This window comes from Oryza sativa, chromosome 10, assembly GCF_034140825.1.
Source record: "Oryza sativa Japonica Group chromosome 10, ASM3414082v1".
In the NCBI taxonomy this organism is placed as follows: Eukaryota; Viridiplantae; Streptophyta; class Magnoliopsida; order Poales; family Poaceae; genus Oryza; species Oryza sativa.
This window is the reverse complement of record NC_089044.1, coordinates 2,196,366-2,265,671: the sequence shown is the minus strand read 5'-3', so window position 1 is coordinate 2,265,671 and position 69,306 is coordinate 2,196,366. Positions and strand designations below refer to the sequence as shown.

The following is a 69,306-nucleotide window of genomic DNA, read 5'->3' as shown; positions in this document are numbered from 1 at the left end:
AGGCCCAGTATGAGCAGGACGCCGACGACGATGTCCATGGCGTCTAAGCTAGCTAACTGCCTCGCAGCCGGCCGGCCAGTCAGCTGCTTCCCCTTTTTATTCCCGATCAGTACCCTCTTTGTTACGGAGTTGCTAGAAATATGGCGCTATATGCTAGTTGATTTTTTTCAGCCACTTACACAGTAGTTACATATCATTTACACCTCACTTACATATGTAATTAGTATGTAATTTTCGAATTTACATATGTAATTTTAGTACTTACATATGTAATTTTGAGACTTACATTGTAAATACACTAAAATTACATATGTAATTTAGGGACTTACAATGTAAATACATGCCGACTATTTTTTGATGAAAAATATGGCGCCATAAATATAGCTACACCCCTTTGTTATACTACCCCTCCGTTACCGTTTCATATGGGGCCACCTATAAATCGGACGTCCAATTTTTTTAAAAAAAAATCAGACATTGTTTCACCAAGTATATCGAAATTGTTTCACCAAGCAGATCGAAATTGTTTCAATATTTTAAAAAGCTGAAACACAACCAAATTAAATCACCTCGTGAAACATTTTGCTACAACGTACGAAACAACATTTTCCAAAAAAATCGAGTGTTGTTTCACCCTACATAAAAACAATGTTTCAGCAAATAGCGAAAGGATGTTTCAATTCACTGCAACATTTGATTCATATATAGTAAAACATTACAAGTACAATTGGTGAAACATTGTTGGTGGAACAAAAAATGAAACGGATTCCCTTAACAGAGCGTTTCCGTAATATGTGGGTGATTTGTTGCAACGGCGCGTATGGTAGGACGCGTGGTGGGGACGGCACGGAGGCGCGGGAGCGCGCGTGCATAGGCGCGGGAAGCGGTGGGCGCATGATTTTTCTGCAGCTGATCGAGCGCCCGATCGCTGGCATTTCCGGTTTCATATTATAAGTAGATTTGATTTTTTATAAAAAATATAGCAATATTTCTAACACATAATAAATATATTATCAAAATATATTAAATGGTAGTCTTAATGGAACTAAGTTAATATTGCAGATGTTGCTAATTTATCTATAAATTTGTTCAGAACTTAAAACATAATAATTAAAAAAAGTTAAAATAAATTTATAATATGAACGAAGAGAGTATCAATCTATGGTTGCGGATCGAGTGATTTTTTTTCATATATGTGGCTACAAATATCTCAAGAGAGAAGGTAAAAAAAAATCTTTATGCACACAAAATATAAATATAAGTTTAATTAAATTTGATTGATGTGCCGGGCTGGCCGGTCATCTTCTGCTTATTTTTGTTTCTACTCAGGTTGGCAGACCCAGGAAATTGATCTCATACTTGACTACACACATCTCAAACCAAGGTCTAAAAATCTTGAGCGATTTTACGTCCTTCGATAGGTACGACGAGAGCTATCACAACTTTTGATACCTCAAGTATATATGAAAATTATTTTTTAGTCCCTTGTGCTAGAACTTTTTATACACTTCACTCTTTTATACTCCCTCCGTCTCTAAACATTTTGACATCGTTGATTTTTTTAAATATGTTTGACCGTTCATATTATTCAAAAAAATTTAAGTAATTCTTAATTTTTTTTCTATCATTTGATTCATTGTTAAATATATTTTTATGTTTACATATAGTTTTACATATTTCACAAAAAAATTTGAATAAGATGAACGGTCAAACATGTTTAAAAAAAAGTCAACAGCGTTAAATATTTAAGGACGGAGGGAGTATTTGTGGACAATAAGACACTTCCTTTCTTCCTGTTATCCTGTCTCTATATATATATCTAAATTAAAGAGGGACCGTTTATTGATTGATAGCAACAAGCTAAATGAAGAATTTGTCAAACTTCAGGACCTATCGAGCTATCCCATATAGTACACATTGTCTTTAAATTCAAGAAGGCGCGTCCATTGAATAATTCAAAGACCATCGAGAGTGATGGTTTACAAGTATTTCATTTTATTAACGGTGAGTTTTTTGCTGGTCTCGTGCCCTTCACGTCAGTCCATAGGATTTCAGGGAAAAGAAAGGAAGTGCATTATTGTCTAATACTCATTTCATCACAAATATAAGAAATTATAGCATTTGAATTTTTTCCATATATAAATACACGCGATTACTTGGTACTACTTCCCTCACTTAACCATATCTCATTTAATTTTCAACTAATCCTAAACTCTATTTTATAGCCTTTTTTGTTTTATCCTTAATGTCTTTAAGAAAATATTTATATTTGTGGACACAGAGAGAGTATTTAGTCAAGTTAATTGTTAACATTTCATACTAGAAAGCGTGTGTGAAGGCCTAAAATTAATTTAGGAAGTAATGTTGAAAGCAACTAACGTACGATAAATATAAATGAATCGAGAAATTTTTTTATCTCTCAAAATGACAGGTGAAATGAACAAATGGTGATTGATAAGGAGAGGCAGACATGGACAGGGTGCCGGCTGGAGACCGGCACACCCAAAAGTCTTAATTAGTCTTTCTGTTTTTATATTATTAGTGCTTTAACTTTTTTCAAAAATTGACTAAGTTTATAAAAAAATATTAAAATATTCTCAACACAAAATAAATATATTTTTTAAATTTATTAAAATTTAGTTTTAATGAAAGTAAATATTACTAAATTATTTTATAAACTTAGTTAAATTAAGAAAAAATAAAACAATTTATAATATAGAATGGAGGGAGTAGCATCTAGCTAATTATGTATTAATGGGCCATTATATTAACTAGTCGTTAACTCGAATGTTGCATAGACTATTATTACTATATTATAAATATTAAAATTTTAATACTTTGTTAGACGTGTTGGTTATATAGGTCAGACTAACATAGATCCATACCTTCGTCCTGTACGAGTGTACTCCCTCCGTACTCGTAAAGGAAGTCATTTTGGACAACGATACGGTCTTCAAAACACAACTTTGACTTCTTGTTTTTATAAAAATATTTATTGAAAAGTGATATATGTATACTTTTATGACTTTTCAAGACAAATCTATTTATATAATTTTTATATTTTCAAACTCAATAACTTGAGAGTTATTCATGATTCATATTCGCAAGGTTTGACTTAAATATTATCCTAAACGACTTCCTTTACGAGTACGGAGGGAGTACGTCCACAACAATAAGGAAAAACTGCAGGATCAAGATATTTCTCCCCCTTGGCTGATCAGGTAGTAGAAGTACTTGAACAATAGAAAAGAACGGTGGCACTGCTATATAATTCTCGCACAAATGGGTAAAAATGTCTCAACGTCACGGGCGGCTAAAACAAATAGCACTTGCAAAAATAGTTAAGGTTGTCTCAGGTCATAGACTAACTAAGAAAACCTTTTTTTTTTGGATCTCTAACAAATCCACTGCGAAAATAATTATTCCCTACGACATTAGCATGTAAAAACTGAATTTCACATGTGGTTATACGTAAGAAAATCACCGTTAAAAATAAGAGCACCACTAAATAGGAGTGGGTAGAGTAAGACTGAACAGAAAAGATATTCGATCAGTAGTTCAGTCTCAAACAGCGAAAGACCTAAATTAATTCGGTCGGTCATGGGTCTCAGTTAACCGAATTGTAGTTGAATGTTTGTTCATTTGATATCATTTAGGGGTTCAAATATTTTTTCCAATCTCAGATCTATTTTTGAATTTGTTTTTCTTATATTTGCAAAAGACTTCACATGGAGATATGTTCTATAAAAAATTGTAATCTTCGATAGAGCTAGTGGAGAGTCTTTGTTGACCGGTTGAGATGGTGGGCGAACAGCCACACGCGTGCGTGCGCCAGGCCAGGCCGTGGGCGTGGCGAGGCAGACGGCGGCTGCTTCTCTCTCTCTCTCTCTCTCTTTTTGTAACGGACGGTATTAAACACGGTGATTGATTAACATTACTCCCGCGCTCGCATATACACCGCCATAGGAACGAACAGAAGTACGGAAGGTTCTTCAGTTCTACCCGACTCTTGCACTTCGGTTCTTCCTCCTGTACCTCCCTCTGTTCTTGCGCTGCAAGATCCTTTCCCGGTTCCGTTCACCTACACGCACAGGTGTACGGGACGAGCGGAGCCTCCGGAATCCTATCCGCTTGAGTGCCTGCACAGGTAGGCGGGCAATAAGGTTTTTGGGGAGCGTCTCAACACGACTGCTCTGGCTTACTCTGCATCGTCTTGATGGAAAAAAAGTTTATTTATCATCTTTGATGGAAAAATAAGACACATACTCCTAATAGCATTACACATATTTGTAAAGTCTCATATTCAAATTCAATATATTTTAGCCGTAACAAAAAAAAATGAAAAATCTAACAGTTTTTGGGTAAAAATCTGTTAGAATTTTGTCTTTTTTGTTGTGGCTAAAATATAATGAATTTGAAGAAAATATTTCACACGTTGGTGTAATACTATTGGAAGTATGTATCTAATTTTTTTTCTAGAATTTTCTGTGGCATTTGCTAGTTGGTGTGCACGGGAAGCTTATGTGCATAAAATATGTTGCCCTCAACGAGATATACAACTTTGTAGTTGAATGTTTATTCATTATTTGATATCTTTTAGGGGTTCAAATATTTTTTTCCAATCTAAGATCTATTTTTGAATTTGTTCTTTTTATATGTATTTGCAAAAGTCTTCAGACGAAGGTATGTTCTAAAAAAAATTTGTAACCTTCGAATAAGATCTACAACTTAATAGTTGAAAGGTCGTTCATTTGAGATCATTAGGGGGGGGTTTAAATATGCGTTAAATTTGTTGGTCTATATTTTTACCTCTAGAAAGTCCAAACTTAAGAAAAATAGAAAAAAAACATATTAAACATGATTGAGGTAAACCAAAGTTCTATGAGATTTCTTATAGTATTTCCTATAATATGGCAATTTCAGTAATTTTTAGTATGGTCACTTACTAATATCAACTTACATGGAGACTACGTAAGATATATATAAGTAAACAATCATACTGAAAATGGTTGTTTTAAGTAAATATGAACCAGTCATATTAAAGAGAATATTGTAAGGATCGTGGAGAAACTTTGGTTCACCTTAATCGGACTTGAAATGAATTTTCTATAAATTTTTAAAGTATTGTTTGGTTCACCTTAATCATTTTTACCAGTGGATCTTAGACTTTTGAATTGAGGGACTTAATCATTTTCACCCGCGGATCTTAGACTGGGAGTATTGTTTCATTACCATTTTATTTATTTCTTTTTTGAAAAAAAAAATCTCTACAGGTTGATTCCGGATAAAACACCAAGCATGCAACTACAGGTAAACCGTCGTTCGCCATGGTCGGCGTCCTGCTCCTCCTTAGCATCATGCCGCTCGCCGCCGGCGAACTACTGGCGCAGCTCTGCGGCAACGGCGGCAACTACACGGCCAACGGCACCTACCAGTCCAACCTCGCGCGCCTCGCCGCCGCCCTCCCGAGCAACGCCTCCTCCTCCCCGGACCACTTCGCCACGGCCACCGCCGGCCAGGCCCCCGACGCGGCGTACGCGCTCGCGCTCTGCCGCGGCGACGTCGCCAACGCCACCGCCTGCGGCGACTGCGTCGCGGCCTCGTTCCAGGACGCGCGGCGGACGTGCCCGAGCGACAAGTCGGCGACCATCTACTACGACGACTGCCTCCTCCGCTTCGCCGGCGACGACTTCCTCGCCGCGCCCAACATCACGGAGAACGCCACGCTCTTCCAGGCATGGAACCAGCAGAACATCACCGGCGACGCCGCCGTCGCCGCCGCCAACGTCCGCGAGCTGCTGACGGTGACGGCCCGGACGGCGGCGGCGGCGGCGAGGCGGTTCGCCACAGGCTTCATGGACGGAAGCAGCGAGTCGAAGCAGACGCTCTACTCGCTGGCGCAGTGCACGCCGGACTTGGCCGCCGGCGACTGCCTGGCTTGCCTCCAGCGCCTCATCGCCATGGTGAACTCCACCACCTCCGTGCGCTTGGGAGGACGCGTCCTCTTGCTCCGGTGCAATCTCAGGTTCGAGGCCTTTGTCTTCTACGCCGGCGAGCCCACGCGGCGTGTCAGCCCGCCGGGCTCAACTCCGGCGCCGGATTCCATCGCTCCGACCAAAAACAGTGCGTAAAAACTCCCCCTCTTTTTCAGTATCTGAAAATTCTGCTTTTTTTTCCTCTGTAAATATATGATTTTCACTCTGAATACTTATGCTATGCTTACCAGCCAAAATTTAAATTTTCAACCGTAAATTTAGAATTGATTTTAGAGTTTTTTTTATCGAAGTTTATTTTTCAGCCTTTGTTTTTAGATTGCTAAGAACACGTATATACATTTTTTATTCACAAATTATTTTTTATTTGCAAATATGCCGTTAATTGACATGTTAAATTTGATCGTGGGTTCTTTAATTTAGGAAAGAAGAGCAAATCATGGGTAATTGCTGCTATTGCAGCTCCTGTAGCGGCAGTAGTTCTCTGCTTGATCGTCTGTTACTACTGTCGTTGGTCAAGAAGGTTCAGAAAAGGTGTGTTTATTGCCGCTGAAATGTTCATCTCAAATTGTTATGTTCGTTATATTGTTAACTAAGAGTAATGAATCTGCACTAATTCTCAATTATCCAGATAGAGTGAGATTGCGAGAAAAGCGTAGTCGCAGGTTCCGAGGAGATGAACTAATTTGCGAAATGGAGGGAGAGATTTCAGAGTTTTCGGTTTTCGAGTTTCGTGAGGTTATCAAGGCTACAGATAACTTTTCTGAAGAAAACAAACTTGGAGAAGGTGGATTTGGCCCTGTATATAAGGTAAATAAGACACATGTGGAGTATAATCTTTCATTGTCTGATTAATAATACAAAAGAATGATATGCAAATTCTCATTATATAGATTCGTATAAAAAAAACTGCATACTACCATAGATCCCATGATAATCACAATGAAAAATTTCTGAATATTTGTTTCAGGGCCTGTTTTCTGAGGGATTGGAGATAGCAGTTAAGAGACTTGCTTCACATTCAGGACAAGGTTTCCTAGAGTTCAAAAATGAAGTCCAACTAATTGCCAAACTCCAGCACAGGAATTTAGTTAGGCTCTTGGGATGCTGCTCTCAAGGAGAGGAGAAAATATTGGTCTATGAATACTTGCCAAACAAAAGTTTGGACTTCTATATTTTCGGTATATATCTAGATTCCTGAACTTAGGTTTATTTATTGAGGAAAATTTGGAAAATTTTCCCATCAGTATTTTGTTGAGGTGTCTATCTCCTTTTCCTGTTGTACTAATATATAATTTTTGTGCAGATGAAAGGAAAAAAGATTTACTAGATTGGAACAAACGTCTAGTGATAATCGAAGGAATAGCACAAGGACTGCTTTATCTACATAAGCACTCCCGATTGCGTGTGATTCATCGAGACCTTAAGCCAAGTAACATTCTCTTGGACAGCGAAATGAACCCCAAAATTTCAGATTTCGGGCTAGCAAAAATATTTGGCTCAAATAGCAATGAAGGAACTACAAGAAGAGTGGTTGGGACCTAGTAAGTATCATAGAAATTTGAACATATTTTTCATTATAATTCAAGCACGAACAAAATTTGACAAATATTGTATATCATTTTTAGTGGTTACATGGCTCCAGAGTATTCTTCCGAGGGCCTCTTCTCTCCAAAATCTGATGTATTCAGCTTTGGCGTTATAATTCTCGAGATCATTAGCGGAAAAAGAAATGCCAGTTTAGATCAATGTGAAGACTTCATCAATCTCCTTGGATATGTGAGTTCTTGGACACATGTAAAGTGTGTAGATTGTTTTGTTTATTTGGTATCTTACCTATACTGTCTGTTGAAATATTGAAATAGGCATGGAAGTTGTGGTCAGAGGAAAGATGGCTTGAACTTCTTGATGCATCATTGGTTACAAATTGGCAGTCATCGTGTATGTTGAGGTGCATTAACATTGCGTTGTTGTGTGTACAAGAGAATGCAGTTGATCGACCGACCATGTCAAATGTTGTTGCAATGCTAAGTAGTGAGAGTATGGTCCTTGATGAGCCTAAGCATCCAGCATATTTCCATGTAAGGGTGACAAAAAATGATGAATCATCCACTGTAGGAACATGTAGTACTATCAATGATGTGACCATTAATTACTGATCCAAGTGCAAGATAACTTTTGATTTCATTTTGTTAAGATGAGCTGCATGTTCTACTGTGTAATGAACCATTCCTCTCAATCAAATGGAGTTAAATTTCATAAAAAAATACATATAATTAATGTTTTATTATACTAGCTGAATACATGTGCATTGATGCAGATAAACGAAAATATATTATAATAATATCTATATATTTCATGCAATGTGTTACCTATTATTTTTGTATAGGGAATATTCCCCTTAATTTGATTTTATATGTGACTATGCGTGATCATTTTTTAAAGCTAGATCACTCCGGTCACCAATATATTAAAGGAGTATAATATGGTCCGATCAAGCATGTGGTCTGTATAAAAGAAGGAAAATATTTAGCAAGGACGTTTTCTCTACTGCACTACTCCCTTTAATTTTTAACATCTCACGTTGTTGATTTTTTTCTTATACGCGCTTCACTGTTTATTTTATTAAAAAATCATATAATCATTATTTGTTTTTTATTTGATTTATCACTAAAGTTTCGTTAAGCGTGACTTATATTTTTCTATGTTTGCATAAAAATTTTGAATCAAATGAATGGTCAAAATACATATTCAAAAGTTAACGGCACCATATATTAAAAAACCAGAGACAGAAATCCACACACTCGCAACATTTACATTTACAACGACATATGTTACGAGTGAGGAGCACAGGCTATATAGAGATGGAAATAGAATAAAAGGTGAACCTATATCCACATAATAAACCTGACTAAAGAATGGCTATTTTTAGATAACCAACTATGATCCCCTATGCTAATACACATCATAGATAATTTGGTTCTATGGTGTCAGATAACCCAGCTACCTATTTTGGCCAAGAAGGATGAAAAACAAGGAAATTAATAAATTTTAGTGTTAATTTTATCCATACCATTACAAAATTGCTCTGGCCAAAATATTTCAGTCACATTTCCTTCGGGGACAGTGACTGGAGAAGATTCAGCGGCAGCATGAGGAAATGTGGTTGGAGAGGATACAATGGTGGCCGAAGGAGGCAAAGCGTGACGGGATCCACTAGCAGGCCCCTTTTCTGCCCATCTCCAACGCCCTAGCAACCACCATCGCTTTTCCTCGCCACTGCCAAGCTGCGTCATCTCCCTAAGCCGCACCACCATCACCCTTGGCTGCTTGAGCTCAGGAATCGTTGCCTTGCAAGGTGCCCCCTCAATTACTGGTGATTGACACACCGCTACTCTTCTCCTCCACATCCATTGTCTTCCCCACCCCTGGCGTCGTATTCCATCAACGTCGAAGCTAGATTGAATGAGTGATGGCATCCACGTTGAAGCTAGAGAAGAAATAACAGAGGAGAGATGGAAGTTGACATAAATATTAATGGTATTGGTATGGCTAAAATTTAGAGAAGTATTAATAGCACATATTCTATGTCAACTTTAGTAATACCATTTCTCGAATACGGTAATTTTTTAGATAAAAGGTCACGAGCCACGAGGACCAATTTATAGAAAGCCATGTTTGCTAGGGTTACAACTTTACAAATGAAGCTCACACATTACAGTGAAAATGACCACACCCTAATAATTTAGGTGACAAGCAGGGGAAAGCAAAACTCCAAGAGACGGCATGTTTGGTCGGCAACTAAATTTGTCACATCTAACCTTAGGTAAACCATACTTTAACATGTAGTGATTGGTTCATGACACAAGTCTACTTTGCCTAACTCTTAGCCACCTAGGCCACATGTCATACACTCTATTTTCTTGTCTAACTTTGCCTAAACTTAGTTTGTTATTTTGTTTGCCACAAAAGTATGGTAAAACTAAGCTTAGCTACCTTAATAAAAAATATGTGGTAATATTAGTTCACAACCAACTGAAACCAACAGTTCTATGAAGGTTACAAATTCCAAGAGACTGCAGCAAATCCTAAATTTCACCAATTTTTAAGGCAAAATCTAATTCGCGCGCGCTCTCTGTTTTGCCCTATCATGCGACATGTTCATCGGCCGTCCGATCCCACAAGCGCTGGTGCCTCCGTACATGGCCTGGTGATTTACGGACATGGCATCATCAAGAGGAATCCAAATTGGAAGCCATGTGATGCTCTATGCTACGCCGGCGTCAAAAATAATTTTGTCTTAAACTAATCATCCGATCTACGATCCGATTACACTATTGTGTTCGTAAGAATTGAATCTTTATAACAAAATCTCACATGATTATATTTTGATGAAAAATTATAAATTACTTTTATAATATATCTAAATTACTTTTAGATTTCACTAAATTACTTTTTAGACTCATAAAAGTAAATTCAATAAAGCCTAAAAGTAATTTCATATATTATAGAAGTAACTTAGAAAAAAAAAGAAAGTAACTTTATCACGACATTAAAAGTAAATTCGTTATAGAGGTAAAAACATGAGTCTATATAGAAATTAAATTTAATCAGCACAAATTACGTCATTGACTAAAAATGATTATAAAATAAACAACTCACAACATGAATGTATAGATTTCTTTTAATGCCGTAACAAGTTACCTTTTGTTTTAAGTTCCTTCTATAATATAGGTAAATTACTTTCAAGCTTTATTAAATTACTTTTATGACTAAGAAGTAATTTAATAAAATCTAAAAGTAATTTAGATATAGAGTAAATTTAAGAAAACTGCAATTTTATTGATAAAAGTATTAGTTTCCTGCAACATTAGCGACATGTTTCAGTTTGCTACAACGATAGCGTAGAAAATTATCACAAAACTGTAACTTATATGTTATGTTGCTACAGTAGTTGCAGTTTTGTGATAATTTTTCACGCTATTGTTGTAGCAAACTGAAACATATCGCTAATGTTGCATCAAACTGATAGTTTTGTCACTAAAGTTGCAGTTTTCTGAAATTTACTCTTAGATATATTATAAAAGTAATTTATATTTTTTTCATAAAAATATAGTCATATGAGATCTTGTTATAAATATTTAATTGTTATGAACATAATGGTGTAATCGGATCGTAAATCGGATAAGTAATCTAAGATAAAATTCCATAAGAAGAAAAAAAAATACATGCACTTTTGAGTACTCCCTCCGTCAAAAAAAAGACAAACCCTAGGTTTCTATGTCCAACGTTTGACTGTCCGTCTTATATGAAATTTTTTTATAATTAGTATTTTCGTTGTTGTTAGATGATAAAACATGATTAATACTTTATGCGTGACTTGTCTTTTTAATTTTTCATAATTTTTTCAAATAAGACGGACGGTCAAATGTTGGACACGGAAACCCAGTGTTTATCTTTTTTTGGGACGAAGGAAGTATACTAGTAGCAACTAGATATGAGATTGAGGTAGTTGGTTATGACCATACAGAGAACGGTCTCTGTTGACACGTCCATTTTTTAAGTTGAGAGACATATTTCATCCGAGTTTTTAAATTTTACCCGAATTTGTGGGAGAAAAACTAAACCAGAGTGAACAAACGAGACAGAGATTCCCATGAGTGACCATGGCGACGAAATGACCTGCCGCCGGCAGCGGCGGCGGCGGCGGACATCCCCGGCGGCGCCGGCGCCGCCGCCGGTGCTTCCGCCGGACAACGACGACCTCATCCAGGAGATCCTCCTCCGCCTCCCCTCGCATCCCTCCTCCCTCCCCCGCGCCTCCCTCGTCTGCAAGCAGTGGCGCCGCCTCGTCTCCGACCCCGCCTTCCTCCGCCGCTTCCGCGCCCGCCACCGGGATCCCCCCCTCCTCGGCGTCTTCAAGGACGAGCTCCACCACCCCGTCTTCAGATCCGTCCTCGACCCGCCGGATCTCATCCCGCCCGACCGCTTCGCGCTGCGGCTCGACGACTACCGCGCCGCGAGCCTCCTCGGCTGCCGCCACGGCCTCGTCCTCATCTTCAACTACAACACCTGCGAGTTCCTCGTGTGGGATCCCGTTTCCGGCGATCGCCGCCGCGTGGCCGTTCCGCAGGAGCTCGACGGTGGGGAGAGATCCGTCATGAACGGCGCGGTGCTTTGTGCCGCCGGCGACGACGGCCACGTGCACGGCGGCGGCTTCCGGTCCTGCCACTTCAAGGTGGTCTTGATCGGCGCCAGCAAGATGGATGGGCGAATCTTCGCCTCAATTTACTCATCGGTGACCGGCGAATGGGGTGATGCCATCTTCACAGGGCCTGTATCCACCATCTACTATTTTGGTTCACCTGCCATACTTGTTGGCAACTCACTCTATTGGTTGCTATCTGTGTGGGGGCCTCACATTCTTGAGTTCAATCTCGAGACGTCGACCCTAGCTGTGATCGATGGCAATTGGCCACAGATGAATTTTTCTAGCGATTGCCACTATTGTATCATGCGTGGGGAGGATGGTAATGTCGGCCTTGCCATTCTGTCGTACCGCGGATTCCAAATGTGGGAGAGGAAGGTCACTCTTGGAGGTGCCGCGAAATGGGTGCTGTGGAAGACTGTCAAGCTGCATGACATTCTTGGGCTGAGTTCTGCTGTGCAGAGAGAGAAAACAGATATCGTGGGATATTCCGAGGATCCTAATGCGTTTATTTTAGTGGTGGATACGGATTTCTACATGTTCCGAGTTGACTCAATGCAGTCCAAGAAACTTTTTGATTGCAATGTCGTCACCCGCTGTCATCCCTTCACAAGTTTCTACACTGCAGGTAGTTCCTTGTTTTTATGTAACATTAGCATAAAAAGATCTAATTATTTCCATGTACTTAGTTGTTGGAATGTCCTTACTGTGATTTTAATCTGTTGGCTGACCAATTTAACTTGCTTTCTGTTCACTTTTTTGTTAGACTGATGCATTCATAATTATAGCGTGTTATTCTTTTATGTTATAACTAAATGTAGTTTTATGGATGTCCACATTTAAAGAAGATACATGAAAGTTTGTTGCTTTATGTCAATTTCTGTTTTCTTACAGTATAATTTGTTAAAGTTTCTACAAGCATGTAGCTATGTTAGAAGTCTTTTCAGCATTTCGTTGCGTAGAAAGTGGAGATTGTCTACAGAAAAACTAAAAATATGCTTTTAGTACAGTAGCATGTTACCAAGTCTAACTTTTGGAGGGATGGTAGAAGTTTAAATGAAAGATCTATGGGTCACAAAAAAAATGCAGATGAAAATTTCAGATATTCATTTTGATATTATTCTGTAACTAGAGTCATTCGGAAAACCAAATTGGCTATAAGAGAAAATGGGTTGGAAGCATGCTTTGAAGACAGATCAAGTCACCTAACCTATTATGTTTTGTCAAACTTTGGGTGTTTTCGAATGCGCTTTCCTGTAGTTGAATCATTTCGCTCGTAGAACTGGATAGGAATCCTATCGTTTTTACTGCAAATATTGTAACTCAGGAAAATTGTGTGTTCAGTACAATGTTACCTCCTCTGCATTGCGATTTTATACAACAAGATCCAATCTTTTATGCAGCAATGGAAGCCATTGGACCAGACGAGTGAGCTCAATAAGCTGGATTGCATTGTTGAAGAGCTGTGAAAAAAGGTGTTTTCTTCTTGTTTTTGCTTCTAGACATATCTGGTGCCCATGGGTCATGGATGTGAAAAATATGCATCAATAGATCTTGTGTAAAAACAGTAGTCTACTAGTCTCCTTTAAGAGTGTTTTTCGAGTTTCTATCTCTTTGTATCAATAGAGCTGTTAGCTGAGTTGGGTCTGAATACAAATTCTGGTTATTGCCTTTAGTCGTATATGGGCATATGGCTAAACTGGTAACAGTTTTATGTACATTCTGTTGTTACCAATGTAAGCAGGATACTTATGGTCTATACTTTCAAAGAATTATACTTGAACTTCTATTGAGACACTGAAGGACATGGATTTACATTATTAGCAGCTAAAGTTGTCTTTGCTCCCTCTTATAACATTCCGTCCAAACAACCGTTAGATTTCCTCCGATTTTTTTGTCCAAAAATCAATATGCACATTACTAACATTGCCCTCTCTGTCCATTTTAGCTCAATCTTGATGGATTGCTAGGGCTGGCAGGCAGCCTGTCAAAGGCAATGGAGAAAGAGTTCAAACATGTGTGTGGCTCCTTGCCTTATCCATCACCCTCACTATCATTGCTGACGCCTCCAATGCGAGCAAAATAAGGGCATTATGGCTAATAGAATCTGGCTTCAATGTGACAAAGATGAGAAGAAAAATACTGAAACCAATAACTTTCAATGCTATATGACTAAAATTATAGTCGCCAAGATAAGATGCTACCCTACCATTCTTGATTTTGCTTTTGTACCCGGAGGAACAGTGGTAGATGAAAGAAGTGAATACTAGAGTAAGAGCCTGTTTGGTTCTATGCCAGTATTAGCCTTACCAATTATTCTGGCTATGAAAATATTTGGCCATGGTCAACATTTGGCAAGTTGTCTGAATTGTTGCTACTCCCTTCGTTTTAGGTTATAAGACGTTTTGACTTTGGTCAAAGTCAAACCGTTTTAAATTTAACTAAGCTTGTAGATAAATATAGTAATATTTATAATACTAAATTAGTTTCATCAAATCAATAATTGAATATATTTTTATAATAAATTTGTCTTGGGATGAAAATATTACTACTTTTTCCAACAAACTTGGTCAAACTTAAAATAGTTTGACTTTGACCAAAGTCAAAACGTCTTATAACTTGAAACGGAGGGAGTATTTTTTTTGGCAAGAATGACTAGGCCTAAAATTTGTATAGCTTTCAAAGTGATGCCAGATAATTTTGTAGCACCAATTTCTTAGGTCTCTCACCAAATAGGTGTAATTTATTTTGGCAATGTTAATTATTTCGCATGGTTGAGCTGAGGTTTCAAACAGGCCAAGACCTAAATGCCTATTTTTGTTCATTCTTCGGGAAATTCACTCCCCACAGAAACAGTTGATAGATGAAGTTCTATAAAATATCAACTATGTGTGGCATTGTGACAAAAAAATAGAAAATAGTAATGTACTACTAAATATTTAAGTTAAACAGTATGCCAATCATGAGATATCCTATGTCTGCCTAGGAAAATCACTTGCTCTGCCAGGCTAGTTTGTCAGGACATCCAGATGTTTTTTTTTAAGATTCTTCTAAATAGTTGCTCCGAGGGCCAAAATATCACAAATAGAAGCCAACAATTTTGACGGACCTGACAAAGATGACTACCAATTTAAGCAAACAATCTTCCCTGAAATTTCAGTCACACACAACAGCTAAATTTGATCTCTCATCTCTCTGTTAAATTTCGAGGTTTGGATATGGAGCATGTCGTATCAGCAGTAACCGGTGAACTGGTCACCCGGTTCATCTCCTACCTCATGAGCAAGTACTCAAGAAGACATGAAATCTCAGAGGAGAAGCAGCTGAAAAGACTGCAGCAGCTTCTCCTACGAGTTTCCATGGTTGTCGAGGAGGCAGATGGGCGATACATCACCAACTCCGGGATGCTGATGCAGCTGAAGGCACTTGCTGATGCCATGTACAGAGGCCACCATGTCCTGGACATGTTCAGGTGCAGGACCCTAATTCAGGAGGATCCCATCAAGGAGGTTAGCAACCCATTTCCTCCCCTCAAACGTTTTTGCAAAATTGTTGATGCTTCTGGAAAGGACAAGGCCAGGCACCTTGAGTTGCACAGAACTTTGGAAATATTAGAAACTGCTGTTGATCACATGGCAGAATTTGTTGTTCTTTTGGGTGGATGCGATCGGATGTCAAGGAGACCATATGATACCTATCTTTACATAGATAACTTCATGTTTGGCCGTCATTCTGAAAAGCAGAGGCTCCTGAATTTCCTATTGGAATACAACCCTCCTGGTGTGCAGCCTGCTGTTCTTCCAATCATTGGTGCTCTTGGAGTTGGGAAGAAAACTCTGGTTGCGCATGTATGCGCCGACGAGAGGGTTCAATCACAGTTTTCTTCCATTTTGCATTTGAATGAAGGTGATCTTTTGGGAATAGCACACAATCATACTCTCTTGGCAGGGAACATTTTGATGGTTGTGGAGTTTGTTTCAGATGTGAATGAGATGAATTGGGAGGAATTCTATAAATCCGTGGCACAAATGAATGAGGGAAGCAAGGTGGTAACCATAAGCAGACTTAGAAAATCAGAGAAACTTGGAACTGTAAAGCCAATGTTTCTTAACAACCATTCAGATGAAGAATTGAGCTACCTCTTCAAAATGCTCGCATTTGGAAGTGCGAACCCTAAGGACCATCCACGATTAGTACAAATATCTGAAGAAAATTGCCATGCAGATGCAGTTCATAGGGACACTTGCCGCAGCAAATGCTACTGCAGATGCATTGAGAGGGAATTTGGATGTCAATTTCTGGCTTGGCAGATTAAAAATGTGCATTACACTGACTGAAAAAAAAAATCTCCTTGTATGGTCAGAATCCAAAGCTACTACTTGAACAAGGTCGTCGCATAGACATAGCAAGCTTTGCTTTCTCTCCAACTGCTCCATTGCACATCATTCCTTGTACTAATTTCAGTAGTGCATCTAAAGTTGGTCTTCAACTTGGTCCTGATCTGCGCCAGCAAGATGGATAGGCGAATCTTTGCCTCCGTTTACTCATTGGTGACCGGCGAATGGGGTGATGCCATTTTCACAGGGCCTGTATCCACCATCTACCATTTTGGTTCACCTGCCATACTTGTTGGCAATGCCCTCTATTGGTTGCTATCTGTGTCCGGGCATCACATTCTTGAGTTCAATCTCGAAACGTTGACCCTAGCTGTGACCGATGGCAATTGGCCAGAGACGAATTTTTCTAGCGATTGCCGCTATTGTATCATGCGTAGGGAGGATGATAATGTCAGCCTTGCCATTCTGTCGTACAGCGGATTCCAAATGTGGGAGAGGAAGGTCACTCTTGGAGGTGCCGCGAAATGGGTGCTACGGAAGACTGTCAAGCTGCATGGCATTCTTGGGCTGAGTTCTGCTGTGCAGAGAGAGAAAATAGATATTGTGGGATATGCTGAGGATCTTAATGCGTTTATTTTAGTGGTGGATATGGCTTTCTACATGGTCCAAGTTGACTCAATGCAGTTCAAGAAACTCTTTGATTGCAATGTCATCACCTGCTGTCATCCCTTCACAAGTTTCTACACTGCAGGTAGTCCTCGTTTTAATGTTACATTAGCATAAAAAGATCTAGTTGTTTTCATGTACTTAGTTGCTGGAATGCCTTTATTACAGTATGATATTAAACTGTTGTCTAACTAATTTAACTTGGTCTCCGTTCACTTTGTTGTTAGATTAATGCATATATAGCCCTGTAATGTTTTACGTTATAACTAAATATAGTTTTATGTACGGCTGTAGGTATAAAATCATTATGTAAAACTGGCTATGTTTAAATAAAATACATGAAAGTTCGTTGCTTTCTGTTTGTTAGTTTCCATCACTTTTAGTTAGCGAGACTAACTTTTGTATGGATGGCAGATGTTTGAATGAAACATCTGTGAGTCGCAGAAAACACAGATGAAAATTCAGATATTCATGTTAATGTTATTCTGTAACCAGATTCAGTTGGCAGATCAATCGGTTAGGATAAAATGGGTTGGAAACATGCATATTGTATGCTTTGCGGGCAGATTAAGTAACCCAACCTATTATGTTTTATCAAACTTACTCTGGCTTGTTTTGAAAGACATTTTCCAGTGGGATTCCTACAAGTTGGACCTTGAGTATTGTTATAGTCGATTTGTTCATAGAACTGGACAATAATCTAATCGTTTTACTGCAAATTAGCGGGGCTGTTTGTTTGGCATTATAGTAACTCAGAATGACTTTGGGTTTTGTATACTATGTCATCGCTTCTCATTGCAATTTTTTTGCACATGTTTTATGTATCAATGGAAGTCATTGGAGCAAACGAGTGAGCACTGAGCACTCAAGCTGGATTGGATTGTTGAAGAGCCGTGGGCGAAGATTTTTGTTATTGTTATCATTGCTTCCAGACAGTGCTGGTGCCCATGGACATGATCCCACAAGGAGTCCAGAATTCGATGAAAAATATATACATCGGTAGATCTTGTGCAGATACTAGTCTTCTTTCGCTGTTCCGTGAGTTGCTCTCTTTTTATGCACAAGATCTAATTCTTCTGTGCAGATGCTGCATTTGAAGGCATTGGAGCAGAAGACAAGCTAAGGTTGGATTGTTGAAGAACCGTGGACTAAGACCCCTTTTTTTTTCTTTTTTTGCTTGCGGATTGTGCTGGTACCAGGGTTTACCTTACCGAGCGGTTACCGGGCTTACCGCGAGGTACGGTAATATAAATACCGCGGTAACCTCCTTAAATTCAAATAAATTTAAAAAATAATTTGAATTTTTGATAAATTTTGCACGGTTTTTCACGGTTACCGCGGTTACCGCGCGGTAACCGTGCTTACCGCCGGGGTGCGGTAACCCCAGCCCCGGCGGTTTGGGAAACCCTGGTTGGTACCCATGGGCATGATCCCACTAGGATTTGATGAAAAATATACATACATCAATAGATCTTTTGTTTTTTTCGAACGGCCAATCAGATTGACTGGCGTTATATCAATAGAGGGAAAAGTTACACAGCCAGAGGCTGAAAGAGAGGAAAAAAACTGTACATGCCTGAATGCAAACATGCTTGCACGTCAGTTTTCCATGATCCTCATAGCAATAATCTTCCAATGTGTTTCGCACCGGCCAAGCCCCAGCATCCGTTTTCCATGATCCTCATAGCAATAATCTTCCAATGTGTTTCGCACCGGCCAAGCCCCAGCATCCCAGCTCGTTTTGGATGCGGACTAGTATTCTTGCATTTCACTCTTTCCAGATTTCCCAGGCTGTGAGTAAAAAGGCTGATCTAAGCCCTTTTTGTTTTGTTTCCTCCGGGTGGCTTTTGTAGCCCTCTTCTATAGTTTTCTGCAAGTTTGTCATTTTTTTGTGTGCGTGTCATTTATTAGCAACACGCGATTCGTCTTTGTTCCAGCTTTTAACATTACGTCCAAACAACAATTAGATTTTCACCCTTTTTTTTACCAACAAACAATATGTCCATTACCAACATTTCCCTCTCCCCAACCAATAAATCATGCTCAACTTTGACGGCGAGGCAGCCCGTTGAATGCAATGAAGAAGCAGGAATTTGCAGAAGGTTTAGACTTCAGAGAATTTGATACACAATGAGTCAAATTATGTGCATGTATATGCATAAATATTATTATGTCACATCACTTCACCTGAAATTTATACAGTTATTATTTGTTCAAAATCTTTACGATCATTTCTGCCCATTCTTATCAACCGTGTTGTAGCCTATTATCATTTTTTTTGTTCTAGCTATGAATCTGAAGACGCACGTATTCAGGTTCATAGCTAGAGATTTTTTTTTTTACGGAGGGTGTAAAGGGCAACACATCATGTGAGAAACCAATAGTCAAAGTGTTCGAATTTTACGTTCTGATGCAATGCCCAGATGTATTTAATTGTTTAATGATATGTCCATTATCTAGAAAAAAGTTATCATTTTGAAGAACTGTAACTCTCAAAATATTTAGGTTGAAAATAAAAAAAACCATTTGATTAGATTTTTCTTTATAAGTACTTTTATTATATTATAATTTTGTTACTCCATTCGTTGCAAGATACAATCATTGCTGACTATTTTAGCTAGTATTTTGGGACTGATGGAGCACATATTCTCGTCCAAAGTTGCACACTTGCACTTTAACAATCAAATAAAATCAATAATTTCATATATATTTAAGCAGAGAGGTAGTCACGCGTAATATAACTATGTGCTCATCAAGACTAGCAATAGTGCGTCAACACGGAGCGCTAGTATATATAGTTTCGAGCTGCAATTGCCGTAGGATAGGATTACAAGAGGGAATGATTTGAGAGATGCGAAAGGAGGATCATCTGATTAATCTCATGGAGTATATATCAGCCCTGGGATTGAGGTAATGTTTTTCACGTTTCAACTCCAAATTAAAGTTTCTATTTATTTCATGTGTGTACAATATAATAATTACATAAGATCTTGATGCTGAAAAGTGAACTAGTACTAGTGATCATCGGCAGTTTTATGCTGATCTGCCCCAGCGCGCCAGAGTTTCCGTGAAATTTCTTGACGGTATATCGGAGGTACATCTCGCGCTTAGTTTGCCTTAATCACTCATGTTCTAAAGATTAACTTCCACTGATAATTGCATAAGGAATAACCATCAACAGAATCTTGGCTAAACATTTACATGTTCCGCTGTTTTCCTCTGTAAAAGTTTCAATACAATCTATTTTTTCGTATTTTTTTATCCTTGTCTCTCGAGAATTCCAGTTAGATAAAGGTAGCCATATGTTCTGGCTTTGTGAAGCATCTTAAAGGGGCAAGGGCTATTTCGATTTGAGGATAATTGCAATTTCAGCTGATTACGGCAAAAATATACTTTTTCCTAAATATAAGGTCTTTTCCTTAGCTAAAATATACTTTCTCCTGTTGAGATTTGTAGTCCTAAGTGTGTCCACGTTCATAGTACTAGCATGCGTTCCATCTAACTTAAATCCACTATATTTTACGATGAAGGGAGTAACGAGGTTGCTGCAAAATCAAAGCGATATCGAGATACTCCCTCTGTCCCTAATATGGTAACCTAACATCGGATATGACATTTCATATTACTACCTCCGTCCTAAATTAGTGGTCGCTTTGACTTTTTCTTGCAACATTTGACCATTCATCTTATTTGAAAAATTAGTGTAAATACAAAAAGATAAGTCATACTCCCTCCGTTTCATAATGTAAGATTTTTTTAGCATTGTCCACATACATATAGATGTTAATAAATCTAAGCACATGCATAAATGAATATAGGCAATGCTAGAAAGTCTTACACTGTGGAACGGAGGAAGTACTTAAAATACTCTTGATAATAAAGTAAGTCACAAACAAAATAAATAATAATTCTATAATTTTTTATAAGACGAATGATCAAACGTTAAAAAAAAACTCAAAACGTAAGTATTTTGAAACGGATGTAGTACAACTAATCTGGATAAAAGGATGTTATACTATCAAATATCTCATATGGTTTAGATTATTATATTATGAGATGGTTGAGTGACAAACTAACCTCGCTAAAGTCAGGAAGCACGTAAAGTGTTCTGACTTTCCAGCTCAGTCATCCTGATCCAAAACAGCTGCTCCCCTTGAGTTGTTTCAAATATACAATTATTCCATCCGAATGATTTTTAAAAGCAAAAAGGCTAGAATTATATGGAGGAAGATGCAGATTTTGACAACCCTATTTTTACATAGATATATATTTCATTTTTCTCCCACGCGGTGTCACGTGGGCCCACTTGGCTAGGAAAAAGGAGACTACTAGAAAAGAGGCAAAGCAACCAAAAAAATGCTATGTATGGATGAACAATTTATACTATATAGTTAATACCCAATAATTTATAAAGTTCAACATGCAAGTGTGTCATATTATCACTCACAAAAAATATTCTAGTATTTGAAATCATAGGTAAGTGTGCCACATCATCACCCACTTATAATTATTTTATAGAATATTTTAAATTCAGGCAAGCATGACATGTCATTTCCAATTTTGTTATATTTTTAGAACTTAATATGTAAGCAATATCAAATTATTATCTTCATATCATTTTTATTTTATTTAAATATATACCTCTATCATTTTTATAATATATAATATATATTCATACATATATTACGCAACAAAACGCGGGGTATCAACTAGTAGTTAAATAGAAGGGTGAAGCCTCAGCTCTCCTCCTTCCAAATGCTTCTTCCCCTACTCTTGATTCTATTTCTCTAGTTCTCCAATCCCATATGCCTCTTTCTAGTCTATCTTCTTCCCAATCCTGTATTGTATCTCATATACCTGAATATTTGTGTTGAATTGTTGGTATTTCTCTTATTCTTGATTTAATTTGTGGTTACTTAGTTTGGATCGTAACACTCAAGTTTGTTTGGTTGGTGCCTGGGTTCTTAAGTCCAAGTTCACAACCTCACTCTCTCGTTTACTGCACACACACACTTTTCAAAATGCTAAATGGTACATGTTTTGCAAAAAATTTCTATAGAAAAATTACTTTAAAAATTATATTAATCATCTTTGAAGTTTCTTAAGCTAATAATTAATTAATTAATTAATCATGTATTAATCCATTGCTCTGTTTTCCGTGTAAGAGGTGAGGGTTCCTAACCCTCACCAAATAACACAGCTTAGTAGCCTGCCTGAGATTTTGTGTGCCTTAGGGGTAGGGATGAAAAAAAAGCGGATACGAACGGATAATGCTCATGCCATATTCGTTTTCATTTTTTTTTACTGGATACAAAAACGAATACGGATAGCTCAAATACGGAAATAAATACGGATTATCTCGAATACGAATAAGAATCGAATATGATCGGACACGAATACGGAAACAAATTTTTTCTTGGAACACGAAAACCAACTCAACTTCTAATTGAAACAAATACCAACATATATAATTAGCTCATTTTATATAAAATGAAGTATAATTTATAAATATTTTTAAAAATTTAAATAATATTAATAGTATGGACTAGTGTTAAGAGATAAACTACTATTAAAAATCTATAAAGGTATATTGAAGGTTATAGAGTTAGAAAGAAATTGGGTATGTCTCATAGCTTCTGCGGATATCCGAATAGCACTATTCACCAGATATCCGAATTATTATCCATATCCGACGGAAACCCCGATACCATATCCGTATTCGTATCCGGGAGAAAATATCCGTATTCGTATCCGTATCTAAACTATTCGAGAATTATCCGATCTGAAAGGTATCCGTATCCGTTTTTGTCCGGAGCGGACGAAAACTATCCGCTCCATTTTCACCCCTACTTAGGGTACTTGAGAAACCAGTGAATTTAGCCTGGTCAGGCAGCCTGCCTGAAGCATAGTCTGTTTGGTTGCTGAAATATGCCTGACCAATACTCATCGGTTAAACTTATTGTAATTACTGTAGCATGTATTGTTAATTAGATACTAATTAAATGGATAGATAATTACCATCAAATTAATTGCATCTCTTGTCCGAAAAAAAATGTTAACAGAAATTATTGAATTATTCCCAGGTCTAAAGATGGACAAATACAAGCGTATTTACCATGTTGATTTTTTTTTAACGATGTTCCATTGATAGAGCAGGAAAAATTTACAAGATTGCAACCCTGAAAGGTCGTAACCAGAAAAAAGGAAAACACCACCCACACACTGACAGCGCCAACACATAGATCCGGGAGAAGACTAGCACCGGACCAGCCGCCGCTAAGCACATTGATTTGATTAGTCATTAAACACGTTCCCACGTTGGCCAGATACTCGTCTGGAGCTTTGGCCACCAAAATCGAGGGTTCATTTCTATGTATCTATATAGCTCATTCATACTTAGTTAATGTTTTCCTACATAATTAATGCTTTCAATTTTCTCTTATATAAACTATATTATCTCAATTGTTTATAGTTATGAATGATTAATCCGTAGTCTAAATTATTTTTCTCATTTTCTTCATTTAAGAAGACACATCACATTACTTTTACTTTTCTACTCCCTCCGTTTCACAATGTAAGCCATTCTAACATTTTTCACATTCATATTGATGCTAATGAATCTAGACATATATTTATATTAATGCTAATGAATCTAGACATATTACATTTAAATTAAATGTTAAAATGACTTACATTGTGAAACGGAGGAAGTATTATCAATCTATATTACATTTAAATTATCATAAACCACATCAACTTAACTATTTGTAGCCTTTTCAATGATCAATATAACTATTTGTAGCCTTTTCAATGATCAATAAAAAAAAATACAAATTTACGTCTAGCTATGTTACATGTTATTTCTACTATTACTACATTAAATTCATGCAAGAACGCACGTGGTTTCCTCTAGTATAAAAGAAAATTATATGCGCCAATTATAACTTGTTAATTATTAATTTTAGAATTAAACCAATATAAAATTCTAAATTGAGAGTCTACCATGTATTTACAGTGGCGTACTATATTTTGAACAAAATTGATATATTCTTTTGGATGAATAAACTAGTTATATCTCTTGTATAGTTACTAATTGGTATATCTCGTGGTTGATTTTGGAAGCTCAAGTTTTTGGAAAAATTATAAAAACCACCCCAGATGTCGATTCCCTCTGTAAGACGATTCATTGCAAATACCTCCATCTTAAATCACATTTGTTTGATATTTCTCTCCAATTGCCGATGTTCATATGTTCCTTGTGCCTCTTCCTTATGTGTTACATGACTTAGCGTATCTGTCTAGAACATGGCCCCCAAACAACATAATCGTATCGGACTCATCTATCTCATTTTGAATTTGCCAAAGAAACCAGCTGCCACCTAATCCCATAAGACAAGCACAACAATTTATCGTGAGTGGCACCAATGTTCAGGAGCGAACCACCCAACAATGTACTCGCCAACAAGACGTTATGAGTGAGGTTGTGTCATCGGGTCTGGCCGATATGAGTGACGACCAGGGCTACTCACGTATTAGTACTTGTATGAGCACGTGTGTGGTTTATGACTATGAGAATGAACGAGTAATGGTAATTAGAGAATCTCAAATCAAGGTGAATAGGTATTTACGATGAATCATGTAAAACTATAATGACATTTGGGGTGGTTTTCCCCATGTTTTGTTTTGTGTTGCGATAAATACACGCGCCTGTTTCATATATTCCATCCAAAATGTCCATCAGACCTACAGATCGCCAAATGGACTGTCCACCCCGGTACGGCTTAGGCACGGCCCGCTCAACGGCCGGGCCGGGCCATGCCCGCCTACAGGCTCCACCTAGGCCCAGGCATGACCCAATAAGGTCTACACAGGAATTCAATCCGGGCCGGTAATGACAAGTATAGTAAGAAATTTATGATAGATACAACTAGAGACTTGGATTTATTCTTGACCGGGAACCAATTTACTCATGATAGGGACAATAAGAGATCGGGAATCAATCCACTAGTCAAGAGGTGTGGAACTAATCCAGATGTTTTGTTGTACCTAATATGAGTAAATTGGTTCTCGACCCAGAATAAATTCCAGTCTCTTGTTGTACCTATTATAAATTTTTTGTTATACCTATCATTCCTGGCTTGGAACGAATCCTTGTGTAATTGAACAAGGCCTAAGTGTTGGGCTTGCTCAAAGGCATGGCAGTTCATCGTGCCTTTTTAAAAATAAGTCTATTTTTCATCCCCTTGCTTTGGGCCATGTAATAAGTCTATTTTGCATCCCTCCGCTTTGGGCTATGCCTTATGTATGGATGAAATAAGTCTATTTTTCCTTCCTGTGCTTTGGGTAGTGCCTTATATACTCCCTCCATTCCAAATTGATCTACATATTTCATAGGTACACCAAGACCAAGAAAAGTTAATAACTCTCCCATACTATATTTACTTTAGCGACAAACTCGATGCATGCATCATCCCCACTATTTCCTAGCCAATAGCAAATCAATATATTGCATGTGGGTTATAAATACTTGTCTTCATGGATGTATGCATCAATGTCCATTTACTCCAATGCACAAATAACGAATAGACTTAATGAATAAACACAAATATATAGATCATTTAGGAATAAACTAAAAAAAAACTATATGTAAATCAATTTGGAATGGAGGGAGTATGTCTGAAAGTAAGTCTATCTAGCATCCCTCACGTTCGTGCCGGGTCAACCCACCGTGCCAAGACAGCAGCCCAGGCACAGCCCAACTCTCGGGCCCGTCATCAATCGGGCCATGCCATGCCTGGGCTGGGCCAAAGCACCTTGCCATGAGCCTGGCTGTCGGCCCTCGGGCCATATGGCCATCTATAATGAGACCTGGTTCGAGTTCCTCCATCTATTCTCGGTCTATGGCGACTGGGGAGGCAGCATGCAAAAGCGGGGAGCGGGGGTTAGAAGGATTAAGGATATGTGTGGGTGGGTTCCTGGATCCGGCGCAGAGGTGTGCTGGGGCGGCCATCGGCTGGCAGCCGGCTGGATCCAGTGCGGGTGGGGGCTCTGCTCCTACCGACATGCAGCGGCGGCGGCGACCGACGACGGTGGTGTCTCCCCTCTCCCGGCGTTGCCATCGACAGCGAAAGCAGCGGTATCTCTCCTGGGCGGATGCTTTTTTTTTTTCTGAAAATTCATTCCTTCTTATTAACAAAACTTTAGGGTTAAATCCTGGCGCATGCCCGAAATAGGAAAGGGAAATAGGTCCAGGTGATTCAAGTTTAGTAATTAATTACAACAGAACGTAGGCTCTTTATGTTTAGATTACGTTTAATAACGAGATCAGTTAGTGGTCCATATAATAATTCCAACAGTAGAGATTTAGATATCAGGGAAGGCCACATTCTGGTGCCGCACATGCCCACAAAAAAAAAGTTACGATAATATTGATGGAGGGTAATCTAAGTAAGATAGGACCCAATTGAAATCCTGTATTCCTAGCTAATATCGTGGAAGTTCGTATGAAACATAAAAAGAAATGATTAGAAACCAAACGACGTTGCTGTATCCAATGTAGTGAATCAAATCCATTTTACATTTACCAGGACTGGTCTTGGGCTAGAGCGCAGCCAGCCAGTTTCTGAGAATTGGGGGCAAATAATGACAAGCCAAAATTGAACAGCTCCTTGAGGTCCTTCCATTTCCTCCTTATCTCAATTCATATCCATTCTAGCTGGTGTCTTCCCATTTTCGAGTTCATTGAAGGGCATATCAGTGGCTTGGCGGACATAGAAACATAAGAGCCCACATTCCTATTCAGATTTGATTGATTGAGGTTGATCAAAGCCTGCCAATCACGATAACATGCAATATATTTTCCAGCATGTCATATATAAAAATGGTATGGAATGTTTTTGACCACCAAAAAAGCTAGTTGTCATTAACACATAGTAACGGATGTTCTCTGAAATATCAACTATGCAGGGGATGATTATTTTAACATAACGAATGCAACTTTATATGTTGGTGATATAATTGAAAGGATGTTGGCTGACCATGATGTTTGTATCAGCCCTTGTAATTTATGATGCAATGATTATGGTCACTGTTTGTTAAGTAGTCATCCAATTTGATAGATCTACACAATGCATTAATATGATGACTCTCTTGCAGATCTCTTAAAATTTGAGAGAGTATTTATCCAAGCTAATAATTCAGTGAATTTACAAATCGAGAGTAATGGCAGAAGCAGTGATACTTTTAGTTGTGAAGAAAATTGGTGCTGCTCTAGGAAATGAAGTAATCAACCAAGCAAGTTCACTGTACAGAAACTTGTTTGCACAGCTTGCAGAACTCCAAGGCAGCATGAGCCGCATATGTCGTGAGCTTAGGTTGATGCATGAATTTCTTTGCAGAATGGACGTACGCAATCGAAATGATCAGGCATATGAAATTTGGGTGGATGAGGTGCGGAAGCTAGCACATGGAATTGAGGACATAGTAGATGAGTATCTACACTTAGTAAGGCAGAGACATGACAAAGGATGGAGCTTTTATCTGAAGAAGGGAATCAATCAACCTGAAGCTTTGCGTTCATTAAACCGGATGGTCTGCCTCATAAAGGAAGCAGAGTCCAGTCTCGTCCACCTATTTCAAGTAAAAGATCGATGGATTCCTAATGCAAGCCCTGGGTATGCCAACAATTCTGGCTATATTGTCGAGAAGTCCCAACATCTAGCAAGTACTTCCCGTTCTATTTGCGAAGATCTCGTGGGAATCGAAGAAAACAGAGATACATTGTTCAATTGGATGAGAGAAGATGGGATGGCATGCTCTACAATAGTTCTTCATGGCATGGGAGGCCTTGGTAAAACAGCTCTAACTGCAAATGTGTACAAGCATGAACAAGAATATTATGACTGTCATGCATGGGTATCTGTTTCACAAACATATTCGCTGATGGAGCTCTTAAAAAAGCTAAGCGTCCAGCTTTTTCATGAGGAAAATATTCAGAGTAATATTGGCAGTATCGACATAATCAATCTTCAGGAGATACTTAGGAGATTCCTTGAAGAGAAGAAATACTTGATAGTGTTGGACGATGTTTGGACACCAGAAGTAATCATCGATATGTCAAGAGCTCTTGCTCAGAATTTTAAGGGAAGTAGATTGCTGATTACTACACGTATTGGTAATGTTGCAGAATTCGCATCGGAAGGACGTGTGCTAACACTAGAGGGTTTGTCAGAAGGAAAGTCTTGGGAACTTTTTTGTAAGAAAGCTTTCCGGAGAGAAGCAAATCACGAATGTCCCACTGAGCTGAAGAATTTGGCGACACAAATGTTGAACAAGTGTAAAGGCTTGCCTCTTGCTATTGTGTCTGTTGGAAGCCTATTGTCCGTGCGTGAGAAGAATCCAACAGAATGGAGACGAATTTATGACCAACTCAGTTGGGAGCTGAATAACAACCCAGGCTTAGACCACGTTAGGAATATTCTGTACTTAAGCTTCATATACCTCCCAACTTATCTGAAGAGTTGTTTCCTGTATTGTACCTTGTTTCCAGAGGACTATATTCTTCATCGGAAGATGCTTTTAAGGTTATGGATTGCAGAGGGGTTCATTGAGGAAAAGGGTGAGAATACATTCGAAGATGTGGCGGAAGGCTATTTAATTGAGCTGGTTCACAGAAATATGCTGCAGCTTATGGAATGCAACTCATTTGGCAGAATAAAATCCTGTAAGATGCATGACATTGTTCGTGAGTTGGCGATTGACCTGTCTCAGAAACAAAGTTTTGGTCTTGCATACTACGAGTATGGAAATCGTTGTAGTACCATGGACACAAGCATACGCCGTCTCGCGGTAGCTAAATGCAGCAATAATATTTTATCAAGTATATGCTTACCTCGTCTTCGATCTTGCATTGTATTTGATAAGGCCATGCCATCCTTGAGAATAATTAAGTCAATATCAGACAAGTCAAAGTACATTGTTGTACTAGAACTACGTGGGCTGGCGATTGAAAAAGTGCCAGATGCTGTTGGATGCCTTTTCAACCTACGCTATTTGGGTTTGCGCCATTCGAAGGTGAAGTTTCTCCCCAAGTCCGTGGAGAGGCTCTCCAACTTATTGACGTTGGATATTTTCAACTCCTACATACAAGAACTGCCTCAAGGAATAGTCAAGCTGAAGAGTCTGAGGCACTTACTTGTTGAGAGAATCAATGATCCGTCATGGAGGGATTTTAGAAGTCGCCACGGTGTTTGCATCCCAAAGGGTCTTTCGAATTTCACAAATCTGCAGACATTACATGCAATTGAAGCACAGGACCGGACTGTTAAAGACTTGGGGGAGTTGACACAGCTAAAAAGCTTAAGGGTGTGGAATGTGAAGGAAATCCACTGTGAACGCCTCTGCGTGTCTATACTTAAGATGAGATTTTTGTACCACATTCATATAGCTGCATGTGACGAGAGTGAGGTTCAACTGAATAAGCTAGATCCCCCACCGCTAAGCCTTCAGAAACTCTGTTTGAGAGGGAGATTGGCAGAGGGGACACTTGAGTCTCCTCTTTTCCAAACTGGTGGACAGAAATTGCGTGGACTTTTTCTTGTTTGGTCTCAGTTGAAACAAGATCCCCTCCCGCCTATCTCTCGATTATGTAATCTGACACAGCTGAATCTTACAAGAGCATATGTTGGGGAACTGTTAATATTCAGGAGCGGTTGGTTTCCCAGTTTGAAGTTTCTGTTACTGCGGGACTTGCCTAATCTACATCGGTTAGAGATTGAGGAAGGTGCCGGGATAGGTATTCGTGTTTTGCAGCTTAGACACCTTGACAAGCTGATGGATATTCCACCTGGCATCGAGTTTCTTCCATCCCTCCAACGTCTATGCTTTGTCCATATCAGTGAAGATTTCCTTGCATTGCTAAATCGGTGTTCTAGGCTCAAGCACATTCAGTGGTGGTATTCAACGCATGATCAGCCTCTGACGAAGAAATGTACGTCGCTCAACTAGTAATTCATATATGTTTTGCATTTTCAATATATACATGGTAGAGCATACGAATGATGAATTAAAATTTAATGTTCCTCTGACCTTTTCTTTGCTATATTTGAGCAATCTGATCCAGCATTACAGTGTGCAACAGCAATCTTGTGTAAAAATGTAGTCTCCTTTTGTGTTCTCTCTTTTTGTGTGAAGAACGCTGTTAACTAAGTTGGGTCTAAGTCTGAACACCTATCCGCTCTATTCCCTTTAGTCGTGTACAGGCATATGGCTAAATTGATAACACAGTTTTATGTATACACTGTTGTTGGCAATGTAAGCAGGACACTAAACTTAATGGTCTATGGTTTGAAAGAATTATACTTGAACTTCTAATGGGACACTGAAAGATGTAGGTTTACTTTATTAGCAACTTAAGTTGTCGTTGTTCCCTCTCATAACATTGCGTCCAAACAACCGTTAGATTTCCTCCGAATTTTTGTACAAAAATCAATATGTACATGACTAACATTGCCCTCTCTCCCCATCGTAGCTCAATCTTGATGGCTTGCTAGGGCTGGCAGCCTGTCGAAGGCAATGGAGAAGCAGAGTTCAAACATGTGTGTGATTCCTTGCCTCATTCATCATCCTTGACAATTGTGTATGCACCCAGTATTCCATCAGATAGGGCTAGGGAGCGAAATTGTTTCACGTTTCACTCTCACTTATAAAGTCATATTTGTTGTATGTGTACCTTGATGTGTTTTTCTTTGGTATAATCGGTTACACGACCTTACTGGTGGCCTGTACATTTGTAGTTTACACCAATGTGGCATTTGTAAAATCTTCCAAAAGTTACTGGCATGTTTGACAAGACATATTTCCTTAGGAACTCTGTTAATGTTTTAGTGTAGTCTGTAGAGCCATTTACAGTTTGCGGAGTATTAAAGAGATAAATATGTTTGTTCTAAGTTTCCATGTTGGAGCGAAATAGCGAATGGATTGAGTGATGTTCTATACCTTATATATGTCTGTCAATAGGGATGTTACACGACTTATTATTTCAGAATTCAATTGTGTTGGTACAATGGTACTTTAGATTGTTTGCATATCATCATCACAATTGTATATGCACCCAGTGTTTTGTTGAATCGGTCTACGGAATGAAATTATTTTGTGTTTCATCTTGCCCTCGCTTATCAAGTCCGTATTTGCTGTATGTCTGTAGAATGTGTTTTTGTTTTTGGTCTAGTTCATTACACGAGCTTACTGGACACTGGTGGCTTGGACATAGCATGACCTGTAAGGGAAAAAAGATTACTAGTTGATGACACATATTTCCTTTTAGTATGCTCAGTCACTTATAATTTACGTAGTACAAGCAAGGTTAGCAATCTCGAAATTGTGATTTTTGCTGGGGGTGGCCGAAAGAACCAAAATCTCTAAATTTTTGGAAATTTTGATACTTTTTGGCTGAAATTTTTTGAAACATTGACGAATTTTGAATGAATTTGAATACAGTTTGACCAAATTCATAAAAAGAATGGAAAAGAAAAGGGAAAAATTTCGGGTGGGAGACGAAATTACAGAAATTTCGTTCTGGAATTGCAATCACTGTGTACAAGGAGATAAATATGTTTCATCTATGTTTCATATATGTACATTTATACATATACACTTTTATGGTATAAACAATATATATGCGTAGACAAAAAGTTTGTATTAATTCATATACAAAATTGGTATACGCACGTATACAAAGTTTGCACATATACAAAGTTTGTATATGCACTTACATATTTAAAAACCAAAAATAAACCAGGGAAAAACAAAAAAAAACCATTTGTATACATGCGTATACAAATTTTGTATGTGTGTAAAAATATATACATGTATATAAACTGTATACATGTATGTATACAAACTTTGTATACGTGCGTATATAAACTTTGTATACATGCTACTGAACAACCGAAGGAAGAGATAAAAAAGGAAGAAACCCATGGAAAAAAACAATTAAATGAGAAAACCAGAAAAGAACCAGAAGAAACCGACGAAAAAAAAGAGAAAGCCAGAAAAAAAAACCAACGTTCCACACGCAGTCCGTCGTCCTCCTCTCCGCGTGTTCCACGTGGCGCGTCGCGCGGGGAGGGACGCGCGCAACCAGTCGCATATTAGTGTTTTCGGCCTATGTGCCCTGATGCTTAAGGGCCTGTTCAGATTACTGCCAAAATCAACCTTAGTAAAATTTGGCAATACCAAATTTTTGGCAAGTTGATAGAATTGCCAAAATTTGGTACGATGGAATAAATACATTGTGCCAAAATTTCCTATGCGTTATCAATATTATCGATATTTGGTAACAAACTAAATACAATAATATATTTATCAGTTTTATTGGTGTGGTTCAAAATGACACCAATCTAAACACTATATGTAAGCTAGTCTCCCCAGCAAACCTATGATGCTTTCAATCAAAAGCAGGGATGTATTGGGGGACTATCGCCTGATTTCATCTCCTACACAGTTTCACTAAGATCTGGCCAAGGTGCTGGCCTTGCGGCTCACAACTAAGATAGGTGCTGTGGTCGGGCAGGCGCAAAGCGCCTTCATCCGTGGCCGCGACCATAAGAACTTCGCCTACGTCCAGGGCGCAGTATGGCACTGGAACCATCACCGCGCCAAAACACCCTGTCACACCCTCAAGTTTGGGGATTGCTATCTGAAGCACGCGCACGCCAGTTGGCACCCCTCTCGCTATTTCCTTTTTTTCGATTTTCTCTCTTTTTTTCTGGCCTTTTTTTCGCGCGCGTGAGCTAGCTAATCCGTATTTTTTTTGGCCATATGTTTCCTATTTTAGCACACCCCTCGCGCTATTTTCTTTTTGGTGTTTTATTTTCTGACTTTTTTAGTTGTCAGAAAGTTTTCAAATCTTGATTTGAAAGGTTTCCAATATAAAGAAAGTTTCAAATATAAAATTGAAATTTTTCAAAATTTGAGTTAAAAGTTTTCAAATTTGAGTAGAATATTTTCAAATCTAGGTCGAAAGTTTTCAAATATGGGTTGAAAGTTTCAAATTTTGAGTTGAAAGTTTTCAACTTTGAGTTGAAAGTTTTCAAAGTCTCAAATCTGAGTTGAAAGTTTTTCTTTGAGATGAAAAGTTGAAAGTTTTTAAAATTTGACTTCAAAAATTCAAATTTCAAGTTAAAAATTTTTAAATCTAGGTTCAAAGTTTTTAAATCTGGATTAAAAGTTTCAAATTTTGAGTTAAATGTTTTTAATTATTGAGTTGAAAATGAAAATTTATGTTCAAAGTAATAACACAAAAATAAAACTAAATAAACAAAATGCGCAAAAAAAGGAAAAGAAAAAGATGCGGCCTAACGGAAAAAAAACAGAAGCGAACAAAAAGGAAAAAAAACACGTAAAAAATTTGTTTCCTTCTCATGTGCCAGTTCCCTTCCGTAAAGCACGCGCGATTTGCTTAACTCGCGCGTACGCTCAAGTTTTCCCGTCTTAGCCTTTAATAATACATTTTAATTAATAAATCGCTAATAACCTTGAGAGAAGAATTAATTCAAAAATCTTAATTAATAAGTGGAAATGGCTTGGTGTGAATTTTCTTGAGTTCTCCATGCTAAAACACACTAATTGGATTCTTTGTGGATTTTGGACTATTCGCCACTCTCTTCGATGGCGCATTCTGGCACCCTTTCCAGTAACTAAAATAATTTTGCCATCGTGACCCACCAAGTAGATTCTGTTTCGCCATCTTTGGCTGACAACTCAGCACAACGATGAGAAAATAACCTCATTGTCCCTCTCATTCATCTCCCTTCTACCTTCTTCCTCTTTGGCATGGCATGAACCAGTCTTCGGCATGGAACAAGCCAAGCAGTAGGGACAACTAGTGCCATGATGAGCTGGATAGCAGGCCGAGCGATGGATGCGACGATGCTTGATGGTTCGCCAGATGGGTCGTTGAGGTAAAGGCAGTACATCTCGGTTGCAGGCCCTCTACCTCGCATAGATCCTGTAAACTTAAGAGAAGCGGCGCAAATGGAGGTACAAAGAGAGGGAGGGTGTTGCGCAGGAGCCAACGTAGGTCAAGCTGTATGTTCTCTCACCAGCACGAGTATCTCGCTTATGGTTGGGATGGCCTCGACATATCCTCGCTTGTCGATGACCTCCTCGCAAAATCCCAGAGGCTCGCGCCATCCATCCAACTGCAACAGTACCTGGGATTCCCATGTCGTGAGAGTAAGAAGAGAAGAGAGATGAGGGAGGAAGAAGAGGAAGAAGAGAGCAGAGACGAGGGAGGAAGAAGAGAGAGATGAGAGGGGCAGTGAGGTCATTTTCTGTTTCTTTTAGTGTGTTGACAGTCTAAAATGGCAAAATTGAAACAATTTAATAATTACAATGGTAAATAATCAAAGTCATTGGGGAAGATAGTATTTGAGAATGTGCCGTTGAAGAGAGTGGCAAATAGTCCAAAATCTCCTTCCAGTCAGCTATAGGGGAGAACGACAACACTTTTGGAGTAGACACATGCGTGAGGTCCTAAACTCCGGGTGTGTATAGTTCACGAAAAGAAAATTTTTGTAGTCACATCGGATGTTTAACCATATGTCAGAAGGGTTTTTAAACATGAATGAAAAAACTAATTTCATAACTCGCTTGGAAACCGCGAGAAGAATTTATTAAGCCTAATTAATCCATCATTAGCACATGTGGGTTACTGTAGCACTTATAGCTAATTATGAATTAATTAGGCTCAAAAAATTTATCAAATCATTTTCATGTAATTAGTTTTCTAATTTATCTATGTTTAATATTCTATGTGTCTCAAGATACGATGTGAAGTTTTTGGAACTAAACTTGAAATCGAGTCCCTCACTCCCTCTCCACCCAATTCGTGCTACTTTCAGAATACGTCATCGGAGCACGAATTTCCTTCGTTCCGTGCCCCTCCGTCTCTTCCATCCGTAGCGCCGTCGTCTTCTCCGCCCGGCGCCGCCGTCGTCAGTTCGCCACCACCCGCGTCGGCGCCCGTGTCAGCCGCGCCGGCGTCCGTCCGTCACCGGCATCGTCCATCCTCGTCGGCGTCCATGATGGCGCGTGCGGTGCTGGCAGTGGACGACAATGATGGCGGCGACGGCGAACGGACGACGCCGCGGCTGACATGGGTGCAGGCGCGGGCGGTGGACGATGATGATGCCGGCGACGGACGGACACTGGCGTGGCTGACACTGGCTCTAGCGCGGGCGGTGGCGGACTCCCTCCCTCCGTGCCCACGGCACACCGTGGACGACGACGACGATGACGGTGGACGACAAGGATGGACGATGCCGGTGACGGATGGACGCCTGCGCGGCTGACACGGGCGCGGGCGGTGGTGGACTCCCTCCCTCCGTGCCTACGGCACACCGTGGACGACGACGACGATGACGGTGGACGATGAGGATGGACGCCAACGAGGATGGACGATGCCGGCGACGGACGGACGCCGGCGCGGGCGGTGGCGAACTCCCTCCCTCTACGCCCATGCCACACCGTGGACGACGACGACGATGACGGTGGACAACAAGGATGGACGATGCCGGCGACGGACGGACACCAGCGCGGCTGACACGGGCGCCGGCGCGGGCGGTGGCGGACTCCCTCCCTCCGCGCCCACGGCACAGCGTGGACAACGACAACGATGATGGTGGACGATGAGGATGGACGCCGACGAGGATGGACGATGCCGGCGATGGACGGACGTCGGCGCGGGCAGTGGCGGACTCCCTCCCTCTGCGCCCACGCCACACCGTGGATGACGACGACGATGACGGTGGATGACAAGGATGGACGCCGACGAGGATGGACGATGCCGGCGACGGACGGACGCCTGCGCGGCTGACACGGGCGCCAGCGCGGGCGATGGCGGACTGACGACGGCGGCGCCGGGCGGAGAAGACGATGGCGCTACGGACGGAAGAGACGGAGGGGCACGGAACGAAGGAAATTCGTGCTCCGATGGCGTATTCTGAAAGTAGTACGAATTGGGTGGTATATCCTGAAAGTAGTGCGAATTTGATGGCATATTCTGAAAATTCTCCTCTCCACCTAAGTGAAACAATCCATTCCCCAACACCTCCGACCACTTCCCACGGCGGCAGGATGGCCTCGCCGTCGGCGGCGCCCGCTCTCCCGGACGAGATGCTGGTGGAGATCTTCCTCCACCTCGACGACCCCGTCGACCTCGCCCGCGCCTCCGCCGCCTGCGCCACGTTCCGCCGCCTCATCTCCGGCCGCGCCTTCCTCCGCCGCATCCGTGCCCGCCACGCCCCGGCCCTCCTCGGACTCATCGGACACTTCGCCAGCCCGTGCGGCCGGTTCCTCCCCGCCGAGCCGCCCCACCGCTCCGCCCCACCGCCCCACCGCTCCGCCCGCGCCGCCCCCACCGCCGACTTTGCCTTCTCCTTCCTCCCCGCCCCACCCACCGGCTCCCGCTGGCTCCCCCTCGACGTCCGCGACGGCCGTTTCCTCGTCTCGACCTCCAGTGCCCCCGGCGGCGACGTCGTTGTCTGCGACCCTTTGCACCGGCGGTACGTCCGGATCCCCTCCATCCCCGACGGCCTAACGTCCGACATCCGCCGCATCTGCAGGCGGCTGCATTTCGACTATTTCCTCGCTCCATCCGCCGGCGACGGCGAGGAGGGGGAGGATTCGTCATTCGGAGTGGTGTGCAGAGCTTGGACGCGTGATGTGTCCATGGTCGCCGTCTCGTCTTCTCTTCCAGCGCCGGGAGCTGGCGTGCCGTCACAATCGACGGCTACCGTCCCAGATTCACGTTGTGCCGGTGCCAATACGCGCATGGCTGCTTCTACTAGTTTACCTCTTTGAGGGGAAAATCACTCATGCTCAATGCTCGCGACATGGAGATTTCCATTGTTGAATTCCCTCAGAGCTGCTTTGGAATTGGGCAGCATGCCATTGTGGAGGCTGGAGAAGGCAGGCTTGGGTTGTTTACCATTGGTGATTGCAATTTGGACCTCCATTCTAAGGCAATTGGAGCTGGCGGCATCGCCGGTGATAATGAGTGGCGGCACGATAAGACCATCCCATTGCTGCCCAGATACAAATGGGATATTATCAATGCTGCCGAGGGGTTCTTACTCCTAAAAGGGTTTCCATTGGACCACTATCCGCCACGGTGGATCCCTACCGAAATACCTTGTTTCACACTGGAGCTTAAGACATTGCTTCTCAAGAGGCTGTGTATGCTGCATCTCGGTGTTGTTTGTGATGCCCTTCTCTTATATAGAAGCTTCCCGCCGCCGTTATCACTTCCAAGCATATGAAATGGTAAGAACTTTCCATGGTATCTGCAGTCACGGGGGAACAATGTTTACACAAGTTATTTCATCATTTAACGGTGTTGGTACTTTTAGTTTGTCCACATATCATCCATGGCAGTTGTGTTTGTGTATGAACCTGTGAGTTAAGCGAATGCCCTTCCTCCAGGCTCGCCTCCGTGTTATATAGAACCAGGAAACACCCCTGGCGTGGTTGTTACAGAGATTGTTATAGATTAGATAATCATGCGCTATAGCTATCGCTAGTTACAACAAACTCAAGATTAGATAAGCCTCCTGTCTATCCTAACAAACTTAATTTTATCTAACACTCCCCCTCAATCTTAAGTCTACAAGATTAAGATTGTTACGAAACATTTGTAGCTGCCGAACAGGAAGAGCTTTGGTGAATCCATCTGCCACTTGGTCTTGAGATGGTACAAACTGTAGTGCTAGTTGCTTCTGTGCAACCTGTTCTCTAACAAAGTGATAATCTATCTCTATATGTTTTGTCCTTGCATGAAAGACAGGATTAACAGATAGATAAGTAGCACCTATATTATCACACCATAACTGAGATGGGCCTGGGTGTGAGATTCCTAACTCTTCCAGTAGTTTTCTCACCCACATTATTTCTGCAGTTGCATTAGCCAATGCTTTATACTCTGCTTCTGTACTTGACCTTGACACTGTAGCCTGCTTCCTAGCATTCCAGGATATTAGATTTGATCCTAGAAAAACTGCAAAGCCTCCTGTAGATCTTTTGTCATCTAGGCAATCAGCCCAATCAGCATCAGAATAAGCACTTACAATATTTGATGAAGATTTTTCAACTTTTAGACCAAGCCCCAAGGTTCCTTTCACATATCTAAGGATTCTCTTAACAGTTGCCCAATGCACTGTTGTTGGATTCTGAAGAAACTGACAAACCTTATTAACAGAAAAGGATATATCAGGTCTAGTTAAAGTCAAGTATTGAAGTGCTCCCACCACACTGCGGTACTGAGTTGCATCTTTCTCTCCAAGTTTCTCACCTTCATAGGCAGATAATTTCTCAACTGTTGAGAGAGGTGTACCTACCGACTTGCAGTTCTCCATGCTAACTCTCTTGACGATTTCACTAGCATACCTCTCTTGATTCAACAGTATATTCCCACTAGCTTTCTTGACCTCTATTCCCAGAAAGTAGTGTAACTCACCAAGATCCTTAAGAGCAAACTCTTTTTCAAGACTCCTAAGTAAGGCAGTGACAGCTTGTGCAGAAGAGCTGGCAACAATTATATCATCAACATAGACTAACAAAAACATCATTAGTCCTTTGTTATTATAGAAAAACAGAGAGGTATTAGCTTTAGAGGATCTAAAGCCAAGTTCATGTAACTTCTTACTTAGCCGAGAGTACCATGCTCTAGGAGCCTGTTTTAGTCCATACAAAGCTTTATCCAACTTACAGAGATACTGTGGTGCCTTTGGTTCTTCATATCCTGGTGGTTGCCTCATGTAAACATCTTCTTCCAGGAAACCATGTAAGAAGGCATTCTGAACATCCAGCTGTCGCAAGCTCCAACCCTGTGACACAGCTAGAGACAAGACAAGTCTGATAGTCGCAGCTTTGACTATAGGACTAAAGGTGTCCTCATAGTCAATACCATATCTTTGCTTAAAACCTTTAGCTACCAATCTAGCTTTGTATCTATCTATACTTTCATCAGCTTTTCTTTTAACCTTATATACCCATTTGCAGTCTATAATATTTACTCCCTTCTGTGGTGGCACAAGATGCCAGGTTTTATTATGCACTAACGCCTCAAATTCCTTATCCATTGCTAATTTCCAATGTTTATTTTTCAAGGCTTCATGCAAGTTACCTGGTTCCTCGGTACTTACCAAAGCTGCATACCGAATTGTACCATCTGTATACTTCTTTGGTTTGTGGATGCCGTGCCGAGATCTTGTCGCAGGGCCTAGCATCGGCTGCTGCTGTTCTCCCCCTGACTCGGCCACACCGTCGCTGGATGCATCTGATCCGGGAGTACTGGCCGATGGGGAATCGTGCGGTGCGCTGATGGAGCTTGACTCCTGTCCCGATTCTTCCGCGTGTCCGGCTGCCGTTGGCCCGGCCCCGGGGCTTGTGCCTGTGTCGTTGCCAGATTCCGCGACGCTAGCATCTGACGCCGCTAGGGCATCATCCTCGGGATGGCTTCCGGTGTGCTGCCCGCCGGAGCCGGATTCCGTGCCATGCATGAAATCATGGCCACCCGGTTCTGTTTCTCCACCATTTGAGGCGTTGTTTTCTCCTGTGGGCTCAGAATTTTGTACTGCACCTCTATCTGCATCAGTCTCAGCAGTTTGATTAGTATGGTTAGGATCATCAATCATAGGTTGATCATTAACTATTGCACCCCCTTGATCAAACTGAGTTGGCGGAAGGAGATCAGGTGGAAGAACAAGGACTTCTGAGCGGAGTCGGGCGCCGGCGTTTGGATGAAGATTGGCAAAGGGATAGATTTGTTCGTCGAACACAACATCCCGGGATATATAGACGCGGCCTGTGGAGATATCTAGGCACTTAAACCCTTTGTGTAAAGTACTATAACCGAGAAAAGCACATTGCTTGGATCGGAATTCAAGCTTTCGATGATTGTAGGGGCGCAGGTTTGGCTAGCATGCACATCCGAACGTGCAAAGAAGAGAATAATCTGGCGGTAAATTGAACAGCCGGAGGAGAGGAGTTTCATAGTTGATCACTTTAGAAGGGGTTCGGTTTATGAGATATGCTGCGGTGGTAAAAGCTTCATCCCAGAATTTAAGTGGCATAGAGGCTTGAGCCAGCAAAGAGAGCCCTACCTCAACAATGTGGCGATGTTTGTGTTCAGCAGATCCGTTCTGCTGGTGAGCGTAGGGACAAGCAACATGATGTTCAATCCCTATACGCTGAAAGAAGGAGTTCAGGCGCTGATTCTCCCCTCCCCAATCGGTTTGCATGGATTTAATCTTCCTATTAAGGAGACGTTCCGCAAGATGCTGAAAGTCATTGAATTTCTCAAAGACTTCAGATTTATGTTTAAGAAGATATATCCATGTAAATTTGCTAAAGTCATCGATAAAACTAACATAATAAACTTTATTGCCAACCGAACTCGGTGCAGGGCCCCATACATCTAAAAAATAAGTTGCAAAGGTTCTGAAGACACACTAACAGACTTAGGGTAGGGAAGCTGATGGCTTTTGCCTTTCTGGCAAGCATCACAGATAGAATTGGGACTAGAGTCCCAGATTGCAGGGAGTTTATTTTGACTAATAACTCGATCAACAATAGCAAAAGAAGGATGCCCTAAACGACTATGCCAGCGGGACAACGATGGCTTGACGACTCCAAAGGCCTGCTTGCATGAAGGATCTGAGGACTTGTTGGTTGGCAAGGGGTAGAGGCCGCTTCTACACCTGCCTCGCAGGATTGGCGTCCTCGTGACCTGATCCTTAACCAAAAAGAAATGAGGATGAAGTTCAACAAAGGTTCCATTATCTCTAGTAAAGCAATGGGTAGAAACAAGACTTTTGTGTGCATCAGGGACCCGAAGGATATTTTTAAGCAAAAGATTGCGTTTAGGGGTACAGATAGTAGTATGACCAACATAATCGATGTCCATACCTGTTCCACCAGCGTTGTGGACTTGTTCACTGCCGTGGTACTTGTCCTTCACCGACAGCTTCTCCATCTCGCCGGTGATGTGGTCAGTCGCGTTGCTGTCGACGTACCAGTTGGTGTCAATGCCGTAGGAGCTCGATGTAGCAGCAGTGTTGGCGCTCTTCTCTTCTCTAGTGAAAGAGGGATCAAACCTCTTCCAGCATTTGGCCACGGTGTGACCAACCTTCCCGCACAGCTGACAGGTTGGCTTGGGCTTGCCATCACCGCGGCCGCGACCAGAGCCGCCACCACGATTGTTGTTGCCGCCTTGCCCATGTCCTCCGCCGCACCCTCCTCGCGACATGGCATTGGCAGAGGCCTGCAACGCGTTCTGGAGGAGTTCAAGCCGCGACTCGAAGCCCACCAGAAGCCCATAGAGCTCATTCACCGAGATTGGATCGGTACGGCCGGTCACAGTCGTGACAACCGAGTTGTAGTCGAAGTCGAGACCGGCAAGGATGTAGGAGACCAGTTCCTCGTCGTCGAGCGCCTTTCCTGCAGAAGCCATTTCATCTGCAAGAGCTTTCATCTTACCCACATATTCAGCAACGCTTCGATTTCCCTTCTTGGTGTTGGAGAGTGCCAGGCGAGTGTTAATCACCCTGGCACGAGACTACGACACGAAGAGGCTTTCGATAGCCTCCCACACTTCCGTCGCCTTGGTGAGAGTTGCCACCTGGGTCAAAACTTCATGAGAGAGGGACGACAGCAGATAACTCAGGACCTGCTGCTCCTGTGCCACCCACTGAGGTAGTGCCGGGTTGGCCACCTTCTCAGTGGTCTTGCCATCATCCTTGGTGATGACGGTGGTTGCCTCCGGCGCCTTGGTGCTCCCGTCAAGGAAGCCAGCCATCTGCGCACCTCGCAGGGCTGCAAGCACTTGCGCTCTCCACAACACATAGTTGCTCTTGGTCAGTTTCTCAGAGACAGTGTTCCCATTAATAGTTGGGGTAGCGCCGGTGGAGGACGACGCCATGGATGGATTTTTGGAGGAAGAAAAACGAGTGGAGGGTTTAAGGCTCTGATACCATGTGAGTTAAGCGAATGCCCTTCCTCCAGGCTCGCCTCCGTGTTATATAGAACCAGGAAAAACCCCTGGCGTGGTTGTTACAGAGATTGTTACAGATCAGATAATCATGCGCTATAGCTATCGCTAGTTACAACAAACTCAGGATTAGATAAGCCTCCTGTCTATCCTAACAAACTTAATTTTATCTAACAGAACCCACCTAGTATTCGGTCAGATAGGGCTAGCGCTACGAAATTGTTTCATGTTTCACTCTCACTTATCAAGTCATATTTCTTGTATATCTAGCCACACGTGTTTTTTCTTTGGTATAGTTTGTCGGTTTTGCTACACGAACTTACAGATGGCCTGGACATCTGTTATGTAGTATACACCAATGTGGCATTTGTAAGATCGTTCAAAATTTACTAGCATGTGACAGCACATATCTCCTTCTCAATTTTGTTAATGCTTTTGTGTAGTCCGTAGAGCCACGGACAGTTTACAGAGTATTAAGGAGACAAATTAATATGTTTCTTCTAAGTTTCCATGTTGGATTGAAATAGCGAATGGATCGAGTGAGCAGCTACCTTATGTATCTCTCCGCACAAATTTCAAAATTTGTCTCTATAGATAAAACAAATAGTTTGCATTATCAGCATATATGGCCACATGATGACATTATGCTTGGCATCTGGAAATCCTTATTATGTCTTTGCTAGTTTACTTTGATATATTCTCCTTAAATTAATCTAATCTTTGGTGTTTCTGTTCTCTTCACATATTGGTCAGGACTAGGATTAGCCAAGGGTGGGGGGCAGAGCCGCAGTGCAGCGTCTGTTGTTAACATGTGTCTTATGCCTTAAGGACACCATGGAAGATATCAGCCTGCTACTGACGATGATGGGCATGCATCTATCTATATGTACGGTACAACTAGCTTAGTTGATCAGCTTTTCCATAGTGGTTTAGCTTCTGAAGTCTTGCTCCTCCTTTTTGCCCTTAGACTGCATTCTGGAACTAAATAGCTAGTCTGCAAAGCAAGGCATTCAGCCTCCCCGCACAAGCTATATATTATATGCTAGTAGTAAAAAAAGAAAAAAAAAGTTTCGCATTGTTCACTTGATCGTTGCGTTAACATGTATAGTATCCACTAAATATGGACATATGGCGCACTTTCAATCTAACCCATCATGCCAAATTTGAAAATTATTAATCCCTCCATATTTATATTAATCGTACAATTGACATTATTATTTGGTCATTAAAAACTCTTAAATAAAATATTTAGTTCGAAAACATAAAAATCGCATATATATATATATATATATATATATATATATATATATATATATATATATATATATATATATATATATATATATATATATATAGACACACACACTAGCAAAATACCCGTGCGTTGCACCGGGTATTAGCTGGGTGGCTGAAGTTTGATATTAAGGATTTATCAAAACACCTAAGTATGATTATAAAGCATAGGTGATATGTATAGTGATAAAAAGGTCATGTTTGTTTTTGACAATTAATCTACTTTATATTTTCGTGATGTGGATGATGCTTATGACACGTGGGCCCAATGGTTATAGCAAGGGAGGAACGAATGATGACAGTTAAAGTGATTGGTTTTGCACAGAAGTTGATAGATGAAAATTTTTGTGATGAATAGAAAAAACAATATTTTAAAAGTACATAATCCTAATGAAAAAGAAAAGAATTGACTTAAGGACATATCCTCCCCAAGACACCATCTCCAACGACAAGTCCCGCGCGCCACCGCCGCCTACCCCGATGGGTGCACCCGGGTTCGGTCCCTTCCGCTGGAGCCCATGCCTGCTGCGGGGCATGCCTTTCGGCGCGTGGGACGCTGCCTCCCCCTTCCACAGCGGCGGCGGTGGAATTGGTCCCCCTTGCTAGCACCGTTCTTCCGCCTGCCTACGCCGTCGTTGTCGTCGCTGGTAACTGACTTATTCGATTGATCGGTTAGGATCACTCGTGAGTTTGATAAAACATTTCCCTGTTGAATCCCTAACCCTAAATTTGTTCTCCTCCCTCTCCCACCGCGAGTAGCAGCGGCGGCAGGTGCCTTCCCCACCGCATGCGGCGGCCTCGCGGCCTAGGCGTGGCGGCGGCTACCTTCCCCATTGCGAGCAGCGGCGGCAACAGGGACGGCGGCACCCTTCCCCGCCACGAGCGGCCGTGGTGGCACCCTCCCGCGGTTTCCAATGTGCGGATCCGGCGGCAACTATGGATGTACACACCTCCTCGTAATTCTTTTTTCCCTTTACTTTTCTTTTTTTTTTGGGACTTCTGATTTGCGTGGCTTAGTGAACAGGGCACCTCCTCATTTCCGACTCTGGATCTGGAAGTGAGTGGGGGTGGGGGTCAGAGGAGGAACATGTTGCCCTCTCCGTCGGATCTAGCCCCCCTCTCTAGTGACCTCAATCCTAGACGGTGGCATCCGGATCATCTCCTCAGCAGACACGCGGCGCGAGCCGTTGGCACAGGGCCCCGTGGCATCGGTGTCCTGGGGTCGGTGGAGCAGCCACGGGAATGATGCGTCTTGAGCCTCTGGTGATCGCCTCTCCTCGCTATCTTCTTCTGCCACCACCGCCCATCCTCTCATTATGTATTGCTTTGTGATATGCTCGATTCCGTTGGTTTCAAACTTTCAATCTAGTGGATCCTCCCAGCTGATTTTAGTGAGTTCGATTCAGAGTCCGAACCAACAGGAGGCCAATGGTGAATCCCGATACAAACAGATATCATGAAGCGGACAGTGGGGCAACGGACAAAAACAAAAAGACGCGAGGAGTGAAAAACGCGGTGACGATCGGAAAGAAGTAGTTATGGTTAAAATAATACTGCTAATTAACATACTACTAAAATCATTAGCAGTAAAACGTTGGGAGTACTAATTAACCCATCAACACGTCTCATGCACGGCAACAGATGGCCTCATCCCTCAGGAACCTGCATGCATGTCCCAGGCTCGCAATCCCACCTGTCCATGCACGGCAACAGCTGGCCTCAGCAACCAACCGAATGGATAAGGCCTCAGGATCCCATCAACCCACCAAAGAAGCCGCTCTCTATTTCCTCAAGATACGGGCGCACCACCGCTCGAAGCTCTCGCACCCTCGTCTCACTCATTTCCGTCGGATCCCCTTTCCACACACATCGCCACTTCTCCCCTTCTGGGCTCGATGCCGCCACCGCGAGCAGATCGAAGGTGGCTTGGGCCCATGCCGTCTTCTCCTGTGCGTGGCTAGCGCGCGGCCGTGCAGATCGGACGGTAGGCCAAGCCATGGCGGAGACGGGCCCACGCCGTGGGAGGGATAGCTGTGGCGATAGATCGAAGCAGCGGTCTCAACGGTGGCGACGTGGCGTGGGTTGACGAGCTCTTCGCCTCTCCCCTCCGACGGCGCAGATAGGGGCGGAGGTGGCCGAGCGGCCTCCAACACATCTTCTGAATTCTCTAGGGTAGCTATAGCCTATTTTAGGTCTGATTTATTTGTAAGATTGGGGTTTTTAAAGTAGTTTTTGGGGATTTTCGGATTTTGTTTTGTTCGTGTGTTCATGCCTCTCTTTTTATGGTCTGGTTCTTGTTTTCTCATTTTCCTATTGGCAACTTGATTTTCGATGCGGTTGGTTCCTCGGATATGGACGCTGGGGCCTGGGGCAAGGACCAGCCGTTGCCATCTCCAACTCTTGCGTCACCTCGGACGGGGACGGGTGAAAGCGTATTAGGACGAACGGAAAATTACTAATCTTTTAATTAGTTAAGACACATACATATATATATATATATATATATATATATATATATATATATATATATATATATATATATATATATATATATATATATATATATATATATATATATATATATATATATATATATATATATATATATATATATATATATATATATATATATATATACATATATGCTAGATTTTTTTTCTTTGTAACACTTTTACAAAGGATTGTATCATATGCATATAAGCATTCTCATGTATACATAGTGCATACCAACTAAAAAATACCATAAAAAATTCTAGAAAAAAATGTACATGTGTTTTTAGTAGTATTACATCTAATCTTTAAATTCATTATACACATAGAAAAAAATAAAATTATGATAGATTTATACTCTTAAATCTGTTATATTTTTTATCTTTTTTTATTACAGTTAAAATATAATAAATTTGAGGTTAAGATTTTACACATAGTGTAGTACTTCTTTTTCTAGAATTTTTGGTCAAATTTGTTAGTTGGTATGTACGGTGTCTACATTAAAAGTTTGTGTGCATAGAATATATTCTCATTTTACAATATAATAAATTTGTTAAATATTATTATCACTATATTCTAATAGAAAATTAATGCACACTAAAGACCGAATATAGTTAACAATGTGGTATATTTGAATACAGAGACAGTACATATACATAGCAAAGAGAAACATTACAATATTATTTTACTTTAAACACTTTTAGTTACTAATCAGAAATCATCTTCTACTTTTTTTTTAAAAAAAAAGAAACCTAATCACCAACCTGAGGTCATTATTTAAGAACCAACTTGGGGTGTTATTGAAGTATTGAACCAGAAGTTTTGACTTTAATTTCTAACTTGGGGTGATGAAAGGAGAAAACAAAGGGAGGAAGAAAGGGAAGTAGTTAAAGGATCGGCGATGGGAGTAGGGGGGGGAGCGCTCATACGTGACAGGTCGATCGCCCGCACGGTCGAGTACATAGTACATACATACATACATATACAAAAATATATATATATAGAATTTGTATAAAAATATATATACACGTATACGAAGTTTGTATACGTACACGTACAAAGTTTTTATACATATATATACAAACTCTATATATGTATTATATAAAATATACCATCTTTGTATATGTATATATACAAACTTTACGTATACGTATGTATTTAAAGAACCGGGAAAAAACCCAAAAAAAGGAAAAGAAACTGAAGAAAAAAAAGGTGGGGGGAGCTTGCGACACGCCATCTGCCGCCCCCCCCCCCTCCCCCCACTTTCCATGCGCGTCACGTGTCCAGTCGTTCAGGAGGGGCACCCGATTGGTCGCCAATTAGCTATTCTGGTAGCTAGGTCTGAATGCGACACGGACTTGTCCGCTAGGATTTAGGATGGGGAAATGCTCCTGTGGCGAGGAAAGAAGAATATAAGGGAAAGGCGACAGAACGACAAACAACTTTTAAAACTCAATAAAATGGGAATTAAAACGCTAAGCAAGATTTTCGGAATTCACAACAAAATGAACAGAACTTTAAAATTAGTTAGGGCTGTTACGAGATCTATATCCATACAAATTACGCAACATAAGGACACTGGCTATTCAATTTCAATGGTTTAGCTTCTTACGCTGTGTCCTTAATTTACTCTATTTTCCTAACTCATCTCACTCATTTTTCACACGCACGTTTCATAAACTACTAAACTGTGTTTTTTTAAAAAATTATATACAAAAGTTGCTTTAAAAAATCATATTAATCTATTTTTTATTTTTTAAAACTAATAATTAATTAATCATGTCCTAATAGGTTAGCTCTTTTTTTGCGCATGAGTGATGAGTTAAGAACCTTGTGGTTTGAACAAAGCTTAGGCTGTGTTCTCAACCTCCCGCACGGAAAACGAAGCAATGGATTAGTGCACGATTAATTAAGTATTAGTTAAAAGAACTTTAAAAATATGTTAGTATGATTTTTTAAAGCAACTTCCTTATAGAAAATTTTTGCAAAAAAAAATCACTGTTTAACAGTTTGGGAAGTATGCGCATGGAAAACGAGGGAGGAGAGGATGGGAACTAGAAGAGCCAAACGCAACCTTAGAGTCTATTCTATTCAGCCATTGGATTGAGCAACGATCTCGTTTTCCGTTAGCATGTTTGCTAAACTATATGTTCATATAAAAGTTTTCTATATAAAAGCTTCTTTAAAAATCATATTAAATTATTTGTTAAGTTTGTAATGATTAATACTTGATTAATGAGTTAATGGTTCTTCTCATTTTACGTGTCAGTGAGAGTTGCTCCTCTTTTTAGACTGAGTTCGACAAAGTGAGTTGGAAGCTAATCTCTCGTACACGTAAAACGAAGTGGCTTATTAGCACATGATTAATTAAGTATTAATTTTTTAATGTATTAATATGATTTTAAAGCAACTTTTCTATAGAATTTTTTTAAAAAAACACACTATTTAGCAGTTTGGGAAGCGTGCGTGTAAAAAAAGAACGCGGGGGGAGGGGGCGCGGGGGAATTGGTAACACCGCACAGCCTATTAGAAGAGCAAGTACAATAATCCTACTCAGCAGGCTCTAAAACTTTTTTTTATCATTAAATATATGCATGGAGGAGAGAGAATCGAAGAGAGAGAATGCCGCCCGGGGATAGCGCTTTTCCAAGCGCGATTCCGCAATAAAAAAACAGTTCTGTGGGGTCACACCAGAATCCTTCGATCCCGTGTGATTTTTTTCCATGCATTGATTCTCACCTCTCGCTCCTTCCATCCGCACGAAATTGCTTACTCCTCCACCTGAGCCCCACCGCCGTTCATCGGAGTCCAATTTCCATCGCCGTTGAGAATCGTGTGTGCGGAAGCTCCGCCACCATCGCCTGATCAAAGCCCGCGCACCTTATAGCTCATGTTTCTGTCGTGCTCAGTCATCAGATCGATGTTTGCTGTCCGCCAGATCGATGCCCTCCTTTTGAAGAAGAAAGCCCTGTCGCCATGCCAGATCTACTGCCGCCTTGTAGCTGTTCCGTTGGTTGAAGCAATCAAGCAGCTAGGAGAAATGGCTCTGAGTTCCATTGTGTTAGTGGATTTGGGGATTTTTTTTTCTCTGTTCCTTTTCCCGTCTTCTCTCGATATTTGCATGTTGTTTACACAAAGCTGACAGTAGATGGATTTTTTAGGAGCGATGCAATTGTGATAAGATTTGCATCTTCCCAACAACATTTCACTAGCAGTAATTATCTACAGCCTAATCAATTTTTTTTACAGGTTCTTGTTCATATCACAAGTTCATACACATATATGGCTACACAGATATAGTTTAGGGTTGATCATACATATTTATGTGGACATGCATAATTAAGTATTTTATCAATGAGTACAGTCTGCATAAGAGCTAATCTATTGTACTGGTTGATTTTAGTATTAGCTATAAAATAATAGTATAAAGGTAAGTGGAGCCAGCTGCTGGCTACACTATTGATCTTTCTCTTATACATTCTGGAGCTAAATAACGAGATAGTAATAGCCAGTGTGCAAAGCTAGGCATTCAGGCCCCGTTTAGCAAATGGTTCAGACCCTCCATTTTTTTGGAGTGGACTTAGCAAAGTTACTCATAAAAAATGAACCAAGAGTGTGAAGCTGTATTTTTGCTACTCCACAGCTCTACACCACCCCAAAAGACCCATTACCCTTTAATTTTTTTTTACATATTTACGCAAAAATACCACTGACCTATCCCAGCCTACCTCACTTCTCCCACCTATAACCCAACTCATCTCGGAGCAGCAGGCGAACAGGCTTGGCAGCGGCGTGCTTCCGGCGGCGATTTGACGGGCGGGTAGCGCGTGGTCGGCCAGGCACGCGGGCGGGCAGTGCGTGGTCGGCCGGCGGCGTGCGGGCGGCCACTCAAGGAAGCGCGGCTCGGTGACTAAGGCCCTCAACCCTTTTTCCATTTTTTTGGATTTTAGATCTGAAGAAAGAGAGAAATATGGTGATTTTGCATGTATATTGTGGTGATTCTTTTTTAGAGATATGTAATTTCCCAGGGTACTACGATTTTGCAAATTGTGTTGTTGAAGTTCCAGAGAAAAAATCAGTTATACATCATGAAAACAGGAAAAATCACAAGGGTATTGTAGTCATCCTCCCCCCAATACTCCCTTTAAAGAGTTTTGGAGCTGACCAAGCTAGTCAAATACTTTTCAGCTGACCTTCAGCTCCTACTAGAGCTAGTTCCTAATAGAGTTGGAGTTTAGAGCCCTACCAAATAAGAACATAATGATGCACTTGATTCGTGTTAAATTTGGTGTTACAAATGAGCACTTTTCCCAAAAATAAATCTGTCACCCCATGTACTAGGGAAGCTTTCTGAGACCCTATATGATTTTGGATTACCATCTAAAAGAATTGTTTCACATTGTTCGTGTGATTATTGCGGTAACATCTACGAGACTACGAGACACTTATACAGTACTAAATAACACTAGTTCAATTTTAAATATATGCTATTACTCACTCTGTTTTACAATGTAAGTCATTTTAGTATTTCCCATATTCACATTGATGTTAACGAATCTAGACATATATATCTTTCTAGATTCATTAACATCAATATGAATGTGAGAAATGCTAAAATAACTTACATTGTAAAACGGAGGAAATAACTTTTAGACACAGCGTTTGATCATTCTATTGTTTTTATACTTTTAAGCATTACTTTTATATTTTTCATATTTGTATTAAATTTTTCGATAAGACAAATGGTGAATAAATGTACTTTAAACACAACTTATAGTTTTTTATATTTGTATTAAATTTTTAAGACATGGTCAAATGTTACGTACAATACATACAACAATTAATAGCGTAGACAACGGAGGAAGTAGTAACTAGTTTTCTCAGCGCATAGTGTATGTCACTTCTGATCTAACCCAAACATATGCCAATCAAATCTAAAAAATATTACATAACGAGAAAAACATTTGAATATATTACAAATTTATATATGGCATGCAAAACCTTACCTAAATTTTGTGAAACAAATTGTGATGGATAATATACATTATGTACACAGCTTGATGAGCAACAGGCACATTTGCAATCAGAAAAGAAACATGACAGGGCTGGTGCCAAAATGGAATCGCAACTGTTGGAATCTTGGATCAACGGCAACGAAGGATACATCAGTAGCAAAGAAATTTTCCCAATGCTGCCTTTGCAGTTTATGACGATGGAACTTTCTTTGTAGAATGCTGATCCAGCCAAGAAATTATATCATCGAGGACTTGAAAAATTGCCTCATCTGGTTCACCTTCCAAGATAGCGTGATATGCATCTTTATAAAGGCGAAGCGTCTTATCTGAGCTCTTCGCTTTATCATAGAGAGCTTTACTCACAGCTGGGTCTGTGACCAAATCACCCTCACCATGCAAAATGATAATGGGCAGCGAAACCTAGATATAGGAAACACGGGGCAACTTTTAGTTACCAAAGGAACTGAGATGGTAATAGATCGGAAAAGTAGACCATTGGCAATTCTGCAACTTGTAAAAAACTATTCCACAAAACAGAAAAACCCATTATGATACCAAATATGAGTATCTATCGAGGATAAAAGTTATTGTTGACCATTGCCATACGCCTATCTTATTAAGCCTCTCAACCTTCTGAATTTTATGCTAAAAGCATAGTAGACTATACATGCATGCACCAGATACAACAAAGTGTCAAAAAATGATCTAAAAAATATGAACTATCAAAATAGGTATAAGGTCCACCATGGATACTGTGCACAGTGCACAAACTAGCCATGCTACCAACATGTTTACAGAACAAACGCAGCTTTTCATGCCTTTTGTCCATATCAAAATATTAACAATTATCAATATCAGGATGGGCAATGTTATAAGCAATTGTATAAGACCCTAAAAGCATATGTATAAGTATAACAGATAATTAAAGCACACACCTCCTCCAAACGACTCTCGATTTCCTTTGTGGTTCTCAGCATCTCCAAAGCTGTTCGGAGACGTGGTTTATCCTTGTACGCAATCACATTATAAGAACACTGCATTCAACAGCAAATTATTAACAATCTTTTCACGAGGCATAAGAAGACTTGATATATTTGAATCCATTTTTAAAAGCACTAGAAAAAGTTCTTTTTCCTAATAGTCCCTACTTTGGAATGACATTTTTCATAATTTTGGATAAGTATACCCAAAACTGGAAATAAAATAAGTAGGATGATAAATATGTGATTCATACATTGCTGTACACTTGTACTTCACAGATAACAGATTAGAACTCCCTATATTGTGGGGGTGGAGGCATGTAGATATATTAAATAGACATATTCAGTTATTTCACAGTTCTTTCTTCCCAAAGAAGAAACAAAAATCATGAAAGAATGTACATGTCAGATGAAATAAATCTAAATAGAAAATATTAGTTTGAGATGCCAGTGTGGCAGACAGATCACCTGCTCCTGTTTTTTCTTCTCTTTGAAAGCCAACTCTGCTAAATCTTTTTGTGGAACAAGCTTCTCTTTTGGAAGAAGTCTAGCCATAAAAATTAGAACTTGCTGAACAGGCCAAGGCGGAATCACATCATCTGCAATCTATAACAAAATGAGTTTGCAAAAAAGCTGCCAGACGGAACTTATACAGTTAGGGTCCTACATTGATATATCTACCTTGCACATGGGCGCAACTAGTATTGCACCATCCCATTCATTTGGTTGCTTAAAATGAATCTTCAATGCAACTGCTCCACCCATAGATTGACCAAACAGAAAGCTTGGAAGACCTCTATGTTCAGGATTTTCTGCTGACATACAAATAATTAGTAATATTCAGTTTACATACGGTATCCTTTTAAAAAACAAGGAGTAAGCTAATTTATAGCCAGCTATACATTAATATAAAAATAATTAGAGGGCATTTACAGGTTCAGCAATGTGGGGCTTATTACATATTTGGAAATGTGGAGGCTGTATACAGAATGCACAATTTAAATTCACACTGAAACCATTTGTTACCAAACTTACCCATCAATTTCCCCCTTTTCACCATTATCAATAGCAATGACATTGAATGCATCGAGTTAAAACAGTTTATAGTTAATTAACTCCTAAGGTAGTCAGTTTAGTTTTATCACTGCAATGTTTTCCACCAAATGCCCGTACGATTTTTTTTTCTTTTTTGTGTAGACATATGGGCATACAAGCATTGAGTAAACTCTAAACTATGCCAAATTAAAGCATTATGTTCTGCATGCATGCATGGAGCTGAAACAACATATATTTTGGATTGAAGGTGGTGTGTGTTTTCTTTCCTAACCGGGAAGAGAACAAAATGATATGAAGTAGCTCTTCAGTCACATTTCACAAAACTATATAAAGCAACTATTTCCAACACCAGAAGTTTAAAAGATCAAACAATATGTATATTTTGTTGATTTTAAAAACCTGAGGATAAAAGAGAAATGAAACTTGTGGTAACTATACCATATGTTGCAACTGTATTATGGTGTCATATTAGTTGGTAAGTTGTATCTAAATTTGGCATTTGAATTTCATTCAAGGAAATTTCATAAAAGAAGACATGTACATTTGAACTAGCTGAAAATATATTGACACTTATCAACTGTTCCAAAAAAAATAAATAGAAAAAAAAAAGGCAGAGTGAGAAACCAGAAATGATTTAATGGAAGCATACCTTTGACCTTAGTAAAATGTTCTGCTACATCATCAACAAGAGTGTCAAAACTTGGTATAAATCCATGAAGTCCTTCCGAGAGACCAAAACCAGGGTAATCTAATGCAAACACTCCATATCCAGCTGAAGCAATCTTCCTAGCAATACCTGCAAGAAAAACGGACTATAAAAATGTGACAAAAAACCAAGGTATCAGACAAATAACTTGCATGAAAGGGAAACGTGTACCATCGAGAAAAAAGGTACAGGTATCTCCATAACCATGGCAGAGACAAACAATTGCTTTTATGCGATGATTCTCTGGATACCAACATTTTGAGAAAATCTCCACGCCCCTGGAGTTTTTCTCGTATGACTGTCGAAGAAAGGAAGTGTCACATTGCAATGATGGAAAAATTAATAACTTATCATCAAGTTAGCAAAAATTCTGAAGAGCAAAGCATCGATTGATATGTCGGCAGATTTTAGGAGTTAAGAGCACTATTGAGAATTAACATATTCAGCATACCATCTCACAGTGCCACTACCTTGCGAACCACAACCAATGATCATTAAAATAGCAAGCTTCTGTTAAGCATAGATAAATAGCAAAACATATTCAACGGAATCAAAAGATGAACTAATAAGGCCAGATATGTTCAGTGCACTTCAGCAACTACAGTACAGCACTAACTTATGGTGTTCTATTCTAAAAAAAGGGACTTGTCCTACCTTGCATCAATATTTCAGTATTTCTGCATTGCAGTAAAGCACTACTTTTGGTATTTTATTCTAAAAAAGAAAAGGACTTATCCTACATTGCATCAATATTTCAGTATTTCTGCCTAACACTAGTTTGCAGATCAACCAAATAAAATGAATCACCAATGCCTGCTGAGATTTTATAGTGGAACCTCTCTCTCTACATAGTCTTAGCTGTGGGGCATACAGTAATGCGAAGAAGATGGACAGAGTCTATATGCCAAATAGTCTTACATGCAATATGTGCAACAGAAATTTATGTATTGCAGCAGTTAAGCCACTTAACTGCAGAAACATACTGCATGAAGAAACTGTAAAATAATAGCTAGAGCAAGAAATAGCACCTCCTTTGTTCCAATATCGCTATACTGTCCCTGCATCATAGAAACAAATGCAAGTAAGAAAAATGATCCATCGCATATCAGAACAACTAAAGTTTTTTAGATCAAATAAAAGCATCATGGCATAGCAAACTAAGACTTGAAATTTTGGTGGTACTTAAATGGTGGAACTATCTGTGCATATGTTTTTTCCTCTCTAAATATCATTCCATGTATGCAATAGTTTGGTACCTCATAAATGCTGCTGTTAAAATCAAACACCTTAATAATGATCTGTCACTATTATAGGCCCTAACCTGCTTGGGTTGACAATAGATCCACTTTCCAACTTTTGAACAGTGCAAACCTTAATCAGTCGGAAATGTATTTACGCCTTGTACAACACACAAATCTCGGTACTGATCGACGTCCTAATCAACTACAAAAGCCATTGCAATTAATACTCAAAATGTCTGTTGGCAAATATCCATCTCCACACCTGGACCAATCACAAGGCTTTGTGTGGGCACAACAGACCCCAAGTTTGGACCATTCTAATTAAAGCTCTAGGTCCTCTTCGAACAGGTTGTGCCTAGAAAATGTCTAGTAATTGTTTTCCAGGTCAAAATCTAGCGCACGAGCATCATCACCATCCATCCTGACTACAGCAAACACTGAAACCTCCATAACCCTCATCCATCAAGATCTTCAGGCATGGCGATGCGCATGTTTCGACACAGAAACGATAAACTCTTAGCATCACACTGTCAATCATCCATTCAATTGTTGTTGCCGCAGCATAAGGAACCGAAAAACTGCATCTTATATCGACTCTAATTTCCAAAAGGGGGTGTGTAAAGAAGTGAAAAAAAGAAAAGGAAAGAAAATGGGAGGGAAAGCGGAGGGGGGACCTTGAAGAGGCAGTGGTCGATGCTGAGCTGCACGTCCTTGAACGCGTCGCGGACGCGGCGGCGCTCGGGCGCCTGGTCGAGGCACGCCCTGAGCACCATCCGCTCCAGCGCCTGGTCCACCCCTTCCCACCTCCTCGGCGCGGGCGCCGACGCCGCGGACATCCCCGCCGCGGTCGCCGCCGCAGGAGCTGACTGCACGTGTGGCATATCCCACACGAAACCACCCCCCGGAGCCTGCACGGATGGATCTCCGCTCCTCTCAACAAGAGAGAGAAAGAGTAGTAGTAGTAGTAGTAGTAGTTGTAGTAGTCTAGTTGTCTCCGGCGCACGGAGGCCGCCGCGGCCGTTGTGGCCGTGCCCTCGCCGGCGGCGTGGGGAGGGATCAGAGGAGGAGGAGAGGTGGCGAATTTGGGAGAGAAGCAGAGGAGAGAGAGAGAGAGGAGGAGGAGGAAGAAACCGTGGAGATTTCGGAATTCTTCTCGTCCTCGATTTTGATTTTGACTTGCTATCTCTCTCTATGACGGCATGGCCCACGCAGAACTAGTCCAACAAAGTGGGGGCAAATGTTGAGTTGAATTGTTTTTAAATTCAGTTTGATCTTTTTTTAAAGAGGGCTGCAAGTGATGACATCATATTGATGTCTAAACTGACGTCACTGTATACATGCGTGGTACCCTGTATGATATCTATTAATATCTGATTATCAAGTCTAATATCCTATAGGTACAAAGATGATACATATATGTACCAGATAACGCCAAAATTTAGTAAGATTTGGATTCGGTTAAAGAAAGATAATAATCAGTTAATTAAAAGCTTATATAGAAGAGACCGAGTTTCAGAAGGAGTCACAAAGACCACGGCATGGTAGCCTAAATTTATTTATTAATTAGGCAAGTTTTGAATTTAGGAAAGTTTGTATCATGACCGATCAGAACTTATGTTTTTTTTTTATCTTTAAGAAAGTTTGTTTTGTGTCTGACTAGGACTCTTATCGGTCTATGGGTATAAATATATACACCTAGGGTCCTTGTAATTTATCTCTCGATTAATACAACTTCGGCGCATCACCATCCTTTTCATTTTCATATTTCTTGACGAGTTATTGTTTTGAGTTAAGTTGCATCAGCTTCAATCTCCGACGAAGGTTAAGGCTTGTTATGGTTGTCTGTATCGACGGGGCTAGGACCTCGACACTCTAATCTTATTGATGTAAACATTTATTTATATCATATATCTTAGTTTAATCTAAGTCAATGTCTCAATTTACATGTATCTGCCAGATCTTTTCTAGGGTTTTATTGGTATTATTTAAATTGTTTTGTCGGTCTAGATTAGCTAAGGTATCTACCACTTTAAAAATCAATCAAAGGCTTAAATTGTTTAGACTTTATGCTTCTTTTCATAGTTAGTGTTGTATCAATTGGGTTTGACTTACTAAGTCGTGCTTAGAATCATAAAAACTAATCTGCCTTTGATTGTCAATAAGGGTTTCATTGGGGTTTTAGCCACGACTTAGAATCATAAAAACTAATCTGCCTTTGATTGTCAATAAGGGTTTCATTAGGGTTTTAGCCAATTAATTATCTGGACACTGCATTGGTTTACCAGGATTACATACAAGTTTGTTTTGCCGATTGCAACAAAGGTTTTACTGATAATCTAATATTGTGGATTTAATGACATCGGAACACCAGCCGATATATGCTTAACCTTCGGATCAAACAATTATTCTATCATATCATTATTGATCTGGTTTCCATTGGATTATATTTTTTATTACATTATCATCAGCCGGTTGTCTTTACATCATTAAGTGTCAGAATCTACATTTGACATATAGCCGATTGCTCAAATCCCTATCAACATCAGCTAGTATCGGCATTGGATAGCATTGTTATACCGACTTATTGGCTGATCAACTCTTTAATCTTCAATTTATGCATCTTGTCAGTTGCAGGATTAAATTGACTGGCATGCCCGCATCTCATTGATATTTTGGACCTGCACTAGAGCTAAGCAGATCTCTCTTACCTTTGTGTTTGTCGACTTAGTTCAAAGGTTCATCGACTTAGTTCGCACCAACGCAGATCTAGCACATCAACCGAGCACTGATTTTTCATCAACAGTACCAGCCGTGGTACCTAGTATACCATGTTGATACCTATAGGTACCAAGTCCGATACCTATAGATACCAATCGTGGTACCTAGGTAGCAGGTCCGATACATATAGGTACCAAAAGGTATCAAAAGTATCATGATGTCACTAAAGTATCATCACAATAAGAAAAAAAAATCATCTGTTTATTAAGAGATAGGTCAATAAAAACCAACAAAATAAATTAATTTATGGGATAAGTCGTCATAGTTGTAGAAACATCCATAGAACATGTAGAACACCTCAAATCAAAACCCAAAACAAGCCAACGCAATGCTTGGGGTGTGAGCCCAAATCTAGGTATACGGATCCATACCTCGCGAACCCAAATTTGACGACGGTGACCCCATCGACGATGGCCACCTCCTGAAACATGGTAAGCAACTCCACCTCCGTCATTTGCTTGGACACCTACCCCACGAACAGCTCCCAGATCTCCTCCTCTACTCCACCCATGCTTCCACCAGCAGCGGCGATGGCAGCGGAGACAGCAACTTCCTTCATGCCCAACGATCCATCCCGCATGGCCAGCCTCTTCAAAGGTTATTTGTGCTGTCAAGCAGCAACGCTTTCTGGTTTAGATTGAAACTCAAATAGCAAAGGATTACAGACTCGTGGCCTTGCCACTACACACGCCACACTCAGTCTTCATCGTGTGCCCATTCCACACGTCGGGGAAATTAAACAAACAAAAGATACAAGGCAGCAAGAATTATCCCATCCAGCCCGTCGGTCGCTGCCCAACAGCCTTGCCTGTTGGCATTGTACTGTAATGTAGTATATATTTTCTCAAAGCTTAATATAATTGTCCGACGTTCCGTCGTCGGCCCAGCAAAAAAAGAAATGAGAGCTTCCCGTGCTCAAATTGACATCAGATTAACAACAATAATACTTTGACAACAAGAGCATACATTGAAGTGCATCGTGTATAAGCCTGAATGCCTACCTTTGCAGACTAGCTACTTTATTTATTAGTTCCAGAATGCAGCATATATATGGGCAAAAGAAGAGTAGCAAGACTTCAGAAGCTAAACCACTACACTATAGAATTCAAATGGAACAGCCGATCGAACTAAGCTCGTACAGTAGATATATATACATATCGATGCCAACGCCGGTAGTAGCAGGCTAGCAGCTGGTCTTGCAACACATTTTCACAACAGAAGCTACTCTGTCCCCCTTTTTAAGTCCTGACCAATGTGACAAGAGAACAGGAATGTCAGGTTAGGTTAACAGAGTCATCAATTAACATTCTACTCTCTCCGTCCCAAAAAAAGGTAACCTAGGTGGTGATTTGACACCAAAATGTCAATGAATCTGGACATCAAAATGTCAGAAATATTAAGTGTTTCAAGATGCCAAACATATATATGTCCTAGTGTGGTCATGCTTTTTTGGCAAACTGTTTATTCTATCTGGGGAGATAAATTATGTACGCACAGAGATAGATTATGCTACTTGTTCACTCAACCCACTTGCTACAACATGAAAACTTATCAGAAAAAAAATTCTCCTTAATACTCCACAGACTATAGGTAGAGCCAATAGACAACACCATATTGACAAATAGTTCCAAAATAAATATGTACGTGTAATCAAACAAGCTAGTATGTTTTATGGAATTTTACAGATGCCACATCCGCGTACACTACAGATGTCCAAGCCACCACTAAGCTTGTGTTAAGAACTGGACCAAAATTAAAACACATGCATCTAGGCACACTTATAAATAATATGACTTGATCATATAAACAACTGAGCTCCACTTGGGTGAAATATGAAACTATCTCATTTGCCGGCTCTATCTAGTGCATATATACATGGCCACAGATGATAACAATGTAAAAATTCCAAGATTCATACGTTATGAAATAACTAGTGACATGACTTCCCAATGACTGAAGAAACCACGGAAAGTTCTTACTATTTTCATATACTTGAAAACGATAACGGTGGAGGGAAGCATCTGTATAATTCAAATTGAGGATGATAACTGATGCCTTGGGGTGTTGAAGCACACAGCCTCTCAAGCTTAAACGTGTTGATGTCTAGCGTGAAATACTGTAATTGGTCACCAGGAGTAAACTGCGAAGTTCCGTCACCGAGAATTCTTCCTTGCAGGAGTAAGTACCCTTCGGCTAGCTTTAGAATCCTCCATTTGTAGCCAGGAAGCAATGGGATAGTCTTGTCATGCCGCCAATGTTCATCGGCGCTGCCTCTAATCGCCCCAGAGAGGAGCTCCACTGTATGATTAGCATGAGCAATGTTGAACATGGCAAGCCTGCCTACTTCCCCTGCCTCCCCAATGGCCTGCCACGGCACACTCCTTTGCTCGAAATCGACAAAGAAGAAGTCCATGTCGCGAGTGTCCAGCAAGAGCAATCTGGTGGCGGATCGGATCAGCCGCCAGTAGGCGTAGCCGTGCGCGTACTGCGGGGAGACCAATTGAGCGGTGGCAGCGCAGGCGTGCAATGTGGCAGCGCGCCAGATGACGGCACTGGAGCTGAAGACGAAGACGGTGACATCACAGCCCATTGGCAACTGGGGTCTGCAGATCACTCGGAATGACAAACCCTCACGGCCGGCTGGAGCGACCAGGTAATCGAAATCCTCGACGCCGACGCCGAGGCTTCGGATGGGGGCCGCTAGGTCGTCGGAGATCGGGGGGATCCAGGCGTAGCGGCGGCGCAAGGGGTTGCAGACGACGACGTCGGGGAAGGAGAAGCATCCATCATCGGTGACGGCATGGCGGGTTGATAGGACAGCGAGGCCGTGGCGGACGTCGCGGAGGCGCCAGTCGCCGGAGCGGCCGGGGAGGAAGGAGAAGGAGGAGTCGGAGTCGGAGTCGGAATCGAACGCCCGCGCGACGGCGGCGGCGGTGGCGGCGGAGGGGTGGGGCGGCTCGGCGGGGAGGAAGCGGCAGCGGGAGCCGTGGTGTTCCAGGTGGAGGAGGCCGAGGAGGGGGCGGGGGTGGAGCGCGTGGACGCGGCGGAGGAAGGCGCGGGAGGTGATGAGGCGGCGGAGGGCTCTGCAGGCGGAGGCGGCGCGGGCGAGATCGGCCAGGTCGTCGAGGCGGATTAGGATCTCCACCACCAGCTCTTGGGGGAGGACGGTGAGCAGCAGCGGCCGCGGCGGCGGCGGCGGCGGCGGCAGCGAAGCCATCCGGAGTGTCTCCCGGCGGCGGCGGCGGCGGCGGCAGAGGAGAAAGGGGAAGGCCAGCAATGGGGAATGGCCAGCGTTTTTGGATACGGGACTAAATATTTTTTACGGAATTGCTAAACATAAGTAGAGAGAAAACCAATCTTCAAATCTTGCAAATTTTGGTTCACTATATGTGCTTCGCTATTTGTACTCCAGCTGCTTCTTCTCCAACTCCAACGAATTCCTCTTCTTCTCCGGTGCCGGCGACAACCCAAACTTCGGCGAAGGGCCGACGAATTAGGGTCTCGGGGTGGGGTGGGAGGGGGAGAGGGAAGAAGGGAGAGTTCGCCGGGCTTAGAGGGATGATCGTGGGAGGCGGTGACTAGGCGGTGGGCGGCGGATCGGGCGGACGACGAGGCGCCGGCAGAGTCGCAGGGCTGGAGGAGGGCGGTAGGCCGGCGTCAGTGGCGGGGGCACCTTGCCGCCGACGGTTCGAGGAGGAAGGAGGGGATGAGGGGGGAGGGGAAGGGGAAGGAGGCTAGCCGGGGAGGGGGGGTTCTCGCCGGCGCCGTTGACGCCCTCCGGCCAGCCGGCGAGGCGGGCGGCGGCGCGGTGGGGCGGTGGGGGCGGGGGATCGGGCGGAGCCACGGAGGAGCTCGCGAGCGCGATGGGAAAGGAACGGGAGGAGAAGACGTAGGGTTAATGCATCTGCATGTATCTTAAAGCATATCCAATGGTCTAAATTTTGAAAGATGAGAGGTGGGATTTTCTGTCAACAGATATATAGACAGTTCCTTTTTTTATTGACAAAATAAGTCTCTCCAAGATCTTTTTTATATGAAACTATATACTTTAATTGTATTATACTAGTGTTGATGTAAAAATGGTTACGTCGATGTGGGATAATAGATGCCAACAAACGACCACGCGAAAGGGCCTCGTTAGGATGAACACGTGTGTGTTTGTCCTCTACTCGGCAGGGCAACTAGAACATCCTCAAACACCGTAGGACCAGAAACGACAAACAATTAGAGAATTAGAGGAGAATGGATTATGGGAAATGTAGCAAGGAGGGAGATATAAAATATAGAGGGTATTGATAATTGATTGATTTTTCACAATTGATTTTCCGTTGATAGGAGGGGTGGTCAGGTGCCTCGTGATCTTTTTCATGTCCTATCAAGGAAACCCTTGAATTATTGTCCCATTAAGGAAAGAAACATGAGGAAAACTATATTTGCACTAGGACTCACCTATGCCAGTCTGGCCTCCACTATGCCACCAGTCCGACCAGCATTAAACCAGCAGTTGGACTAGCCTTGTCCAGAAAGCTTGGGCCTATTTCCAAATTTGGCGAAGTTTTTCCATATTTCATTATATACCAAATTTAGTTGTCACACATCTCCTCGTGCCTTTTTACAAACTTATGGAGCGAGAAGTACTAAACACGGGGTCATCTAAAGGATGATATACACCAATATCAGCCATGAATGCCTCTATGGCTATATGTTTGGTGAATCTAGCCTCTTTATTTGGTTGTCCAATTGGCACTCTATTATTTACATATCTTGGTCTTCCCTTGGGCACAAAACCACCAAATGTAATTGACTTTGCTACTCTAACTGATAGAATTGAAAGGAGATTGCCTTCGGCCACCACATTTTTATCCTATGGAGATAGATTAACATTAGTAAATTCGGTCTTTTCATCTCCACCAAATGTAATATATGTGTTCTTTGTCTACCTGAATCTGTGAAAAAAGAGTATTGATAGAGTTAGAAGACATTGTCTATGGAGAGGTTCAGATATAATATCTACTTCCTCCATTTCACAATGTAAGTCATTCTAGCATTTCCCATATACATATTGATGTTAATGAATCTAGACATATATATATATATATATATATATAGATTTATTAACATCAATATGAATGTGGAAAATGCTAGAATGACTTACATTGTGAAACGGAGGGAGTAGTAAAAATTCATTGGTGCTTTGGGACAGAGTATGTCAGCCAAAAAAAGAGGTGGTTTGCAAGTCATTAACCTCAGACTGCAAAATAATGCTTTGCTAATGAAAAGCCTGCGTAAGGTTTATAATAGGATGCCTCTTCCCTGGGTTAAATTGATCTGGAACACATACTACATGAACAAGGTGCCACATGATACATCCCCTAGAGGCTTTCTGGTAGAGAGATATCTGTCAATTTATGGATATCTTTAGAGGCATTGCTTGCTGTCAACCAAAGGATGGAAAAACATGTTTATACTGATGACATCAGATTAAGGATAACTATGAACTTAACAACAACGAGCATACACTGAAGTGCATCCTACATCAGTGGCTGGGGAGCTTGAATGCCTTGCTTTGCAGACCGACTACTCTGTTTAGTTCCAGAATGCAGCAGAAGGGCAAAAAAAGAGTAGCATGGCTTCAGAAGTTAAACCACTGTGGAATTCAAATGGAACAGCTGATCGAACTAGCTAGTACGGTAGTACATAAATATGATACCAACAACGGCAGTATAGCAGCTGGTCTTCCTCTTCCATGGCATCCTCCTTAAGGCATCAGATACAGCTTGACAACCGAAGTTGCTCAGTCCCCCTTGGCAAGTCTTGATCAGTGTGTTGAGAGAGAAGAAACCCCATAGATTAGATTAATATAGTCATCAAGGAACATTCTATCAAAATGTCAGTAATATTAAGTGCTTCAAGATGGCAACTATTATATAATGTCCTAGTGTGGTCATGCTTTTTGCGCTAACTATTTATTCTATCTGGGGAGACAAATTTGAAATTTACACACAAGAGATATATAATGCTCCTGCTCACTCGATCCACTCGCTACAACATGAAAACTTACAAGAAAACTATTTGTCTCCTTAATACTAGGTAGAGCCCATAGAATACACTACATAAGACTGAGTTGCCAAAAGAAAAAAAAAAGGTACATGTCATCAAACAAGCTAGTAAGTTTTATGGAATTTACCAATGCCACATCCGTGAATGGTACAAATGTCCAAGCCACCAGTAAGCTTGTGTCACGAACTAGACCAAAGAAAAACACATGCATCTAAGATACATACAGAGAAAATATGACTTGATTGTATATACAACTGGGCTCCTCTTGGGTTTATTTTATAAGGGAGGGTACAGTGAAATATGAAACTATCTCATTCGCTGGCTACATTTAAATCAAAAGGGAGACTGAGTGCAAACATGACCACAGATGATAACAATCAAAAAGTACCAAAGCTGTTACATTATGAAATATAACTATATATTGTAACTATGATTCCCTGATGAATAAAGAAACCATGGAAATTAGTTCTTACTATTGTCATATGCTTGAAAGCGATAATGGTGGCGGGAAGCTTCTGTACAAGTCGAATTGAGGATGATGATGCCTTCCTCGGGATATCGAGTCACACAGACTCTCAAGCTTAAGCGTCTTGAGGTCCAGTGTGAAATGCTGTAGCTGAATACCAGGAGTAGACCAGGAGTTGTTACCTACAATCCCATGTAGGAGTAAGTACCCCTCAGCCATTCTTGCAGCCCTCCATTTGTAACCAGGGAGCAATGGGATAGTCCTGTCGTGCCGCCACGGTTCGTCGGCACCGCCCCTAATTGCCTTGGAGAGGATCTCCACCTTGTGGACACCAACATCAACAATGGTGTTGAACACCGCAAGCCTGCCTACTTCCTCTGCCTCCCCAATGACACACTTGTTGGTCTGAATGTTAACAAAGAAGAAATCCATGTCGCGAGTGTCCAGCATGAGCAATGTGCCGGAGGAATGCGTCCGCCAGTAGACGTAGCCGTGCACGGATTGGGGGAGGAACAACTTCTCGGTGGCGGCGCAGGCGTCCAGCACGGCGGCTCGCCAGAACGCGGCGCCTGAGGAGAAGACGAAGACGGTGACGTCGCACTGCTTCGGCAGCTTGGGCCTGCACACCACCCGGAACGACGAGCCGTCTCGGCCGGCGGGAGCGAGCAGGTAGTCGAAGTGCTCGACGGCGATCCGCCGGACGCCGGCCGTGAGGTCGTCGGGGATAGGGGGAACCCGCACGTGTCGCCGGCGCATGGGGTCGCAGACGACGACGTCGGGGAAGAAGCCGCGGTCGCCGAGGGGGGAGAGGTATGATGACGATGATGATGATGATAGGAGGGCGAGGCCGTGGCGGACGTCGCGGAGGCGCCACCCGGCGGCGTGGTCGGGGAGGAAGGAGAAGGCGAAGTCGGACGCGCGGGCGACGGCGGCGGCGACGGCGGTAGCGGCGGGGAGGAAGCCGCAGCGGTCTCTCTCCAGCAGGAGGAGTCCGAGGAGGGGCTTGGCGTGGAGCGCGTGGAGGCGGGCGAGGAAGGCGCGGGAGGTGATGAGGCGGCGGAGGGGCTTGCAGGCGGAGGCGGCGCGGGCGAGGTCGGCGAGGTCGGTGAGGCGGATTAGGATCTCCACCACAAGCTCCTCGGGGAGGATGGTCAGCAACAGCGAACACGCCATCCCTGCCGCCGCCCCGGCTACCGGCGGCGGGGAGTGGATCGGATCTAGCGGCGGGGAGTGGATACCGGCGGTCCCAGCGACGGCGACCTCCGGCTGATCGGAGCGATGCGCGTGGCTAGCGGCGGCTGCAGGAGACAGAAGGAGGGGGATTCGGGCGAGAGAGAGAGACTACGGTTGGGTTGCTTTTTAGACGGGCTGGGCTGATAGAGGACATGGTTGGGCTAAAAGTGGAGGGTGGTGATCTCGATGTTGATGAAGAGGACGGTGGTGGTTGCAAGGTGCTTCATGCGTGTCGTGAGGTTGTTGCATCTTGCTTCTAACTAGCTCTTCACTATCCGTCTGCATTGTTTGCGGACATATCATACTCTGCTGATACATGCTATATCGGGGTATCATGAATGATAACCACCGGTGTTAGTCTTGGTACCTAGGTACCAGGTAGCATGCTGCGAGGAGGGAGCATGCGGCTATTGTCCTCTAGCCTGCCGGTGAGGTAATTGTTATCGATATAGAGGTATCATCGAAGTTTTGTCTTGTCGAGATGGTTTTCTTTACTGATAAGGCAAGTTTTTTTTACTAGTATGGTCCAATACCCCTAGCTATACGTGACCGAAAAAAGTGATACTGTTATGCCCTAGATCACCGGCGGCGAAGCTCGCCGGAGATTTAGATGAGAGAAATCGTAGGGGAGAAGAAAGAACAGAGGAGCACAAGGAAGAAGAAGAGGAGGGAATATTCCTTTTTCCTTCGATAGATTGTGCTCAGCCATAGGGTGTGTTATAAATACAACTACTCACTCTCCACATGCCCTCAGGGCCCACACACAATGACTTAATACATAAATTAACACTCCCTCCGCTTCTCTTCAGCGAAAGCACACATTCGAAACCCACCGCCTCGTTCTGCTCCTCATTCACTATCATTTGACAACAATGCAGCAGCGCCATTTCCAACAGCCGCAACAGGTCCCCCCCCCAAAGAATTGGAGCTTGTCCCCAAGCGAGTGCTGCAGGAAACCTAGTGCGCACCACATCAAAATCTTCCCAGGTCGCCAGTGCAGCCGGCAAAGAGCCCCAGCAAACTAGAACCTGCACCATAGCTGCATTCCCTTTGTTTACCATCCTGCGATCCAAAATTTCAAACGGTACCGCTGCGGCAATATCCAATGGAGCAGCTGTTGGTAATTGAGAGAAGACAGGCTTGTGATCAGGGACGAACTGCTTCAACTAAGAGACATGGAACACGGGATGAATCAAACTATCAGGAGGTAACTTCAAACGATAGGCCACCGAGCCAACAGCTGCAGTAATTTCAAAAGAACCAAAATATTTGAAAGCCAACTTTGGAAATGTATGAGAAACCACTGAACCTTGTGCATATTGCTGCAACTTCAATAACACCAAATCTCCCACTTGAAAAGTGCGAAGAGAACGTTTGGCATCAGCTAACTGCTTCATACGATTTTGTGCTCTCGCCAGGTGATGTTGTAACAAAGCAGAGAACATTTCCCTTTCCTTAAGTAGTTTAGCTGCACGGTCAGATTCTGAAACATCACTTTCTTCATCGTCAGTTGGTGCAGCCGACAAAATACCATAGGCAGGATCACACCCAAACAATGCTTTATATGGAGAGCACTTCAAAGAGGAATGTAAGCTTGTGTTATACCAAAATTAAGCCAAAGGTAACCACTTGGACCATTTAGTTCGAATAGATGTCACTGGCACCTGAAGAGCAGAGAAAGGGTGTTTCAATGGCAGAAAATGACTAAACTTAGTGAATCTATCCACCACTACTAGAATCACAGTATAGCCTGAAGAAGGTGGCAAACCCTCTATGAAATCCATTGAGACATCTTACCAAGCTCCCCTAGGAATAGGTAGAGGTTGCAACAGGCCTGGATAAGAGCAATGCTCATGCTTGGCCTGTTGACAGATGACACACTACTGAACAAATTCTTCCACAGATTTCTTAAGACCACCCCAGACAAACAATTTCTAGGGTGGTGGTGGTGGTGTAGTCGAGGTCGACGCTGCAGAAGCCCCGCCTGGAGTGGCCAACAACGGCGGTTGCATATGCCCGAGCGTCGACGGCGCCACCGGAACAGTAGGAGCCCCGCCGCCTCGTTCCGCTCCTCATCCATCGTCATTTGACGACAATGCAACAGTGCCATTTCCATTAGCCGCAACAGATACCAACATGGCTCGAAGTAGAACATCCTAATTGGACGTTATAATCATGGTTGGTCCAATTTTAACTAGACAAACAACCACCTAGACACCTATTTGATTTTGAGCCTACAAGTACACAGTCATGCATGTGTCGTGTGTGTGTGAGAGAGAGTAGTCTATACTATCGTCTTCAGCGTGCAGAGGCCGCTGTAGCCATGGCCTCGCTAGCGGTGAGGCGTGGGAAGCAGTTGCAGCAGAAGAGGGGGGATCATCATCATCGGAGGAGAGGTGGTGAGAGGAGGAAGAAGCAACCAACCATGGAGATTTCAGAATTTGTCTCATCTCGATTTTGATTGGATACATCCAAGTTTCCAGGGAGCTTGGATCTCTCTATGACGATGTGGGCCCACATGGAACTTGTCCAAAATGGAGCGAATGTTGGATTGAATCGTTATTGAATTTAGTTTGTTTTTTTTAAATACTCCGCCATTTCATATGTCATTATTCTAGCATTTAAATTTTGTATCAAAGGTGGTATGTTTTTATTACGATATATATTTTATCTCAATTTCCGTTAGCATGCTCTTAAAACTGCTAAACAGTTTATTTAGTGCGAATACTTTCTATATAGAAATTGTTTTAAAATGTCGAATAAATCCATTTTTAAGTTCGTAATAATTAAAACTTAATTAATTATACGCTAATAGCTTTCTTATTTTATGAACTCTATCTTCATTTTCATTAAATACTTATCGTTCTGATATTCCAAAGCAAGCAAAAAAAATTGAGATTTCGGAATTATTCTCGTTTCAGTTTTTACTTGACTTTTCTTATTACTGCTACTTGGATTGGATATACCCCGTTTCCTAGTAACTTGGCTCTCTCTATGACGGCGTGGGCACACATGAAACTCATCCAACAAAATGGGCAAATGTTGAATTGAATTGTTTTAAATTTGATTTGTTTTTTTTCCTAATAGAATCCTGAAAATGATATTCTTTTCGCATGTTGATAGAACTGAGCAAGTGAGCAACTCGTGCAGCATCGAACTACCGATGCAGATGATACGCGTCACCCGTGACTGAGTATGTATGTGTTGGCCGTTATTGTTTATACAACGTTTGATACAATATTGACGTGGATTATCACAGGAATAAAATAAATATTTTGAAAACTAAACTAACAAACAGCTTGGAACATGTGGTAGAAAAATTTCTTTTTTAAAGAAATCGTATGACTAGACTTGTGGAGCAAATAATCTGCAATAATAATTTAGTGAAAAATCTAGAAAAAAATAACAACTATCTTTGAAGCATTAAATAGTCATTGTTTTTCCTATTTATTTGCTTTTTCTATCAAATAATAATCAGAATCAGTAAGACCTATAGGACCAAAAATCAAATCATCAAAGAGATTTAAGGTAGCTAAATCAAATCATCCCAAAGATTTAAGGTATAGCCTCTCTGTTCTAAAATAAATTAACTTTTATATAGTACAAATCTGTCTGTTTACGGTGCAGATGTAGCCAATCTGAAACTAGTAGCAAGGAAAGAGAGCCTCCCGTACTCAAATTGACATCAGATTAAGGATAACAACAAACTTAATTAACAACGAGCATACACTGAAAT

The 69,306-nt window shown here is 41.4% G+C and overlaps 10 protein-coding genes, 1 long non-coding RNA gene and 1 other non-coding gene across 22 annotated transcripts in view; 6 read left to right on the top strand and 6 right to left on the bottom strand.

The window, feature by feature from the left end:
• LOC4348065 (cysteine-rich receptor-like protein kinase 4) overlaps positions 1–112 on the bottom strand; it is a 5,175-nt gene extending 5,063 nt beyond the window's left edge. Inside the window, exon 1 of the mRNA XM_015759158.3 lies at positions 1–112. This exon is cut by the window's left edge and continues 734 nt beyond it. Within this exon, the coding sequence (XP_015614644.1) occupies positions 1–38 (38 nt within the window). The 5' untranslated portion in view covers positions 39–112.
• Positions 113–5,258: 5,146 nt separating this feature from the next.
• On the top strand, positions 5,259–8,229 carry LOC4348064 (cysteine-rich receptor-like protein kinase 10). Its single transcript, XM_015759156.3, has 7 exons — positions 5,259–6,123; positions 6,417–6,527; positions 6,625–6,803; positions 6,964–7,174; positions 7,300–7,537; positions 7,622–7,772; positions 7,859–8,229. Exons 1-7 carry the CDS (start codon positions 5,328–5,330, stop codon positions 8,150–8,152), a joined length of 1,980 nt encoding a protein of 659 aa, XP_015614642.1. The 5' UTR covers positions 5,259–5,327; the 3' UTR covers positions 8,153–8,229.
• Positions 8,230–11,616: 3,387 nt separating this feature from the next.
• On the top strand, positions 11,617–14,538 carry LOC4348063 (uncharacterized). Of its 2 annotated transcripts, XM_015759160.3 has the most exons (3): positions 11,617–12,829; positions 13,605–13,676; positions 14,150–14,538. In XM_015759160.3, the coding sequence occupies exons 1-2, from the start codon at positions 11,650–11,652 to the stop codon at positions 13,631–13,633; spliced, it is 1,209 nt and encodes a 402-aa protein (XP_015614646.1). In that variant the 5' UTR covers positions 11,617–11,649; the 3' UTR covers positions 13,634–13,676; positions 14,150–14,538. The 2 variants fall into 2 exon arrangements, with proteins under 2 accessions (XP_015614646.1, XP_015614645.1); XM_015759159.3 differs by lacking the exon at positions 14,150–14,538 and having other exon boundaries at positions 13,605–13,988.
• Positions 14,463–18,700, top strand: LOC107278283 (disease resistance protein RGA2). 2 transcript variants are annotated; one of them, XM_015757710.3, is made up of 3 exons: positions 14,463–17,289; positions 18,039–18,203; positions 18,289–18,700. In XM_015757710.3, exon 1 carries the CDS (start codon positions 15,420–15,422, stop codon positions 16,536–16,538), a length of 1,119 nt encoding a protein of 372 aa, XP_015613196.3. In that variant the 5' UTR covers positions 14,463–15,419; the 3' UTR covers positions 16,539–17,289; positions 18,039–18,203; positions 18,289–18,700. The 2 variants fall into 2 exon arrangements, with proteins under 2 accessions (XP_015613196.3, XP_066160906.1); XM_066304809.1 differs by having other exon boundaries at positions 15,278–17,289; positions 18,039–18,700.
• On the top strand, positions 16,716–17,377 carry LOC136353696 (uncharacterized). The gene is made up of 2 exons (XM_066304879.1): positions 16,716–17,289; positions 17,373–17,377. Exons 1-2 carry the CDS (start codon positions 16,716–16,718, stop codon positions 17,375–17,377), a joined length of 579 nt encoding a protein of 192 aa, XP_066160976.1.
• Positions 18,701–19,954: 1,254 nt separating the features above from the next.
• Positions 19,955–31,198, top strand: LOC4348062 (disease resistance protein RPM1). Of its 2 annotated transcripts, none has more exons than XM_015759417.3 (3): positions 19,955–20,114; positions 27,360–30,192; positions 30,733–31,198. In XM_015759417.3, exons 2-3 carry the CDS (start codon positions 27,426–27,428, stop codon positions 30,741–30,743), a joined length of 2,778 nt encoding a protein of 925 aa, XP_015614903.1. In that variant the 5' UTR covers positions 19,955–20,114; positions 27,360–27,425; the 3' UTR covers positions 30,744–31,198. The 2 variants fall into 2 exon arrangements, with proteins under 2 accessions (XP_015614903.1, XP_015614902.1); XM_015759416.3 differs by lacking the exon at positions 19,955–20,114 and adding an exon at positions 26,158–26,340.
• A 5,733-nt stretch (positions 31,199–36,931) lies between these two features.
• On the top strand, positions 36,932–43,373 carry LOC107278360 (uncharacterized). The gene is made up of 2 exons (XR_001540471.2): positions 36,932–37,529; positions 43,006–43,373. It is a non-coding gene; the product is annotated as an uncharacterized lncRNA (long non-coding RNA).
• On the bottom strand, positions 41,559–41,697 carry LOC112936749 (small nucleolar RNA Z247). The gene has a single exon (XR_003239173.1). It is a non-coding gene; the product is annotated as a small nucleolar RNA Z247 (small nucleolar RNA).
• A 7,584-nt stretch (positions 43,374–50,957) lies between the features above and the next one.
• Positions 50,958–55,971, bottom strand: LOC4348060 (caffeoylshikimate esterase). Its single transcript, XM_015759009.3, has 8 exons — positions 55,708–55,971; positions 54,821–54,850; positions 53,964–54,090; positions 53,736–53,882; positions 52,712–52,842; positions 52,499–52,636; positions 51,986–52,084; positions 50,958–51,470 (listed from the first exon to the last, which is right to left on the bottom strand). Exons 1-8 carry the CDS (start codon positions 55,912–55,914, stop codon positions 51,240–51,242), a joined length of 1,110 nt encoding a protein of 369 aa, XP_015614495.1. The 5' UTR covers positions 55,915–55,971; the 3' UTR covers positions 50,958–51,239.
• Positions 55,972–58,723: 2,752 nt separating this feature from the next.
• On the bottom strand, positions 58,724–61,121 carry LOC4348059 (uncharacterized). The gene is made up of 2 exons (XM_015759008.3): positions 59,791–61,121; positions 58,724–59,056 (listed from the first exon to the last, which is right to left on the bottom strand). The coding sequence occupies exon 1, from the start codon at positions 61,026–61,028 to the stop codon at positions 59,796–59,798; it is 1,233 nt and encodes a 410-aa protein (XP_015614494.1). The 5' UTR covers positions 61,029–61,121; the 3' UTR covers positions 58,724–59,056; positions 59,791–59,795.
• A 2,091-nt stretch (positions 61,122–63,212) lies between these two features.
• On the bottom strand, positions 63,213–65,686 carry LOC4348058 (uncharacterized). 5 transcript variants are annotated; one of them, XR_010737044.1, is made up of 4 exons: positions 64,345–65,686; positions 63,999–64,057; positions 63,522–63,624; positions 63,213–63,393 (listed from the first exon to the last, which is right to left on the bottom strand). XR_010737044.1 is itself a non-coding variant. In XM_015757393.3 (2 exons), the coding sequence occupies exon 1, from the start codon at positions 65,508–65,510 to the stop codon at positions 64,350–64,352; it is 1,161 nt and encodes a 386-aa protein (XP_015612879.1). In that variant the 5' UTR covers positions 65,511–65,686; the 3' UTR covers positions 63,213–63,624; positions 64,345–64,349. The 5 variants fall into 5 exon arrangements, 2 of the variants coding, with proteins under 2 accessions (XP_015612879.1, XP_025876735.1); XR_003239074.2 differs by having other exon boundaries at positions 63,213–63,624; XR_001540259.3 differs by lacking the exon at positions 63,999–64,057.
• A 3,438-nt stretch (positions 65,687–69,124) lies between these two features.
• Positions 69,125–69,306, bottom strand: part of LOC4348057 (uncharacterized) — a 3,235-nt gene continuing 3,053 nt past the window's right edge. For 3 of the 4 annotated variants that reach the window (XM_066304797.1, XM_066304800.1, XM_066304799.1), the window contains exon 3: positions 69,125–69,306. This exon is cut by the window's right edge and continues 213 nt beyond it. The gene's annotated coding sequence lies outside the window, so the exon portion shown is untranslated. The other variant, XM_066304798.1, reaches the window with a different exon arrangement.

Bases quoted from the DNA above. Each gene is read 5' to 3' on its own strand.
- LOC4348064 (XM_015759156.3), top strand. From the start codon at position 5,328: ATGGTCGGCGTCCTGCTCCTCCTTAGCATCATGCCGCTCGCCGCCGGC. The intron at 6,804-6,963 runs GTAAATAAGACA...TATTTGTTTCAG, and splicing joins GATTTGGCCCTGTATATAAG to GGCCTGTTTTCTGAGGGATT. The intron at 7,773-7,858 runs GTGAGTTCTTGG...ATATTGAAATAG, and splicing joins TCATCAATCTCCTTGGATAT to GCATGGAAGTTGTGGTCAGA.
- LOC4348063 (XM_015759160.3), top strand. From the start codon at position 11,650: ATGAGTGACCATGGCGACGAAATGACCTGCCGCCGGCAGCGGCGGCGG. The intron at 12,830-13,604 runs GTAGTTCCTTGT...TCTTTTATGCAG, and splicing joins CACAAGTTTCTACACTGCAG to CAATGGAAGCCATTGGACCA.
- LOC107278283 (XM_015757710.3), top strand. From the start codon at position 15,420: ATGGAGCATGTCGTATCAGCAGTAACCGGTGAACTGGTCACCCGGTTC.
- LOC136353696 (XM_066304879.1), top strand. From the start codon at position 16,716: ATGGATAGGCGAATCTTTGCCTCCGTTTACTCATTGGTGACCGGCGAA.
- LOC4348062 (XM_015759417.3), top strand. From the start codon at position 27,426: ATGGCAGAAGCAGTGATACTTTTAGTTGTGAAGAAAATTGGTGCTGCT.
- LOC4348060 (XM_015759009.3), bottom strand. From the start codon at position 55,914: ATGCCACACGTGCAGTCAGCTCCTGCGGCGGCGACCGCGGCGGGGATG. The intron at 52,843-53,735 runs GTATGCTTCCAT...GTATGTCAGCAG, and splicing joins ACATTTTACTAAGGTCAAAG to AAAATCCTGAACATAGAGGT. The intron at 51,471-51,985 runs GTGTGTGCTTTA...TCCTATATCTAG, and splicing joins TCGAGAGTCGTTTGGAGGAG to GTTTCGCTGCCCATTATCAT.
- LOC4348059 (XM_015759008.3), bottom strand. From the start codon at position 61,028: ATGGCTTCGCTGCCGCCGCCGCCGCCGCCGCCGCGGCCGCTGCTGCTC.
- LOC4348058 (XM_015757393.3), bottom strand. From the start codon at position 65,510: ATGGCGTGTTCGCTGTTGCTGACCATCCTCCCCGAGGAGCTTGTGGTG.